Source organism: Heterodontus francisci, chromosome 16, assembly GCF_036365525.1.
Source record: "Heterodontus francisci isolate sHetFra1 chromosome 16, sHetFra1.hap1, whole genome shotgun sequence".
NCBI classification, from domain to species: Eukaryota; Metazoa; Chordata; class Chondrichthyes; order Heterodontiformes; family Heterodontidae; genus Heterodontus; species Heterodontus francisci.
Window position 1 is genome coordinate 77364528 of NC_090386.1, and position 72089 is coordinate 77436616.

At 42.5% G+C, this 72089-nt stretch overlaps 1 protein-coding gene across 4 annotated transcripts; it reads right to left on the minus strand.

Annotated features, from left to right (window-relative positions):
- Positions 1 to 26036: 26036 nt before the first annotated feature.
- LOC137378494 (uncharacterized) lies at positions 26037 to 56393 on the minus strand. 4 transcript variants are annotated; one of them, XM_068048829.1, is made up of 5 exons: positions 56336 to 56357; positions 53040 to 53118; positions 48519 to 50589; positions 37343 to 37443; positions 26037 to 26189 (listed from the first exon to the last, which is right to left on the minus strand). In XM_068048829.1, exon 3 carries the CDS (start codon positions 49785 to 49787, stop codon positions 49179 to 49181), a length of 609 nt encoding a protein of 202 aa, XP_067904930.1. In that variant the 5' UTR covers positions 49788 to 50589; positions 53040 to 53118; positions 56336 to 56357; the 3' UTR covers positions 26037 to 26189; positions 37343 to 37443; positions 48519 to 49178. The 4 variants fall into 4 exon arrangements, 3 of the variants coding, with proteins under 3 accessions (XP_067904930.1, XP_067904931.1, XP_067904932.1); XM_068048831.1 differs by lacking the exon at positions 26037 to 26189 and adding an exon at positions 30007 to 30080; XM_068048830.1 differs by lacking the exons at positions 53040 to 53118; positions 56336 to 56357 and having other exon boundaries at positions 48519 to 51724.
- Positions 56394 to 72089: the final 15696 nt, after the last annotated feature.

The following is a 72089-nucleotide window of genomic DNA, read 5'->3' on the forward strand; positions in this document are numbered from 1 at the left end:
ACACAGAAAACTCTTGCAGAATAGTTGCTATTTATCTTGGATATCAGTATAAATTAAGGATATCTCTAGACGGTTAGAAGAAGTGTAGCCTAACTTCCAATCTAAAGTAAGAAAATTGATAAAACAAGTATCTTTTGTAATTTTTTTTTGCGTGACATATATATGTGTATACAGCTACAATGTGATTTTCTTAAGTATACAGTGGTCCCTCTGCTGGCGCTCTGCCATACAACCCTGAGAACTGCACAAGTGATCAATGCAAGCAGATATGTGGTGAGCTGTCATGATTGATTTTGATCTACTTATTTCATTCTATCTATTCATTTATCTGTCCTTCTTTCTAAAATGCTTATTTAGTTAAAGGGTCTTTCATTGCAACTATAATAACTCTTAAATTGACTTTCTATTTCTAAACATAACAATTTGCATTTTACAGCACCCCTCGCGTAGGAGGATATCGCAGGGCATCTTATATGATTTATAGAAGATATCTACCAGGAAAAGGGAAAGAGTGTGGGTGGTGGGGGAGTGGGCATTGAACAAAGGCAATGGCAAAGAAACAAGTTTTTAAACTGCCTTTCAACAAAACAAGAGATGTAGCAATGGAAAGTGTCAAAGAACAGAGACACGCACTGGATTTTATGCTGGTGACAGGGATCTCGACGTCTGGAAAAAGAGACGCCGAGAATCCCGCGTCATTTCTTCTCCAGAAGGCCCACCAAGTCCAGTGTCAATCAGGCACTTCAGTGGATAGCGGCGGGCCTTCCATGGAATCCAGGACCTTGGTGCCTGAAGTTCCACCCTCTGATTGGCCAACAGCTCTTCCACTGAGCAGCACCACTGCAGAGGCGGTGGCTGCTGCCGGAGGAGCACCTATCCGAGGCCCAGAAGTGACGGTGGATCCAGCCACATGTAGGTCAGGGCGGGAGGGGTCTCGTTGGGTGGGGGTCATGGGGAAGGGGGGTTTAGGGGGGTCGGTAGCAAGGGCAGGGAGTGCCTCTCAGCAGGTACACCCCCCCCCAACACCCCCGCACTTCCCGATGCCGGGTCCCTCATTCAGGCCCTAAGTGCCTTTAAACAAGGGACCCCCCGCCCTACCCTGGATCCGGGAAGCAGCCCGTATGGCTAATTGTGGCGGTGGTGGGATGAGGCCCTTAATTGGGCATTAATTCCCAGTTAAGGGCCTCAATTGGCAGTGGGGCAGAAAGGCCTTTCAGAGGTCTTCCCACCCCAGACTAAATTTTGGCGGAGGCAGGAACCCTCCCCCCTCCCCCCCCATCACCATCCCACCCAATTTATGTTCTCCCATCGGCAAAGTTTTGGATATGAAAGAATTTTGGTGAGTAACCATGCATAGCGTCGAATGATCAGCTCCAATTCAAGCACAACATTGAGGTTTTGCACTACCTGGTTCAACTCAAGTGGACTGCCAGGGAGGATGGTGAGAGTGAAATATTACAGAGTTGGTAGGAACTCTAAAGAATAGCTTTTTGTTTTGGAAATTTTAAGCTGAAGACTATTTTCAGCTTATCCACAACTTATTGACAGAAGGCACTCAGTTGGTATGACAGCAGACAACTTGAATCTTAGATAGCTAAATATGTTCGAAGTATCTACTTTATGGATTCCTGAAAAAAGTAAACAATGCTATTCATCTCAGTACCGGTTGGACTATAAAATAACAATACAGAGGAAACAAAAGTAATGGCCTCCTAGCTTGATGAAACCAAGAAGCGAATCTGAACCTCAGCACTAAACTCTACCAACTCACTAAACTTCAGGGCCAGTTAAGATTTCAAAAGCCCATTTTATTTGACATGTTAAAGGTATAATGTCCAGATTTTCTGAAATAGAGGGCTATATTTGAGATGTCATTGCCATGTTCCAAAAGAAACTTCTGAAAGATTCTTCAGCAAGCATTGGCAAAAAAACATTTATCAATAATATGCCAAAATAAAAGCAAAATACTGCAGATGCTGGAAATCTGAAATAGAAACAAGAAATGCTGGAACCACTCAGCAGGTCTGGCAGCATCTGTGGAAAGAGAAGCAGAGTTAACGTTTCGGGTCAGTGACCCTTCTTCGGAACTGACAAATATTAGAAATGTCACAGGTTATAAGCAAGTGAGGTGGGGGTGGGCCAAGAGATAACAAAGGAGAAGGTGTAGATTGGACAAGGCCACATAGCTGACCAAAATGTCATGGAGCAAAGGCAAACAATATGTTAATGGTGTGTTGAAAGACAAAGCATTAGTACAGAAAAGATGTTAACGGACTGAATATTTTTATTATCAATAATATACCATTGGCAAAGAAAATTGGGCGTGATGTAAAACAGACTGGCGATTCGCCATCTGCCCATTTTGCACTGCTGGCATTGACCTATTTCACCTTCAGTTTCTTTTCTGCTCCTATAGCTTTGTCCAGAGTATCCCAATGATCTATACTTGACCCCATCAACATCTTTGTATAAATTCTACCCTCAGTGACGTCAGTGGAAAGGCATATAATTCCATACATATCCTAACGACATTCAGCTCTAGTGTTTTATTCCTTCTCTCTGTGCCATCATTAGCTTTGTGATGCCAGACTTCCTGACTGACATGAAGTCATTGATGAGTGAAAATTTCATCCAACTGAGCATCAAGATGATGAAAATCATCTTTTTTAACTCTGCTCACTTGCCACTAAGTCTACCCCCTCCTTAGTCACTCATTCTGAGTGAATCAAGCCATGCAAAGCCTGTATGAGTTGGAATTCAATTTCAAATCCTACATCCTGCCCATCACTAAATTTGCTTACTCCTATCTCTTCAACATTGCCTCACCACCAGTGCCAGTGCAACCCTTTTCTACGCTTTGGTCATGACTTGACTTTGACAATGAAATGAAAATCTGGTGGATTCTACAATGGATGGGAAATTCACTCTGCTAGGCTATCACCCAGACAGTGAAGTCAAAATGACTCCTGTTATCTCTGATTGCTGACTGTGAAATGCTTGAGAGGAAGGAGTTAATGCTTTGACATTAAGACTGGGACACGAAAGGCTTCTTTTGCTACAAAGACAGAGACCAAACTTCTGATGAAAGGTCATCGTCCTGAAACATTTTTTTTTTTTTTTTTATTTTAGAGATACAGCACTGGAACAGGCCCTTCGGCCCACCGAGTCTGTGCCGACCATCAACCACCCATTTATACTAATCGTACATTAATCCCATATTCCTACCACATCCCCACCTTCCCTCAATTCCCCTACCACCTACCTACACTAGGGGCAATTTACAATGGCCAATTTACCTATCAACCCGCAAGTCTTTGGCTGTGGGAGGAAACCGGAGCACCCGGCGAAAACCCACGCGGTCACAGGGAGAACTTGCAAACTCCGCACAGGCAGTACCCGGAATCGAACCCGGGTTGCTGGAGCTGTGAGGAAATTTATGAGTGCACTGCAAATCGCGGCGGCGCACTTTCGTATCGGCAGTCCACTCGCGTGGATGTGCTGTCGCTGAGCCCCTGCGAGATTTCACGCAGGGGCTCATTTAAATGGAGGGGGTGGAGCGGCCATCCCGGATGATGTAGAGGGGGCGGCCACTCCATCCCCCACAGAGGCATCCGACGCCACCGCGCAGGAGCCGGCACCATGTTTAAAGGGCTTCAAGCCCTTAGAAATGTTAATTTTTAAAGTTATATTGTGGCGCATTGTTTGTTAAAATTTAAATAAATGCTGGATGCCCTTTCCCAGCAACCCCCCCACCCCTTCCACAATGTTTGTTTTCGGGGCAACATGACCAAAATGAACGTTATCCCCAACCTGAATTTCCCCCTCAACTTCGAAACATTTGCCCTTCAACCCCTTCCTGCCATTACCTCAGCCAATACAAAGCGTTTTCACCGCTCCCCTGCCACCCCCCCCCACCCCCCTCCACGCACCCCTGCACTGATAATCTCACTGCTGCCCCTCCCCACCAGCATCTGGCCTCGGAACTCTGTACTGGCGGCAGGAATACTGCCGTGGAATGGTCGCCGGGACAAGGTAAGTTAATTTGCAACTTTTAAACTTAATTTTGATATTAAAATGAAGGCCCCACCGCCATTTGCGCAGGGGTCCGCACCAAGGTCTTGCTACCGCCATGGCAGGGTCTTCTCAGCGTCGGAGGTCATGGCAGGCCCCCCCGATGCCGCGGGACTCATAAAATTCAGCCTGTTAACTCTGTTTCTCTCTCCACAGATGCTGCCAGACCTGCTGAGTATTTCCAGCACTTTTTGTTTTTATTTCAGATTTCCAGCAGCCGCAGTATTTTGCTTTTATTTTACCAAACTTCAGAACCTTAGTTCAGTTTCTCTTCCGTCTAATTGACAACCAGGCTCTGTGCAGTTGGGTCAGTATTTCACGTCACTACCACCAACTGCAGCATTTGGATTTATCTGGAGCCTTTAGCACAACAAAATGTTCTAAGGTGGTTGATGGTTCAGACAGAATTTGACACTGAGCCACGTAAGAAGATATTAGGAAAGGTGAAGGGGTAGGTTTTATGAAATGCCTTCAAGGAGAAGAGAGGGACAGAAAGATGGAGAAGTTTACGGAGGGAATTCCAGAGCTTGGGACCTAGGCAGCAAAAGGCATGACCACCAATCATGAAACAATGAAAATCGGGGATGTGGAAGAGGTCCGAACAAAGGAGGAGCACAGAGATCTCAGAGGGTTCCAGGGCTGGAGGAGGTTACAAATGTCATGGGGTTGTGTGGGTAGGGGGAAAGGTCATGAAGTGATTTGAAAACAAGGATGAGAATTTTAAAATAGGTCAGTAAGTACAGGGCTGATGGGTGAGTGGGTCTTAGTGTGAGTTATGATAAGAGCAGTTTTGGATGAGTTGAAGTTTATGAAGGGTGCAAGGGAGGTCGCCCAGGAGAGCATTGGAATAGTTAAGTTGAGAGGTAACAAAGACATGGATGAGTGTTTCAGCAGCAGATGAGCTGAGGCAGGAGTGAAAACAGGCAATGTTATGGATGTGAAAGTAGGTGGTCTTGGTTATGAGGAAATATGTGGTTGGAAACACAGCTCAGGGTCAATTAGGACACCGATACATGACCACTGCTTCAGAAACTCAAAGTCTGTTTCACCAAGAAGCTTTGATTCTTATTGGACTGCATAAGAAATATATAGTAAGGAGAATACATGAACCTCTTAAGGGCTGGTTCCATCTGATTTTTGAAGTATTTGTACCATCAATATCTTGCTATGTCTCTCCTTTTCTGTTTAATTATAACTAAATCAGACTATTTGTTGCCTTTCAGAAGAGGCGGCACAGTGGCGCAGTGGTTAGCACCACAGCCTCACAGCTCCAGGGACCCGGGTTTGATTCTGGGTACTGCCTGTGTGGAGTTTGCAAGTTCTCCCTGTGTCTGTGTGGGTTTTCCCCGGGTGCTCCAGTTTCTTCCCAGAGCCAAAAGACTTGCAGGTGATAGGTAAATTGGCCACTGTAAATTGCCCCTAGTGTAGGTAGGTGATAAGGAATATGGGATTACTGTAGGGTTAGTATAAATGGGTGGTTGTTGGTCAGCACAGACTCGGTGGGCCAAAGGGCCTGTTTCAGTGCTGTATCTCTAAAAACTAAATAGATAGAACGTAAATGACCTCCGGTGCAAGTTATCATAGTTATCCCACTGAGAAGATATAAGAGCATAGATTTTGCTTCATAGGAGACTTAGTTTACTTATGAACACTGTCTTTCCACTGTTAACATGCGTTAGAAGTATTGGGAATGAAACCAAACTGTAGCATCCCCTAATATCTATCCTACATATATGTGCAATATTTGCTGCATTCCACATTTTTTTGCTTTTAGCTTCTCTGTTGAATGAACCTTTTTGGTTATTTTGAATAACTTGGTGTCTTCAGAACTTACATTGGCTGGGAAAAAAAGAGAAAGCAATAACAAGTGCTTTCTAGCAGGAAAAGCATCACACCAGATGTTTAATATAATATAAAAACAAGAAATGCTGGAACCACTCAGCAGGTCTGGCAGCATCTGTGGAAAGAGAAGCAGAGTTAACGTTTCAGGTCAGTGACCCTTCTTCGGAACTCAGTTTTAATACTGGAGCTGGTAAAACATGCCTGAGAAAGTAATTTTTATAATATAATTGTATTATTTTCCTGGCTAAAAAGCTAATTTTCTGGCATTAAAACCATTCGGCAAGGTTACTGTCTTGCAAACTGCTCAGCTTGGCTCGGTTGCTAGCAATCTTGCCTCTGAGGCTGAAGACTGTGGGTTCAAGCCTCTCTTTAGAATTTGAAAAAACAATATCTAGGCTGGTATTCAGTGCAATATTAAGGATCCACTGTCCTTTGGATAAGTTAAACAGCAATCTTATCATCCTATTCTGATTCAGGAGGCTGCTAAAGATGCCATGGCGTTATTCGAAGAAGAGCAGGCAGCTTTCCTGGTTGCCTTTCTGAGATTTTGCTCTCAGCCAATATTGCCAAAACCAGCTTATTTATCTCATTGCTTTTACACACAGCAAAGGATCCACTAAAATGACTGCTATGTTTACTTATGTAATAGTTAGTCCACTTCAAAGTATTTCAGTGCATGTGAAGTATTTTCAAATGTTTAGAGAGGCACAAGAAGCACCATATAAATGCAAACCTTTTCTCCAATTTAAAAGACCAATGTATAAAATGGCAAGAATACTTAAACATCTGGTGTTACATTTTTCTTGCTTCAAAATACTTGTTATTTGATTTCTCCCCTTCTCAAACAAAAATAAGCTTTAAAGACCCTTAGCTCTTCAAAATAGCCAAAGGTTTCTTTCGCAGTGAAGCTACAAACAGCAACATTGCCAGAACCAGATAGTCCTGACTTGGAAATATTTCGCCATTCCTTCACTGTCACTGGGTCAGTACCATGGAACTCCCTATCTAATAGAACTGTTGGTGTTCCTATACCACATGGACTGCAGCGGTTCAAGAAGGTGGCTCACCATAAACTTTTCCAGGGCATTTAGGGATGGACAATAAATGTTGGCCTTGCCAGTGACGCCCACATCCCAGGAACAAATTTTAAAAAATGCAGCACCTCTGGAAGCTCAGTGGATCTGCTATATCAGGCCAACATGATGGTGGAGAGCAAAATCCTGGTACTTTCCAGCTGCCTCTTAGAGCGTAGAAAGGAAAGTATGAAAAAGGATAGCTACATTCTAAGGAGCTACTTGGTTCTGAATCACTGGACTATAAAAAGTAATTCTTAAATATTATCCCATCTTATCACAGCATGTCACTGGGTGAGAAAAAGGTGAGGGCTACCACTGTTCGTTTCTTTGTTGAAATCCCATTTCAAATCTTCAATTTATGTAGAAAGTAAAGTGCTCTTCCCAGTGTGATTTATCCGGGCATTTTATCCATGATTTAATTGTGAACTAACACTAATTATTTACCTACTTTATAAAAAAAAAGTCCTACTTCAACATTTTTTAACTATTACATATTTATGTCTCAAAAGTTCACATTGTGATGAAAATGTATTCTGTGACAACAATTTTTAAGCATTTTATTGATAATTACTGTAAAAGGACACAACTTTGTATATTAGAAATACTTACAATGTTTAAAATCAGATGACAATTGTGAAAAATGTAAAACAAGATTGAGAAAGATGAGTAAAATTTCTTACTGTTATGAAATTAAGACAAAGGCATACACTACAAATTTTGAAAAATAGAATTAAAAGTTTTGTTAGGTAATCCAATGAACTAGTGAAACATAAAAAATAGGAGAAGGAGTAGGCCATTCAGCCCTTAGGGCCTGCAACGCCATTCAAATAAGATCATGGCTGATCGTCTAATTCAGTACCCTGTTACTGCTTTCTCCCCATATCCCTTGATCCCTCTGACATTGAGAAATATATCTATCTCTTTCTTGAATATATTTAACGACTTGGCCTCCACTGCCTTCTGCGGTAGAGAATTCCACAGGTTCACCACCCTCTGAGTGAAGAAATTTCTCCTCATCTCGGTTCTAAATGACATACCCCATATCCTGAGACTGTGATCCCTGGTTTTGAACTCCCCAGTCTGTCTAGTCCTGTTAGAATTTTATGGGTTTCTATCAAATCCCCTCTCATTCTTCTAAACTCTAGTGAATATAGGCCTAGTTGACCCAATCTCTCTTCATACGTCAATCCTGCCATCCCAGGAATCAGCCTAGTAAATCTTCTTTGCATGGCAAGAACATCCTTCCTCAGATAAGGAGACCAAAACTGCACACAATACTCCAGATGTGGTCTCACCAAGGCTCTGTATAACTGCAGTAAGACATCCTTGCTCCTGTACCCAATCATCTTGCAATGAAGGCCAACATACCATTCACCTTCCTAATTGCTTGCTGCACCTGAATGCTTACTTTCAGCGACTGGTGTACAAAGACACCCAGGTGTCATTGCACCTCCCCCTTTCCCAATCTATCACCATTCAGATAATAATCTGCCTTCCTGTTTTTACAACCAAAGTGGACAACCGCACATTTATCCACGTTATACTGCATCTGCCATGCATTTGCCCACTCACCCAACTTGTCCAAATCACACTGGAGCCTCTTTGCATCCTCCTCACAGCTCACTTCCCCCCCAGTTTTTTGAGTTTATCCTGTGACATCCTGTAGTACAGATCATCCATGATCTAATTAAATGGCAGAACAGGTTTGAGAGGCTGAATGGCCTACTCCTAATCTTGTGTGTCCATGCAGAGACCTGGAATGCTTCGGGTTTGATCCCAAATGCTGGATATTTTTGACAACTTAAAAAAGGCCAGGTGCATGAGTGCTATTATTGCTGCAGTACCCATGGTTTAAGGTGAACAAATTGGCCACAGTTCCTTTTCCTGATAGCTATTCAGTGAACCCTGTTGGAAGTGTAAATGATAAACGTTCATTGAGAACAGGGTTTAGCTCAGCTATGATGTCTCATGTAATCCAATGCACTTGCTGACATCAAGACTCACAAATGAAAATGGCCATTTGATTGAGGTGTGAAAAAGATCAATTATAATAACAAAGAATAAGTTTAGAATACCTTTGGAACTTTAACTAAAATGAATGACACATTTTTCCACTTACAAACTTGAACTGACCCAACAACGAGATAAGTTCCTCTTCCCTCCCACCTCCCCTCCTACATCCACCCCTCCAGGTATGTGAAGAGAAAAAGATTGGTGGAGACAAATGTAGGTCCCTTACAGTCAGAAACAGGGGAATTTATTATGGGGAACAAAGAAATGGCTGACCAACTAAATGCATACTTTGGTTCTGTCTTCACAAATGTGGACACAAATATCAGACCAGAAATGTTGTGGAACACAGGGCTCAGTGAGAGAGAGGAACTGAAGGAAATCAGTATTAGTAGAGAAATGGTGTTGGGGAAATTGATGGGATTGAAGGCCGATAAATCACCAGGGCCTGATGGCATGCATCCCAGAGTACTTAAGGAAGTGGCCCGAGAAATAATGGATGCATTGGTGGTCATCTTCCAAGATTCTATAGACTCTGGAACAGTTCCTACAGATTGGAGGGTAGCTAATGTAACCCCACTATTTATAAAGGGAGGTAAAGAGAAAGCAGGGAATTATAGACCAGTCAGTCTGACGTCGGTAGTGAGGAAAATTCTAGAGCCCATTATCAAAGATTTTATAGCAGAGCACTTGGAGAACAGTGGTGGAATCGGGCAGAGTCAGCATGGATTTACAAAAGGGAAATCATGCTTGACAAATCTAGTAGAATTTTTCGAGCATGTAACTAGTAGAGTTGATGAGGGGGAGCCAGTGGATGTGGTTTATTTGGACTTTCAGAAGGCTTTCGACAAAGTCCCACATAAGAGATCAGCGTGTAAAATTAAAGTGCATGGGATTGGGGGTAGTGTATTGCGATGGATAGAAAATTGGTTGCCAGACAGGAAACAAAGAGTAGGGATAAATGGGTCTTTTTTCCGAATGGCAGGCAATGACTAGTGGGGTACAGCAGGGATCGGTGCTAGGACCCCAGCTATTCACAATATATATTAATGATTTAGATGACAGAACTAAATGTAATATCTCCAAATTTGCAGATGACACAAAACTGGTTGGGAGGGTGAGTTGTGAGGAGGATGCAGAGAGGCTTCAGGGTGATTTGGACAAGTTGAGTGAGTGGGCAAATGCATGGCAGATGCAGTATAATATGGATAAATGTGAGGTTATCCACTTTGGTAGCAAAAACAGGAAGGCAGATTATTATCTGAATGGCTATAAACTGAGAGAGGGGAATATGCAGCGAGACCTGGGTGTTCTCATACACAAGTCGCTGAAGGTAAGCATGCAGGTCCAACAGGCGGTAAAAAAGGCAAATGGTATGTTGGCCTTCATAGCGAGAGGATTCGAGTACAGGAGCAGGGATGTCTTGCTGCAATTATACAGGGCCTTGGTGAGGCCACACCTGGAATATTGTGTGCAGTTTTGGTCTCCTTATCTGAGGAAGAATGTTCTTGCTGTAGAGGGAGTGCAGCAAAGGTTCACCAGACTGATGCTTGGGATGGCGGGACTGATGTATGAGGAGAGATTGAGTTGGTTAGGATTATATTTGCTGGAGTTCAGAAGAGTGAGGGGGGATCTCATCGAAACCTATAAAATTCTAACAGGACTTGACAGGGTAGATGCAGGAAGGATGTTCCCGATGGTGGGGGAGTCCATAACCAGGGGTCATAGTCTAAGGATACGGGGTAAACCTTTCAGGACTGAGATGAGGAGAAATTTCTTCACCCAGACAGTGGTGAGCCTGTAGAATTCGCTACCACAGAGAGCAATTGAGGCCAAAACATTGTATGTTTTCAAGAAGGAGTTTGATATAGCTCTAGGGACTAAAGGGATCAAAGGGTATGGGGCAAAAGCGGGAACAGGTTACTGAGCTGGATGATCAGCCATGATCATAATGAATGGCAGAGCAGGCTCGAAGGGACGAATGGCCTACTCCGGCTCCTATTTTCTATGTTTCCCTATATTGGAACAAAGAAAATGCAGAAGCATTAGGAAGCCAAGCCCACTCGCACCAATGTTCAACTCTCAAGTCCAATGGAGCAGATCATTTGCTGTTTGTTCTTATTGTATCGCATTACAATCTATCAAGCCACCTTCCATTCACTCTATTGTATGAAACATTAAATGCAAAGTCCAGATCCAAGCGTAAAGTGTTAGGCAATGGTATGATTTCTACACTCAACCCCCTGGTATGTTATCTGTCCACTTCCAAAAATCCCATTGAGACCAGCATGTTTTGACCGATTTCATGTTTTGAACTGTTTTCTGTTTTGGTTTAAATTCCTGAATGAACAATTGGCTGGACAGTGTTACCAAGTGCTTTGTGATTGCATATTTTTATCTATTTTCTTGCAAAATCAGGATCCAAGGATAACATTTTTTTGGGAAACTATAGTACCATATTTACAAGGAATTAACTATCACAATTGGCAACTAATTCAAATTCCTAAGCTCTCAGTTCAGTCAGTGAATTGACATTTTATTTATACAAAGTTCATGACATCATGCAGTCAAATTGTGAGCTCAGCACCTTGAAGTGAGAACAAAACAATTCTCTATACTTCTGTCTCTGAGAGAATTTTTAAGAAAACAGTATGATATCTGCATTTTATGATACAGCACTGAAACAGGCCCTTCAGCCCACCGAGTCTATGCCGACCAACAACCACCCATTTATACTAATCCTACATTAATCCCATATTCCCTACCATCACTAGGGGCAATTTATAATGGCCAATTTACCTATCAACCTGCAAGTCTTTGGCTGTGGGAGGAAACCAGAGCACCCAGCAGAAACCCACACAGTCACAGGGATAACTTGCAAACTCCGCACAGGCAGTATCCAGAACTGAACCCAGCTCACTGGAGCCGTGAGGCTGCGGTGCTAACCACTGTGCCGCCCATACAATACTGAGATTGTATGGAGAGGGCATTTACTTTGATATGAAAATTATTCCATCTGCAACATAACCCACCAGCATGAGATGAATAGATAAGACAAGCCAATTTATCTTAGAATTATAATGGCAACAGTTAGTGTATGTGACTGAAATGATAGAAAGAGAAAGAGGAAAGATACATGTTGCACTATTCACCTTAACACAGTTAACTTCATTCACTTACAATTGCTATGATCACTGAGTTTAATAGCCTGGTCAGCAATTATACTTCAGCTCTAGATGTAACTGCGTATCTCAATGTTTGGTCTTTAAATGAGTTTTTGGCTAATCACTCCTTCCTGTTGTACTGTGGCCAAACAACCTGCAATCAATAACAAAGTTTAAACTGATTTACTACTTTTGTAATTTTGAACAATAGCTCAGTGTTTCGTATCTACTTTGAAGAGCCTTCTAGGGTAATTTCATTTGTAACTGCAATTTTCTTTTTGAAGAAACATGCAAGCAAAAAGCTACAGTCTCACAAATGGAATAATAGAATCATGGAAATAACAGAACAGAACAAAGCCATTAATTGTGTCAGGTCTGTATTGGGGACAGATCTTCAGCTGTGACCTTGGGCAGAGGATAGAGGAGATCATCCAGCTCATGTGCGCCACAATGGCTCAGGGCTATGAGAGAGTGGCCAACCTCTTGGAGAGCCATATGCAGCATCGCGCAGAGTGCAGGCAGGAACTGCGCACTGATGTCCACAGGATTCATGAGACGTTGGATAGCATGGAAAGGTCAGTGGTGCTGGTGATGCAGAGATCATTGGAGGAGGTACCAGTTGCGCCCCAGCTGCTGTCATTCGCCAGGCATCCGGAGCGCCCGGCAAAGGTTGAGGATGTCATAGAAGAGGTTGAGGGTGTAACCCATCACAGGGCACCCGCATCATCTTGGGCCTCCTTTGCCCCTCTGACTGAGGGACCATCTGTGTAGCAGGGCCAGGTGATGGAGGCTCCTCCTGCAATGATGCATGTGCATCAGCAGCCTCTGAAAATGTCTGCATGGGCACTTCCATGATGAGGACGACTGCCACATGCATCTGAACCGCAAACCGAGACAAATAAGCCTCTACTTTCTCCAAGGCCACGAGGGGAACACTGCATCGGAGTGGCCAAGCACAGAGGCTACTGCATCCCGTGGAACACTAAGTAGGTCAATGGGGTGCCTTCTTACTATCTCTGTCTACTGTTTCCTCTCTTTTCACTGTATAAATGATGACACTTTAAGGCACACGCCTGGGACTCCTTTTATTGCTGCCATGACAGGAAAGGTGGTGCGAGGTGGTGAAAGATCCTCCATGGTGGGAGCAAAGCCTCTGGGCAGATGTGTTTCCTTCATTGGCAATAAATAATTAGATGTCCCAGGCTGTGTCTTCCATGCATGTGTTAGGACAGGTATCTCAGACTCCCTTCCATGCCATGCCCCTCAACCTGGTTAGAATGGCTCAGTTGAAACATTCCTGAATTAGACAATTCCTGACATTCCTGGCAGCCTTACAAGCCCTTCACGCCCCAAGCTGTGCCCATTCACCTCTCTGTGCAGCCGGGGCACCTCTCTGTTCAGTGTCATCTCTCTCCGCCTCTACTTCCTCCTCCTCTCTCAACACCTGCTCCTGCTCCTTCCCCTTCCCCGATGAGCTGTCTCCTACCAGGGCCTCACTTTCCTCAAGGTCTACACCTCTCTGGAAACCCATGTTATAGAGAACGCAGCAGACCACCACAATGACAGAGACCCTTGCAGGACGGTATTGGATGGTGCCGTCAACCAGTTCAGGCACCAAAAGCGCATCTTCAGAAGCCCGATCACCTGCCCAATGGTGGTTCTTTTGAGCAGATGGCTTTGGTTGTATCACCTCTGCGCCTCTGCGCATCCCATAGAGGGATAAGTAGCGATGTCTTCAAGGGATATCCCTTGTCTCCTAGGGTCCTTTGGGGGTTGGAGTGAAGATCTGAGGCAGGGTGGACTGGTGAGTATGCAGGAGTCATGGTAGCTGCCAGGAAAGACAGCACACACATTAAGGAAGCTCTTATTGTGGTCACAGACCAGCTGAACATTGAGGGAGTGGAAACTTTTCCTGTTATTTATCTGAGTGGCCAGTCACTGGGTGTCTTGATGGCCACATAGATGAAATTGATGGTACCCTGTACCTGGGGGAATCCAGTGATGATGCTGAAACCCACTTTCTGTCATGAATTCAATGCACTGTCCAGATTTGGCAAAGAGGGCATCAGTGACCTGCGAGATGTTGTGGTCAGCTGCCGTTTGCGTGATTCTCCGAAGGTAATCTCGGGATTACTCCCTGTGCCATGTGCCAGTGAGGCTAGAAATAGGAAGATAGTGCAGCTAAACACGTGGCTGAACAGCTGGTGTAGAAGGGAGGGTTTCAGATATCTGGACCATTGGGATCTCTTCAGGGACAGATGGGACCTATACAAGAAGGACGGGTTGCATCTAAACTGGAGGGGCACAAATATCCTGGCTGCGCGGTTTGCTAGCGTCACTTGGAAGGGTTTAAATTAGTGTGGTGGGGGGGGGGGGGGTGGGAACCAGAGCAGTAGGACAGCAAGTGAAATAAATGAGGGGGAATGAGTAAATAAGGCCAGTAAGACTAAGAGGAAGAGCAGGCAGGGAGATGTTGCGGGGCACAGCGTGACTGGTGGTCTGAAGTGCATTTGTTTCAATGCAAGAAGTATAACAGGTAAGGCAGATGAACTTAGAGCTTGGATTAGTACTTGGAGCTATGATGTTGTTGCTAGTACAGAGACTTGGTTGAGGGAAGGACAGGATTGGCAGCTAAATGTTCCAGGATTTAGAAGCTTCAGGCAGGATAGAGGGGGATGTAAAAGGGGTGGGGGAGTTGCATTACTGGTTAAGGAGAATATCACAGCTGTACTGCAGGAGGACACCTCGGAGGGGTCATGCAGCAAGGCAATATGGGTAGAACTCAGGAATAGGAAGGGTGCAGTCACGATGTTGGGGGTTTTCTACAGGCCTCCCAACAGCCAGCGAGAGGTAGAGGAGCAGATATGTAGACAGATTTTGGAAAGATGTAAAGGTAACAGGGTTGTAGTGGTGGGTGATTTTAACCCCCTATATTGACTGGGATTCACTTAGTGCTAGGGGCTTGGATGGGGCAGAATTTGTAAGGAGCATCCAGGAGGGCTTCTTGAAACAATATGTAGATAGTCCAACTAGGGATGGGGCCGTACTGGACCTGGTATTGGGGAATGAGCCCGGCCAGGTGGTCGAAGTTTCAGTAGGGGAGCATTTCGGGAACAGTGACTATAATTCCATAAGTTTTAAGGTACTTGTGGATAAGGATAAGAGTAGTCCTCGGGAGAAGGCGCTAAATTGGGGGAAGGCTAATTATAACAATATTAGGCAGGAACTGAAGAATTTAGATTGGGGGCGGCTGTTTGAGGGTAAATCAACATCTGACATGTGGGACTCTTTCAAACGTCGATAAGAATCCAGGACCAGCATGTTCCTGTGAGGAAGAAGGATACGTTTGGCAAGTTTCGGGAACTTTGGATAACGCAGGATATTGTGAGCCTAGTCAAAAAGTAAAAGGAAGCATTCGTAAGGGCTGGAAGGCTAGGAACAGACGAATCCCTTCAGGAATATAAAGACTGCAGGAAGGAACTTAAGCAAGGAGTCAGGAGGGCTAAAAGGGGTCATGAAAAGTCATTGGCAAACAGGATTAAGGAAAATCCCAAGGCTTTTTATACGTATATAAAGCACAAGAGGGTAACCAGGGAAAGGGTTGGCCCACTCAAGGACAGAGATGGGAATCAATGTGTGGAGCCAGAGGAAATGGGCGAGGTACTAAATGAGTACTTTGCATCAGTATTCGCCAAAGAGAAGGACTTGGTGGATGATGAGCCTAGGGAAGGGAGTGTATATAGTCTCAGTCATCTCATTATCAAAAAAGAGGAGGTGTTGGGTGTCTTGCAAAGCATTAAAGTAGATAAGTCCCCAGGGCCTGATGGGATCTACCCCAGAATACTGAGGGAGGCAAGGGAAGAAATTGCTGGGGCCTTGACTGAAATCTTTGCATCCTCATTGGCTACAGGTGAGGTCCCAGAGGACTGGAGAATAGCCAATGTTGTTCCTTTGTTTAAGAAGGGTAGCAAGGATAATCCAGTAAATTATAGGCCGGTGAGCCTTACGTCAGTGGTAGGGAAATTATTAGAGAGGATTCTTCGGGACAGGATTTACTCCCATTTGGAAACAAACAAACTTATTAGCGAGAGGCAGCATGGTCTTGTGAAGGGGAGGTCGTGTCTCACTAATTTGATTGAGTTTTTTGAGGAAGTGACAAAGATGATTGATGAAGGAAGGGTAGTGGATGTTATCTATATGGACTTTAGTAAAGCCTTTGACAAGGTCCCTCATGGCAGACTGGTACAAAAGGTGAAGTCACACGGGATCAGAGGTGAGCTGGCAAGATGGATACAGAACTGACTCGGTCACAGAAGACAGAGGGTAGCAGTGGAAGGGTGCTTTTCTGAATGGAGGGATGTGACTAGTGGTGTTCCACAGGGATCAGTGCTGGGACCTTTGCTCTTTGTAGTATATATAAATGATTTGGAGGAAAAAGTAACTGGTCTGATTAGTAAGTTTGTGGATGACACAAAGGTTGGTGGAGTTGCAGATAGTGATGAGGATTGTCAGAGGATACAGCAGGATATAGATGAGTTGGAGACTTGGGTGGAGAAATGGCAGATGGAGTTTAATCCGGACAAATGTGAGGTAATGCATTTTGGAAGGTCTAATGCAGATGGGAAGTATACAGTAAATGGCAGAACCCTTAGGAGTATTGACAGGCAGAGAGATCTGGGCGTACAGGTCCACAGGTCACTGAAAGTGGCAACGCAGGTGGATAAGGTATTCAAGAAGGCATACGGCATGCTTGCCTTCATCGGTCGGGGCATAGAGGATAAAAATTGGCAAGTCATGCTGCAGCTGTCCAGAACCTTAGTTAGGCCACACTTAGAATATTGCGTGCAATTCTGGTCGCCACACTGCCAGAAGGACGTGGAGGCTTTGGAGAAGGTACAGAAGAGGTTTACCAGGATTTTGCCTGGTCTGGAGGGCATTAGCTATGAGGAGAGGTTGGATAAACTTGGATTGTTTTCACTGGAACGACAGAGGTGGAGGGGTGACATGATAGAGGTTTACAAAGTTATGAGCGGCATGGACAGAGTGGATAGGCAGAAGCTTTTTCCCAGGGTGGAAGAGCCAGTTACTAGGGGACATAGGTTTAAGGTGAGAGGGGCAAAGTTTAGAGGGGATGTGCGAGGTAAGTTCTTTACACAGACGGTGGTGAGTGCCTGGAACTTGCTGCCGGGGGAGGTGGTGGAAGCAGGTACGATAGCGACGTTTAAGAGGCATCTTGACAAATACATGAATAGGATGGGAATAGAGGGATATGGTCCCTGGAAGTGCAGAAGGTTTTAGTTTAGGCAGGCATCAAGATCGGCGCAGGCTTGGAGGGCCGAATGGCCTGTTCCTGTGCTGTACTGTTCTTTGTTCTTTTGTCCACAGCTGATCCTTGGAAGGAACTGGAAGCAAAAACGTTCAAGGTCACAGTGACTTTGATAGCTACTGGCAGGGCATGGTGACCCGTGCTGCGCGACGCAAGGTCCTTGGCGACGAGGTCACAGATGTCAGTGACCATCTGCCTGGAGAGTTGTAGTCTCCTGCGGCACTTGGTTTCAGTCATCTCCAGGTAGCTCTGTCTGTGGCGGTAGATCCTGTGTTGAGGGTGTGGCCTCTGTTGCCTTCCTGCCTGTAATGGAAATCATACCTGCAAATGTAAACATATTACGCTACTTGAAACATTTTTACCAGACATTGCAAAGAAACTTTTTTTAAAAAAAGCAGAGCTGAGTGGCTCAAGACATGGTTGCACATTTGCATTCTGAGAGTCAGTTGAATAGAGAGACAATGGGAGTGCTCACAGATTCAATTAACAAGGTTGATCAGGGCAATAGTGATGTCCACATCCTTTGACTGTGTAAGAGCCATAACCCCACCCCCACCAAGTGTGTCTGGGAGTCTCTGAAAACCAACAACCCTCCCAGAGGTGCTATTTCAAACAAAGAGATGGTCACATGACCTACCTCCTGGCCAGTCTGGGGCTTTTTTGATCAGACTGCAATTTTAACAGAAAGGAGAAAGACTGCAACTGTTCTGGCTGAAGGAAAAGTCCCTCTCTGTCTCTCTGTCCAGCAAAGTCTAGGAAAACCAGGTGGCAGTTTCTATGCTTCAAGACTACAGACAAAGCCTCTCTTCGACCTTCTGGTACCAGAGAAGCAAGCTTGAAATTGTGCACTGGGCTCCTGTGAGAACTCCAAGACCTCAACTTCAATCAAGGACATTACATCAAAGACAAAAGACAGTACCTGTATTCCATTTATTGCCAACTTTACTTCAACCCACCCCATTCCAATTCTTTCTTTCCCTCTGCATCTATTTGTGTGTGTGTTTCCCTTGTCTGCATGCGAGCGTGGTTGCGACGCATATTTTAGTAATTTTAACCAAGTTAGAGTGATAAGGCTAATAAACGTACATCTTTCTTGTTTAAATCTAACAAAACCTGTCTGATTGGTTCATTTGCAATTACAATTAGAGTGCAGTGAGCATAGGCATACTGAGGTGGTAAGCTAAAAATCATTGTGTTTTAAAAGATAAACCTTGTTATGGCCAAACCAGGAAAGGGGCAAGAGAGGAGCCTGAGACCCCTTCCTCACCCAATTGTAACATGCATCTCTTTCCTCTCCTATGCCCTTCTGCTGCTTGAGGTTCCGCCCTTCCTGTGTTGAGTGTTATCCCTCATGGCCAATAAGCCTAAAGTCTGAAGGTCATGCTCCCATTGTCAGCTGCAGCCTTTTTTTTGGACAGGTGGCCGCCCTATTGTGATTGGATTGCCACCTGCTCTTCTGGACCTGCGATGCCAGGTGGGGGATCAATGACACAGTTCAATGCCTGAGCACTGAGTGCCCACTCTCCCTGCCACCTGAGCGAAGTCAAGGGCAACTCCTTTCCAAAGTTTATGTCCCCTTCTGCCCTGCTGACCCTTTTATAGGACCAGGGTAATTCCCTGTGACAACCATGGATGGTTCCCCACTCTGTACCCGCGTCCTTTCAGCTGGTCAGCAAAGGACAGCACATGTAACTTGTGTGCCACTGTCAGAATTTCAGCCTCCACCTCTAACAAGCTCTTAACAAGCTCCTTAAGTACTTTAATAGCCCTTAATTGGGAGGTGGGTGGGATCACTGTCCCAACTTTCCCTCGCCCTGGTGAGCGCTGCTGGCACCAGGGACGGCATCTTGAAACTGACATGCTGGTATTTTTGCCCCGCACCCCCACATCTCTGTTCCACACCTCGGGGTGGGGGGAGCGGGGTGGGGGGGAGAGGCCTGAAAATTCAGCTCCATCTCTCTGACCCTGTTTCCTTGCCATAGATTATTTATCAACTTGGGCCCAAAATTTCAAAATCAATTTGGTGTTTCTGGGCATTTATTGGCCATTCCTGCATTTTGCGAGTTACATCCTGGGGTAGGAGTCATTTACTTCAGGTTTCAGTTCCCTTGATGCCAGCAATCCAATTTGTCATTTCCTTTCAGATCTCCATGTGATCCACCCACCAACTCTCTACTGAGATCATCTAAATGATAGTTTATGACATTGAGGTGTTACAATTCCAGGAGTTATACTCAATATGCATCAGGGATAACATAGAATAATATAAATGAGACAAATATGTTGCCCATAACAGTGGAGATTGGTGGAAGTGAAGTACCTTGAAGACTGAAGATATTTGCGCACTGATTATTAGAGTTGGTAAAGAGCTTTTATCAGCCTCCTGTACTTTAAACAAAAATGATTTCTACATAGACTGTATTGTATTTGTTGGATAGTCTGAGGGCTTAAGAGATTATGGGGATACTCTTGTCCTCACTCACAATGGAAGGTTCTGATATGAAATTTCCAATGGGCATTCATCCTTATAGTATATTCATAAATTGTTCTGACAAACCTTTGTGGGACAGCTTTCGAATGTGTTCTGAAAATCCAAATATTCCCGCAAATAGAATTTCCATAGAGATTCCTCAATCTTGAGCTTTGGTGGAAGAAACAGCATAAAAATCTGTTTAAACCATGCTCACTAATTTGAATCTAAATACTGTCTTTAGATGTATAGCAATAGATCACAACTGAGGTTTCGGACTGGAAATGAAAACTGTCCAAATGGCCTTCAGACTATTTTCAAACAGAATCTCTTTTTAAACTCAGTTAAAGCTAAGGAAGCATATAGCTCATGGGGTAGAGAATGCTCTGTCCCTCATAGTGATTTCATGACTGTGATGCTATGGTTATCCAATTCAAAGTGCTGATGTTGTGCGGCTCCTCTTCCAACCCACTTCCTGATTTTTGTGCTTTTCCTCTCCTTTCCCACTTCCTTATAGTGTGTGTCTCCTCTCCTGCTTTGCGTCGCCAACCCCTGTCCTGGATTGACAGAATGAATGGTTTTGGTAACAAATAAATCATTGAAATTCTAATTTCTTTTCTACACTGAATTTACAAAAAATTTTGCATCTGTATTTCTTGCTACTTGTCCACACAGTAATAAAAAATGCATTCAGTCTTGCCTCACTTTAAAATAATGCAATGAAGCTTACATAGTGAAGAAGTAACAAGTTTGAAGAAGAGGGACAAAAGGCAATGGTGTACAACATTCATTTTTCTCGCTGAATCTATGATTTGACTAGTTGCACACTACTGCTTTCATACAAAACAACATTTTCCACTGAAATCATAAATTGATTTAATTTTATGTTTTTCAACAAAATAAAAATCTCATGTAATCATGTACCTTTCACAATTAAGTACGTATAAAGCAGAAAAAGAAAGTGTAACAGTGATTCATAATTAGCTTCCAACACTTGCATTTAATTATATATGGGAAGGAAAGTAACATTGAATTGGTGCCTTTCCACAAACTCGTGGGGAACAGTAAAGTAGTTCTTAAGATGGATTCATCTTATTAAATTTTGGACTCCAGCTCTAAGAATAATTAAGTTTAGCCGTCAAGACCATGAAAGTGTTTGTTATTATAGATCTCTTTCTAACTGAGCTTGTTAAGATGAAGGAAATCTTGCTAGTTATATATGGGAATGCTCCAGGCACCAGCTGTATTCATCAACTTTTATTTCAAATATAAGTAGTCTGGATGAACAAACAATTGGAATAACCTTTTCTTTTCATTGAAATAGTCATTTGAAACTGGAGGTAAGACCATATTACCATTAACACAAAAGCTCCTTTGTAGTATAGTCATCAGAATTTCCATCTTCTCACATAATGGTAAATTGCAGGTGGAGAGCAGAAACACCTGACAAAATTATAACAAAGCAGTAGTTTTTTTAGCAGAAGTGAAAACAGAACTGCTGGAAATACGCAGCAGTCAGGCAGCCGCTGTGATTCTGATGAGTGGTCATCCACCTGAAACATTGGTTGGAATTTTACGTTGGTGGGAGGCCCCGTCCACCGGCCAAAAAGTCGGGAGCAAGCCCGCCTCTGCTGGGCCTGGGGAGCCACGCTGGGATTTTATGATCCCCAGTCCCTTAATTGGCCTTAGGCGAGACTTCCACCTCTCTGAGGCAGGAAGTCCCGCCGAATGGAGCTGCTGGACAGTCAACGGGCCGGGTGCTCTCAGTCCCAGCAGCGCCACCAGGAGTGGTGGCCACTGCTGGGACTGCACCCAGCTGCAGCAGCAAGTGGGACAATGGCCCCAGAAGCAAGGTAAGTTTTTGGTGCTTCACCAGGGACAATTCGCCAGGCCCCGATGAGGCAAAGGGGGTCAGTTGGAGGAGGGGGGGATTTTGTTTCAGTGGGGCCGGTTGGGGCTTTGGGGGGAGCCATCCATGGGGCACAGGGTGCCTGATCAGGAGGGCACTCCCAGCCCACAAGGAGGCCACCAGGTTTTCCCTGGCGGCCTTCTGGGGGCCCGAGCTGGGAGGAGGCCCTTAAGTTTCAGTTAATTGGACACTTGAGGGCCTTGATTGGCCTGGGTGGGCGGGCAGTTTCTTGCTGCCACCGCCCTTGTATCATTGCAGCGGGGCAGGAAGGCGTTGGGAACGGCACACCCTGCCTCCCACTCAATTTTATAGCACCCCCACTACCAGCCCATTTCCTGAGGAAGGTGGGGGGGGTGTAAAATTCCATCCGTTAACTGTTTCTCTCTCCACAGATGCTGCCTGACCTGTTGAGTATTTCCAGCATTTTCTGTTTTCATTTTAGATTTCCAGCGTCAGCAGTATTATACTTTTGTATTAGTATTTTAGCAGAAGTAGCACTACTTCTATTTAGTTTTCTTTTATATGGACAGAAAGGAGTGATGGCCTTCACCTGACCCTTTTAGGGACAAGTTTTTGGGTTCAGAATTAGAATTAGAATTAGAACATTACAGCGCAGTACAGGCCCTTCGGCCCTCGATGTTGCGCCGACCTGTGAAACCATCTGACCTACACTATTCCATTTTCATCCATATGTCTATCCAATGACCACTTAAATGCCCTTAAAGTTGGCGAATCTACTACTGCCGCAGGCAGGGCGTTCCACGCCCTTACTACTCTCTGAGTAAAGAAACTACCTCTCACATCTGTCCTATATCTATCACCCCTCAACTTGAAGCTATGTCCCCTCGTGTTTGCCATCACCATCCGAGGAAAAAGACGCTCACTATCCACCCTATCTAACCCTCTGATTATCTTATATGTCTCTATTAAGTCACCTCTCCTCCTCCTTCTCTCCAACGAAAACAACCTCAAGTCCCTCAGCCTTTCCTCGTAAGACCTTCCCTCCATACCAGGCAACATCCTAGTAAATCTCCTCTGCACCCTCTCCATAGCTTCCACATCCTTCCTATAATGCGGTGACCAGAACTGCACGCAATACTCCAGGTGCGGTCTCACCAGAGTTTTGTACAGCTGCAGCATGACCTCGTGGCTCCGAAACTCGATCCCCCTACTAATAAAAGCTAACACACCATATGCCTTCTCAACAGCCCTATTAACCTGGGTAGCAACCTTCAGGGATTTATGCACCTGGACACCAAGATCTCTCTGTTCATCTACACTACCAAGAATCTTCCCATTAGCCCAGTACTCTGCATTCCTGTTACTCCTTCCAAAGTGAATCACCTCACACTTTTCCGCATTAAACTCCATTTGCCATCTCTCAGCCCAGCTCTGCAGCCTATCTATGTCCCTCTGTACCCTACAACATCCTTCGGCACTATCCACAACTCCACCGACCTTAGTGTCATCTGCAAATTTACTAACCCACCCTTCTACACCCTCTTCCAGGTCATTTATAAAAATGACAAACAGCAGTGGCCCCAAAACAGATCCTTGCACTAGTAACTAAACTCCAGGATGAACATTTGCCATCAACCACCACCCTCTGTCTTCTTTCAGCTAGCCAATTTCTGATCCAAAGCTCTAAATCACCTTCAACCCCATACTTCCATATTTTCTGCAATAGCCTACCGTGGGGAACCTTATCAAACGCCTTACTGAAATCCATATACACCACATCCACTGCTTTACCCTCATCCACCTGTTTGGTCACCTTCTCGAAAAACTCAATAAGGTTTGTGAGGCATGACCTACCCGTCACAAAACCGTGCTGACTATCTCTAATGAACTTATTCTTTTCAAGATGATTATAAATCCTGTCTCTTATAACCTTTTCCAACATTTTACCCACAACCGAAGTAAGGCTCACAGGTCTACAATTACCAGGGCTGTCTCTACTCCCCTTCTTGAACAAGGGTGTCTCTACTCCTCTTCTTGAACAAGGGTGATCTCTTCATTCAGTATTATGAAGGTGGGGTGGGGATGGGTATAATAACAGAGGTGGATATGAGACTGATTTTCCTCTCTGGTACGCAAAAGGAACAATGTAGGGCTGCAGGGTCACTGCTTCCAAATTTCCTGGCCCAGACCGTGCTCTCCAGATGTAGGCCCAGGCCCTGGCAGAGTCTTGTACTGGGATCTGGGGATGGAAACAAACGTGCATCTGGTCAATGTTATCAGAGTCTTTCGGTTGCTGCTCTTTAGCAGCATCCAGAAGGCTCCACAGTCCATAAATCATGGGAGAAAATTCTTCCTACTTTTTAGGTCTTTGGATCTTCGAGGTGCTCCTAAGAGCCTTGCAGACCTGTGGCATGTTCTGATACAAGCTTCATCACCAGCTTTTTGAAGCACCTTATTGAATTCTTATGTAGGGCCTCAGTTACGCTAATTTAGGAAATCCCCATAAATCTTGGAGCAAAACTTAACATGCCATTTCCTCTTCACTATGCCTTGGAACTAAACATTCCCCATTGACAATTCCAAAGTTCTTAAGATGAATCATATTCATTTTTTCCATAATGATTTTGATCATTGTGACTATTAAAAGGATATTTTCAGTATGTTCTGAGGTAATTTGAACTAATACTTTAAAAAAGAACCCTAAAAGGATACATTTACATTTCAAAGCACAGTGGGCTTATTTAGCCTATTAATTCAGTTAAGAGAAAAGAATTGAGTCAAATCTTTTATAGACTTCATAATATTGAAATTGAGATTAGGTGCTCAGTGTGGGCATAGGGGCTGAATTTTCACAAGGCTTTTCCTGCTCATCGGTTGTAACTTTGACAGAAGAGCTGCAAAAGCACCTGTGGTTTCTGCAGTTCCCCCAGTGAAGTTTCGAAAGTCGAGTGGGAAGCCTCGTGGAAATTCTTTCACATCGTCTATATTTGAGTTACATTTAAAAGAAGGTTACAGGCCTCCATCTACCATAACAAGGTTGCTAGGTGTGGTAGGGCCAGTAGAGCGTTTGCCCCACTGATGTTGAAGAAATTCATGGAATTAAAGAGGTGCACAATCTGCTGCCTGGAGGCTCGTGTGGTGACTGTTATAAATTGGAAAATTAGTGATTCATACATCCCATTTCAGATGAAAGCATACACCACCAATACTGTTTTGCTAACAGTGAATATTTGATTCTAGGAGATATAACATCATGTTCATATTAAATTAAACCTACACTCTAAATATAAAAGATCACGGCCCAGCAATGCAGCCGCACAGCACCAGTTTTTCGGGTGCTATCAGGGCTACTAAGCCGCCATTATGGCACACAGACATTTCTGGTAATGCCATATTTGGAAAGGACAAAAATGGTAGTGCAGTGTCCATGCCGAAAACAGGCATTAGCCCTTTGCATTTGTAAATAAGGGACCTCACGTCAGTTTGAGGCCCCAGACTAATCAATATTTGTTTACAGGGATACCTGGCAAGAGATTTTGAACAATATTACCTTTTTGAGATTGTGTAATTGCTCTTCAGACCCTTTTAAACAAAGGTTTGATATTTTAACTTGCCAGCAAGAGAGTTCCTCAAGCATGCGAGTAATGGCCATTTCAGTGGTATTAGCAGCAGCTCTACACATCCAGTGCCATTTTTACAATAACTACAGTTTTATGCAAAGATCCTCTGTAATTCTTTACAAACTGGTCTTTTGTAAAATAGTTATTTGTAGATAAACTCCTGTTATTTGTCTGGTTTACACGGGCCTTTTGCCAACTGTGATTGAGAGGGTAGGCAGGCAGGCCCGTGCCAGGCTTCTATCACAGACACTCCTTGCTTCCTGCTAGGGGCAGCACAATGGCAGCTGTTGTTCTGATTTCTTTCCTGTAAGGAAACAACAAACAATTCTTGCTGCCTCACCATAATCTTGCAGCTGATATTAGGAACTCACCAGTGTGGGGAGATTGAGCCTTAAAGTATGATCACAGAGCACTGGGATTCACAAACATTATACATCACAATTTTAAGCGTGTTTTTTCAGTTTGATATCAACAAACCAGTGATCTCTGCTTGGATGGGTAACATTGAAATGGTAAAATGATTCTGGTAATTAACTTCACATCCTATAACTTACTTAAATGAAGATATCTGGGTGAAATCATTGAAAAATTTGGTTTTAGTTTAAAGATGTCTTATGCTTAATGTTTTAAGTTTCCCAGGTGTTCCTGGCATTACAGCTTAAAGTCTTTTCACGAATAAATTATCCATGCAGTCCTGTTCAAGATGTCTTGGCTCCTTCAATAGAAGTCTGCAAAATGATCTAGAGAAAGTGATACTACAAGTCATAAATACTCAGGTTTCTGACCACTGAGTTCATTGTGAATTTAAAACCAAGCATTTAAATGGATTCAACTGAGAACACGTCACTCAAGCCATTTAATTTGTTGCCCACATACAACACATGGTTTTAATGTGTAAAGGTACAGAGGTACAGAAACTCTCAATTATAGCTGGTGACTAATGACCCCAAATAATGATCAGTTCTGGGTACTGACAGAATTCCACATTGCAAAGGGATTCAGCTGTGCAAATCAGCTTTAAGATGGGCAGAATTCTGAAAAACCTTTTGTGTGCTTTAGAATTAACCTCCCACGTTGAGACCAAGTGTTTATACCTCACTTTTGTAACTGAATGGAAGGAATCTATTAAGGAGTATGAGCAGAGCATGTCCAGATTCATATTTGCAAGCTGGCAAATGCTCGGACATATTGATGATGTCGCTGATTGTTCTGCGCATGCTCTGCGTTGTCAGTTTATTATATTGATAATTGTTGCTTCAACAGAAACAGAAGACACAAAGGGATTGTGGATGGGGCCCACTGTTAGCTTTAAAATACAACTCAAAATTAATTAATGATTCATTCATTCTGCACCAGTGTTCTGCACCATCTTAATTCCAACCAGGCCATCAGGTCACAGGCTGGCTCTAAGTCAACGAGGAAGTCAATAAGTCTGTCCCTTTCAGACATGGCTCATGACTGGGCACAGCTGCAAAGCTGGCCTACATTAAGAGCCATTCCACCACCTGAAACATCATCAAGTAGGCACCATGCTCAAGCAACACTTCTGCTGCCTGAACTGTTTGGAAGGAGCTTTGCAGTACAGGCCTGGCTGTTTATATCCAGATTTGGAATCATCTGCTGTGTGTTGCATAACTTTGCCATAATGATGGATCAGCCATTTTTACACCTGGGCAGCAAGGACTGCAGGAGGAGGAAGAGCAGCATGAAGAAATGGAAGTGCTGGGGTAATATCGGCCATGGGAAATGGCATGGTCAAGGGGGTAGTCGTGAATATGAGTAGGAGAATTTATATGAAGAGTGAGGTTTAAGGAGGACAGGAGGGCAGTGAATTTCAAGGAGAGAAGATGAGGGAAGCTGAGATAGAGCTTGAAATCACCAGGGATGAGAAATCACTCAATGCAGAGGCAGAGGGATGAAAGGAAATGGGATATCTCAGAGGAGAAACCTGATTTGGGACTTGTGGTTGTCAGTTAAAAGAGATTTAAGGGAGTTGCAAAGCAGTGTAAGAAGGTGAGGTGCATGAAAGGAGAGAAGGTATCAATGAGGTAGGGGAGAGAAAAAGGTATGACTTGGTGATATGGGTCATACAATTACTGCAACAGTTTAGCCTGGGCTGGTGGTGGAAAGTATAGCCAAGTGAGAGAGGCTTCGGTAAGGAACATGTTGTTACAACCAATGAGCCAGGTTTCTGTCTGAATAACAAATCTTAGGAAAACCTGAGCAGGGTATCGGTGAACTGCTGCCTGACTAATGGGACAAAGGTTACCAGTGGCTTCCTGGAAAGATCCAGTGACACACAAAATTCAAAGCTGCAGACACTTACACTGCTACAGAGAATGCTGTGCTCCTCATTTTAGTTGGCTGCAGGTTTCTAGACAGATGTTAGCATAACTCCTCAATAGCTGCCAGTGGGAATTTTATCCTTTTTAGACATTAAGAGCAGAGAAATTGGAGTAAGGCCTTTTAAGGTCAGCGTGGGCAATGATCTGTTGGAATCAAACATTTTCTGTGAGGCCTCAATTGTCATAATGCAGGAAGAGTGGGACTTCCACTGGAAATCCAGTCCCCACTTTAAATGGCAGGGGAACTGTTTTGTGAAACTCAGAAGACAAAGAACAAAAGTATTGTCCTCAGAAAGTTTTGGAAAGCTGCAGCAATTTCAACAAAGATGACTCCTCAACATGATATCCACACTTTTATAGGGTAGTTGTTTCCTGCGGTTGTGTTCATAGTGCTATTTGGGGGAAATTGTGGGGATATTTTGGCAATGACCACCCACCCTCATTTAAATGTGCAAGAATGGGCACAAGGGGAGCCATTATTGGCATTAACGATGTCCAAAATTTTGGTGATCGTTTTTTGAGGCCGGATTGTAGTGGTAAACCATATTATATCAGTCCACCTCAAAGCCAACTAAAAACTATTGGTTTTCTCGGGAAAACAGGCCTACATGTTTCCTTTCTTGCCTACCCAATGTTTTTATTTCATGTTTGTGCTTGTGGCTGTTCAGTTTTCAGTCCATTAACACCCTATCTATACTAATGCTTTGTCTTTCAACATACCATTAACATATTGTTTGCCTTTGCTCCATGACCTTCTGGTCGGTTATTCTGTGTGACCTTGTTCTATCTACACCTCCTTTGTTATCTCTTGCCCCACCCTCGCTTTATTTGCTTAAAACCTTTCACATTTCTAATACCTGCCAGTTCTGAAGAAGGGTTGCTGACCTGAAACGTTAACTTTGCTTCTGTCACCACAGATGCTGCCAGACCTGCTGAGTATTTTCAGCATTTCTTGTTTTTATCCCAAAATGTCAATGTAAATTTCGCATTTCGATTCTTTCATTAGTGGCTAGGCTTGGATGAGTTATTTTCATAAATGTACAACAAGCACAAATGATAACACACCAAACTATTTCGATTTGGATGACTTTACACAACGCAACACCTCTACATGCCACATTGCTGCAATTTGTCACACTAATTCACTGTTTACTTATCGTCAATATACAATAAAACACAAATATTTCCTTTTCAGAGATAGTCTAGTGGCTGCGATGCAAGAGCCATGAACCACTTGTGATACCCAGTTTACATGAGCAGTTTTATTTAAGTATAAGGTGTTATTCAAATAACAACATAAAATTGCCATTGTAAACCCAACTTAAATTTCACTGGAAAACTCATGTATAAATGTATCCCCTCAGTCCTTGGCTTTATATCAGTATAAATGCAGTAAAAGGAAAGGACTGGCATTAAGGAAACTCACTTTGCCTGTTTCATATCAATTTCCAGACACCAATAGAAAAGACAAGAATCTTCAATTACATAGCACCTTCCATGACCTCACATGTCCCAAAGTGCTTCACAGCCAATGAAGGACTTCTGAAGTGTAATCACAGATAAATGAATAAAGCTAATTGTGCACTTTATATAGAATAATGAAATTGCTTTGAGTTACAATCATCATTAATCATAGGAAAATAAAACTTTCTCTGGGAGTGCAAAAACTGATTTCTTCTAGCTGGCAGTTAAAGACTCTTTAGCTGGTTTTGTAAAGAGAAAGTAGCTGGATGTCCAATGCCATTTCTATTCTTTTGTTGTCAGTCCTAAATTGATTATTTTCTATCTTTCTTCCAGAACTAATACCCCCACCCAAACCCCGCCACCCTGCACTTTCTTATCTTACTCCTATTCTTCCGAAGACTGAGTGCAACGTGTCCAAGTTTGTTGACAATACCATGCAAATGGACATATATAGACAGATTGAGTGAATGGGTAGGAAACTGGCAGATGTGGGGAAATTGTGAAATTATACACTTTGGTATGAAGAATAGGAAAGCTGAATATTTTTGAAAAGGTGAGAGACTAGTATGTAGAGGAATTTGGGTATCCTTGTACACAAATAACAGAACATTAACATGCGGGCACAGAAAGCAATAAGGAAGGCAAATGACATGTCAGCTTTATTGCAATGGGTTTGGAAGATAAAAGTTACCCTGTCTTACTTCAGTTAGAGCTTTGGCTTTGATGAGACCACATCTGGAGTACTTTGTAGGTTTCCTTACTTGCCTTAGAAAAGGTGCAGCAAAGTTTCACTAGATTGATTGATGGGATGAGAGGGTTGTCCTGTGAGGAGAGATTGACTAGAATGGGTTTATACTCTATGGAGTTTAGAAGAATGAGAGGAGATCTCATTGAAACATATAAAGTTCTGACAGGACTTGACATGACAGATGCTGGGAGGCTGTTTTCACTGGCTGGGGATTCAAGAACTAGAACAGGATAAGAAATCAGCCACTTAGGACTGAGATGAGGAGAAATTTCTTTACTCAGAGGGTTGTGAAATTTTAGAATTCTCTACTTCAGAGGACTGTGGATGCTTAGTTGATGAGTATATTCAAAGGTTGAGATCAATATAATTTTGGACACTAAGGGAATCAAAGGCTGTGGTGGTAGAGCAGGAAAGTGGACTTGAGGTAAAAGATCCAGCATGATTTTACTGAATGGCAAAGCAGACGCAAAGGGTCATATGACCTACTTCTGCTCCTATTTCTTATGTTCTTAAGACAGTAGCTAAAGCTGGGATACAGTTTTAAGTGTTCCAGTGACTCTCCAGAAATATGTTCAAATGGCCACGTTATATTTAAGTGCATAGAACGTATCAGTTGGCTATTTAACCTGAGCAAAGCTGGCATCACAAATGAGCTCTTTCGTAACCTCCACACAAATGTACTTTCAGTAGGTACCATCGATAGTGATCAGAAGATGACATCCTGGGGCTGGATTTTCAATCCTCGCTGGCGCCGAGATCAGAGGTGGGTGGGAGCTAAAAATACCCCTGTGGTTACCTGGCTCCATCCCGCCTCTGGAACGTTTTTTCAGAGGTGGGATCGGGGGCCGGCAGGACTACTCGCCTACATGCGGCAGGTAGCCACAGGCTCAAATTGAGGCTAATTAAAGAAAAATTCCAGTTGGCCTCCAGGTTCCTGCAGGTGGTGGGGGCTAGTTTAGATGCCTAGAGACGGGCACCTGGTGGCAGGAATGGGGCTGGCCAGTACTCCAGACAGGCCTAGAGGCCCTCCCTGCCTGCCTGGGTGCAGCAGCAGCCACAGGTCATCCTATCAAGGGGATCCCCCCACTCCCCTCCCTGTCCAACACCACCACTCACCCCCAAAACACACACACACAAACAATGGTGGCCTGGCTGCTGAATCTATTTTTTAACAGAGAACTAAAAATGGTGGAGAGAGGATGCCTCCATTTGAAGCACCCTCTCTCTTCACTACCTTTCATTACAGCCTGCTGCTCCTTTCAAACTGTAAGGCCTCTGATTGGCCCTCCAGCTTCAAAAACCCACCTGCCATCCTTAATTGGATGGTGAACCTGCCGTCTGGATGTTAATTGGCCGCCCCAGTGAAAATCACAGGGGAGTGACTGTTTCCCCCCTGGGAGCGGGTTCTGGACCCAGAAACAGTCCCGACTTCTGTTTCTCACCTCCAGAGGGAAAATACAGTCCTTGTTGTTTCATAATAGCTTCTCAAGTTTCTCCTCATAACTGAAGTCCCTCATTCCTGGTATGAATCTGGTAATTTTCCTCTGCACCCTCACTAAGGCCTTGACATCCTTCCTAAAATGTGGTGACCAGGGTTAGACACAATACTCTAATGGAGCTCTAACTAATGATTTATAAAGTTTAGCATATTTTCTTTGCTTTTGTACTTTATGCTTTTATTTATAAAGCATATGCTTTTTTAACAGCTTCATTAATTTGTCCTGTCACATTCAAAGATGTGTGCTTATGGACCCTCAGGTCTCTTTGTTCCTACACCCCATGCAATATTGTACTATTTAGTTCGTATTTCCTTTCCTTATTCTTCCTCCCATCCTTGCTTGCTAAGGTAAGTAGGGGTGGAAATAGCAAATGCTTTGGCCACAATTCTCCAATCCTCTTTGTATCGGTAACTGGTGACAGAGAACTGAAGGGTTATAATTGTTACGCACTTTTTCAATTTTTTTCTACTTTGAGCACTGCCAATCTTTTTAGTATCTAATCTTTAATGTCTTTTCATTCTATCTAATTTCTCCATTTCCCCCTCCTCCATTTACTGTGACATTAGTAGCATTCTCTTTTGTGAAGACAAATGCAAAGGACTCATTCAATATCTCAGCAATGCCTTTTGCTTCCCCAAGATTTCCATTTTGGCTTTTAATTTGCCCCATCCTTCCTTTAACTATCCTTTTACTCTTTGCATGTTTACAAAAGACAATAGTGTTCCCTTTTATGTTACCCGCTAATCATTTCTCGTACACTTTTTGCCACTCTTATTTCCTTTTTCAGTTCTCTTCTGCACTTTCTGTATTCTGCTTGATTCTCTATTCACCCTGACATTTATCATAAGACTCCTTTCTCTGTTTCATTTAATCCCAATTTTTTACTCATCCAGGGAGCTCTTGTTTTTAATCCTCTTCCTTTCCCCCTCGTGGGAATGTGTTGATTCTAAACCCAAACTACACCACCTTGAAGGCCTTCCATTGCTCATTTACTGTTTTACCTGCCAATCTTTGTTCTCAGTCCACCTGAACCAGATCCCTTTTCAACTCACTGAAATTAGCCCTCTTCTACTTGAGTATGTTCACTTCTGATTGTTCCTTGTCCTTTTCCGTAACTAGTCTGAGCTTTGTGACCTTGCGATCCCAGGTGCTTTCCCACTGAAACTTTCAGTATTCTCCTTTGTGCTTTGTAAAAATGAGGCAGTTTAAAAATTGAGTGAAAATTGCAAATACCATTTACTGCTAAAACAAGAGTCAATGTTTTCAGTGCAAGAATGCTGAAATGCAGACAGTATGCGTGCTGTGTAGGCTGTAGGTGATATTCAACATTTTCCCAACGGTTTGGCAATGAGTTTTGTAGGCGGAAACGTGGCTGTAATGTACTATTGATTTTATTGTGTAACTGCCAAGCTTGTTTTTCCCCACAGATTCTTTTTAAAGAGGAAAGTCGAGTACTTTTCAGAAATTTATAGCTCACCTAAGTGCTTCTGCGTCCAGTTAGTATGACTTCTATTACCATGATTGAATATTTTCTGTCAGCTGCTAATATGACTAGATGACTTTAAGTATATTTACAATACTTAGGCAGATGTTAAAAAGAAACAGATGACTGGTGTGTTGTTACCCACTATAAATATGGGTGATATCTCTATACCTTCAACACATTAAACCCATTTAATTTCAGTATTTTTAAAGCTAAACATAAGCTATTTTCTTAAATATTATAGGGTAGAATTTCCACTCAGTTGCACAGGCAATTCACCTGAAATCCACCAAACCAGGGCAAAAGTTGAAGGAATTTCAAGCACAAGTTAAATCCACCACAAATCGTGTTTCTGCCATCACATGCATGTGTTTCAACAATATCACACTGGAAGCCAGACAAGCACATAAAACTGATTGTGCTCTAATCAAATTAACGAACAGGATGAGTTTCTGCCAATTGCACCCATTTAACGCTGAGGAGATTCTAAAAATTAAGCTCTTTTTGGGTGCAGGGGCACTAACAGGCACCTATTAAAGGTTTAAAAATATCAAAGTTTATTTAATTTACTAAGAAACTAAATAGCATACACAAATGAAAAGAGGAAATGGTTCTGTATAGTTTTTTGAAGTCATTTTCAATTATTTCAAATGAGGTTAGTCGTGGGTGGAGGCACTTATTTTCTTATTGAAAATGCTTGTTTTGTGATAAATCTATTTTCAGCACTATTAATAAAACTGCACCAAGTAATATTTTTAATGCAAGGGGAGAAAATAACAATTACATTCTAAAATGCTGTCTGATTGATCGCACTGGTGTATGGAAGATTTCACGTTTGTGATTTTTTTTGTAAGTGATTTTGAGCAGAAACTTGAGCTATTAATTCCACCTCCAAAATTCAGTGCAATTTCGAGTGCTATTTGTACCAAGATTGCTGATTGTGCTCAAAAAGGAAGAGCTACCCCTTTATTTCTGGTATAATACACCATTTTTCCTTGATTACAATGACCTATCATGTGCAATTAGCCTGATAGAGGAATGGTAATCATTACTGGAAAATGCACATGATTTCCCACAAGTATACTTAGCAGCTTTAACGTGAGAGCTTGATGTGTTTCCTCAAAAGGATGGGACTTCCTATTAGTCTTGGAATGCTGGACTAAATGATTGACATTGCATTTAAGATTATCCACTTAATTATGAATGTGCGTCAGTTTTGCTCAAGCTAAATAAATAGAGAATGAAAGATCCCAGTAAATTCAATGCTGATATTAGTGTCATGCATGGAAGGACCGTGATGAAATAAACAATTAAATGGAAGAATTATGAATTTAAAAAGCCAACTGCTAAACAAAATCACAAGAACATGGACACTTCATCAAAATGGAGTAGCAGCTATGTGACCCCTCCTGTTCTGGAAATCCACAAACTTGTCTGCAAAGATGATGCTCGTTAACCTCCTCTGAACTAGCTCTGAGGAGAACTTCTTTGAAATTGAAAGGAGCTATCACATATTAATGACTCTGATCAACATGATTAGATTAACAGAGGATGCTGGAGACAGTCTGGCTGTCAAACCAAGATGAATAAGGTGTGAAGAAGCAACATCATAGCAGAATTATTCCTAAACATCAAACAATGGCCATGGTTATTACAGCTTGGTCCATTTTGGGGTCACAACAGTGGAGAGAGCCATGCATCCCCAAACAGAAACTAATGTGAGAGATTTTTACCTTAAAAAGGTAGCTCTCTGGAGAGAGAGAGAGGAGAGATCAAGCCAACATCACAGAAAGCCTGTGAAATAGATCCAGTGGCAAGAAAAGAACCCTGCTGATCAAGAACAACCACCACAGCAGAGACATCACAAAGTGACTTTGAGTTGGTGAAGGTAACAAACTGCACACCACCAGCTTTGGGCAGTATTACAACCACTAGAGCTCTACAATACCTCTGCAAGTTCAAAACTATGAATAATCAGGCCTGCAACTTTAAAAAAATGACTTTTCCTCCCTACAAGACTCATTAATCTTCTGTAATCCAGAAACACTTACCTCACTTGGGACTTTAAACTACCTCTTATTCTTTTCCCTCCATCTATCTTGTCTATGTATGTGTGAGTGAATAGGCATGTGAATGAGGTTGTGATTATTTGGGGATTTGTTTAAAAATAAATAGTTTTTTTTAACCTATAAGAAAACCTGTCATTTGTCTGTTTATTTGAGCCTAAAGGCACTCAGCGCCTAAAACATTATTTTAACAAAACATGATTGCAGTCAGTTGGGAGGTGAATAGTGAGCACCACCCACACCCCTTGCCACCTGTCCGTAGCAGAGACCCAACTCTGTGCTTGAATGTGAATCTTGATTAACCTTCCCTTGGAGGGAATTTTCCTGGAGAAAATATTGAGGAAGAAATTGAATAGTGGTTAGGAACTGTGCTACCCAAAAATTACTCCTAGTGGGATTGATGACAACTACGGAGATGTTTGAAGGTCAGGAAATTTTTATCTATTTCACAGAAGGGATGATCAAAATGGAAAATCTAAGCTGGGAAAAAGGTTAAATTGCAATATGGAGGCCAAACACCAAAATAATGCTCATAAAGGTAAAGTGAACTTGCTATTGTTGGAGATTTCTATCTGACTGATTTGGAAGGTCTTTGATTGATCATGTGATTTGATTGTACTTGAACATTTTTGCATGCCCATAGCTTTTGACTGACCTTTTCACCTTGACTGAAGATGCCCTCTTAAGACAAAATTGAATTCCTCTTTTATCAAAAATTGGGAAAATTCCTGTTTTTCTCCATAATTAATGATTCAGAAATGAAATTAGGAACATAGGAGCTGGAGTAGGCCATTCAGCCTGTCAAGCCTGCTCCACTATTCAATAGATCATGGCTGATCATCTACTTCAATGCCACTTTCCTGCGCTATCCCCATATCCCTGATGTCATTAGTATCCAGATATCTATCGATTTCTGTCTTGAACATGCTCAATGATTGAGCTTCCACAGCCCTCTGGGATAGGGAATTCTAAAGATTCACCACCCACTGAGTGAAGAAATTCCTTTTCACCCCAGTCTTAAATGGCTTACCCCTTATTCTGAGACTATTCCCCCTGGTTCTAGACTCACCAGCCAGGAGAAACATCCTATCTACATCCACCTTGTCATGCCCTGCAAGTATTTTGTAAGTTTCAATGAGATCACCTCTCATTCTTCAAAACTCTGGAGAATACAGGCCCAGTTTCCTCAATCTCTCCTCATAAGACAATCCCACCATCCCAGGGATTATTCTGGTGAACCTCCTTTGCACTCCCTCTAGGGTAAGTATATTCTACCTTAGATGAGGAGACCAAAACTGTACACAATGCTCCAGGTGTGGTCTCACCAAGGTTCTATACAATTGCAACAAGACTTCTTTACTCCTGTACTAAAACCTCCATTCGATGAAGGCTAACATACCATTTACTTTCCTAATTGCTTGTTGTACCTGCATGTTAACTTTTAGTGTCTTATGAACTAGGACAACCAGTCCCTTTGGACATCAACACTTCCCAACCTCTCACCATTTAAATAATACTCCATCTTTCTTTTTTTTTCTACCAAAGTGAATAACTTTACACTTAATCACATTATATTCCATCTGCCATGTTCTTGCCCATTCACTTTGCCTGTCCAAGTCCCTTTGAAGCTTCCTTGCATCCTCCTCACAACTTACATTCCCACCTAGTTTTGTGTCGTCAGCAAATTTGGAAACACTACATCTATATATTAAATACAATTAATATTATATAACGTTAAATACAAATTATGGGGACCAATGACATGTGTAATAACAGAGAATCTGATTTTATATGTGAAGAATAGCACACATTCTCAAATTTCCTGTTGAAAGAGGAATTCCCTTCTTCTCCACATCATGGTTGGAAGTCCATGGCATTTTAAAACATAGGGAATTCTTAAGATAGCAATGGCAGAATAAATTTAAAAAAATAACTTTTAGTTGACAAAAGGTTAAGTCATTAGTTTCTTCATCAAAATAAATAATTTTCTTCAATATTTTGAAGACCTGATTGACTAACTATTGTGTTCATAAATGTTCCATAACAGAGAACTGAGACAATGTTGTCTCTTGCTTTAGGTCTCAATAGGCAATTCATAAGACCAAAATCAACTCCCTCTGCATAATTTGCTCTCTTTAGGTATGTTGTTCTTAGCTGCTTTATGCTTTTCTGCAAGCAGAAATATTTCCATTCAAGCAATTGATGCAGCTAATAGCTCCCATTTCCTATCTCACTATGGAAAGCTACAGAGTAAAAAAAAAGAAAACATAAAGTGCAGAATTTCATACCTCTGTTAATGTGCATCATTAGATCTATTTTGTTTTTCTTCTATCTTCATGTATCTCTGTTGATAGATGAAACACTCAGGTTTTTCTTTGAAAGTAAGCAGCTGTGGGAAAAGAACTGAATAGTTAAAATACACGACTTGAGACCATTATAGACAAATGTTTAAAGATATTGCTTCAACAACAATAACCTTTTCTCTGTCTTCTTTGTCTCTTTCTCCCTGTGATCACATGTGGAATTCAATGTAGTTCATGCCTCTAAAATGTTCAATAGAGTCACTGACATTTAATTCATTATTCAACTGCAAACCATGGGCATCTTTGAAGAAGGCATTAGTATGATTTCGCTCTCTGAAATTCGATCTTGTGCCAGCCTAGCAACCCCAAGCAAACAATAGCAGAATTAAACTATGCATTTATCTTGGGGCTTATTTTCCTCCTTATTTAGGACATAATAACTTTGAAGGAATTGCAAAATCCACTTTTATATAGTCGGACTCATTTAAGACCTGCAATGGAACATGTTTCATGTTCAAAGAAATATTTTGTGAGAGTTTTGTTCTATCTTCTAAACATCTTAAATTGGAAATTATAACTGGATAATTTTCCATTAAAATAAATGAGCAATGAGCTTTGAAATGAATAATATTGCTCAAAAGTAAAATCACCAGGAGGCCATCTCTATAAAGAGCTTGATATCTGTATTTTCAAGTAAGCAATTAATATTTTGGTAAGGGCAAACACTAAGGGCTGAATTTTATGCCGCCCCAGCAGGTTGGATGGAGGCGTGGAGGTGGATGGGGGCTGCGTAAAATTGAGCTGGAGACTCTGGGAGGCCTTCCCGCCCCGCTCCTGCCTCCGGCTGACTTTACGGCAGTCAGGCGGTGGGGGAGGAAAATGGCCCGCCTGCCCGAGGCCAATCAAAGCCCTTGATTGTATTTTAGGTATTTTACCCGTGGCAAGCAGGCGTGCTGGGGATGTGAAAGGCCGCCCAGAGATAGCTGCCGGCTTTCTGCCCGCCGGTGGGGGGTGGGGGTGGATGGGGGGTGGTGCCATGGCAGTTGGGCACAGGGTGCCCGATTGAAGGCTGCCCCCGCCTCCCAACCCACCCCCGGAACCCAAGACGCACCCCTTCCCCCCAAATGACCACCCTTGCCTTGTGGGGGAGCACCCGATTCAGTCGGCGAGGCATCGACAACCTACCTTGGATCCCGGCTCCCGGCTCCATGGCATCCTCCTCGGTCGGCTGGGCAGCAGTCCCAGCAGTGGCCACCGCTCCCGACGGCGCTGCTGGGACTAAGAGCTGCCGGCCCGCCGATTGGCTGGCAGCTCACTAAGGCGGCACCTCCTCCCTCAGGCAGGTGGAGGTCCTGCTTCAGGACAATTAAAGCCCGGGGACCCATAAAATGCGGGTCGGATCCCCGGGTTAGGCGGAAGCGGGTTCGCTACTGACTTTTACATTGGTGGTGAAGTCCCCTCTGCCCACAGTAAAATCTAGCCCTATGTCTCATTTATATAATAGAAACATAGAAACATAGAAAAATAGGAGCAGGAGTAGGCCATTCGGCCCTTCGAGCCTGCACCACCATTTAATACGATCATGGCTGATCATCCAAACTCAGTAACTTGCTCCCGCTTTCTTCCCGTATCCCTTGATCTCGTTAGCCTTAAGAACTATATCTATCTCTTTCTTGAATATATTTAATGATTTGGCCTCAACAGCTTTCTGTGGTAGAGAATTCCACAGGTTCACCACTCCCTCCTCATCTCAGTCCTAAATGGCTTACCCCTTATCCTTAGACTGTGACCCCTGGTCCTGGACTCCCCCACCATCAGGAACATCCTTCCTGCATCTAGTTTGTCCTGTCCTGTTAGAATTTTGTAGGCTTCTATGAGATCCCATCTCATTCGTCTAAACTCTAGCGAATACAAGCCTAATCAACCCAATCTCTCTTCATACGTCAGTTCTAGCATCCCAGGAATCAGTCTGGTGAACCTTCACTGCACTCCCTCCATAGCAAGAACATCCTTCCTCAGATAAGGAGACCAAAATTGCACACAGTACTCCAGATGTGGTCTCACCAAGGTCTTGTATAATTGCAGCAAGACATCCTTGCTCCTGTACTCAGATCCTCTTGCTATGAAAGTCATTTGCCTTCTTAACTGTCTGCTGCACCTGCATGCTTACTTTCAGTGACTGGTGCACAAGGACATCCAGGTCTCACTGCACCTCCCCCTTTCCCAATCTGTCACCATTCAGATCATAATCTGCCTTTCTGTTTTTGCCACCAAAGTGGATAATCTCACATTTAGCCACATTATGCTGCATCTGCCATGTATTTGCCCACTCACTCAACCTGTCCAAATCACACTGGAGCTTCTCCGCATCCTCCTCACAGCTCACACACTCACCCAGCTTTGTGTTGTCTGCAAATTTGGATATATTACATTTAATTCCCTCTTTTATATCATTAATATATATTGTGAATAGCTGGGGTCCTAGCATTGATCCCTGCGGTACCCCACTAGTCACTGCCTGCCACTTGGAAAAAGACCCGTTTATTCCTACTCTTTGTTTCCTGTTTGCCAACCAGTTCCCTATCCATGTCAGTACCTTACCCCCAATCCCATGTGCTTTAATTTTGCATGCTAATCTCTTATGTGGGACCTTATCGAAAGCCTTCTGAAAGTCCAAATACACCACATCCAATGGTTCTCCCTTATCTATTCTACTAGTTACATCCTCAAAAAATTCCAGTAGATTTGTCAAGCATGATTTCCCTTTCGTAAATCCGTATTGACTTTGTCCGATCCTGTCATTGTTTTCCAAGTGCTCTGCTATTACATCTTTTATAATGGATTCTCACATTTTTCCCACTACTGATGTCAGGCTAACTGGTCTATAATTCCCTGTTTTCTCTCTACCTCCTTTTTTAAATAGTGGGGTTACATTAGCTACCCTCCAATCCATTGGAACTGTTCCAGAGTCTATAGAATTTTGAAAAATCACCAGCAATGCATCCACTATTTCTAAGGCCACTTCCTTAAGTACTCTGGGATGTAGATTATCAGGCCCTGGGGATGTATCGGCCTTCAATCTCATCAATTTCCATAACACAATTTCCCTACTAATACTGATTTCATACAGTTCCTCCTTCTCACTAGACCCTATGTTCCCCAACATTTCTGGGAGGTAATTTGTGTCCTCCTTTGTGAAGACAGAACCAAAGTATGTGTTTAATTGGTCAGCCATTTCTTTGTTCCCCATTGTAAATTCCCCCATTCCTGACTGTAAGGGACCCACATTTGTCTTGACTAATCTTTTTCTCTTCATATATCTATAGAAGCTTTTACAGTCAGTTTTTATGTTCTCTGCTAGCTTACTCTCATACTCTATTTTCCCCTTCTTAATCAATCCTTTTATCCTCCTTTGCTGAATTCTAAACTGCTCCCAATCCTCAGGTTTGCTGCTTGTTCTGGCCATTTTATGTTTCTCTTGCTTGGATCTAATACTATCCCTAATTTCTTTTGTAAGCCACGTTTGAGCCGCCCTTCCTGTTTTATTTTTGTGCCAGACAGGAATGAACAATTGTTGTAATTCATCCATGTGCTTTTTAAATGCTAGTCATTGCCTATCCACTTTGAACCCTTTAAGTAACGTTCCCCAATCTATCATAGCCAACTCGCGCCTCATACCTTCATAGTTTCCTTTATTTAGATTCAGGACCCTAGTTTCGGAATCAACTCTCTCACTCTCCATCTTAATGAAGAATTCTATCATGTTATGGTCACTCCTCCCCAAGGGACCCCGCACAACAAGATTGTTAACTAATCCGTTCTCATTACACAATAACCAGTCTAGGATGTCCTGTTCTCTAGTTGGTTCCTCAACGTATTGGTCCAAAAAACCATCACGTATGCACTCCAGGAATTCCTCCTCTACTGTATTATTGCTAATTTGGCTGGTCCAATCTATATGCAGATTAAAGTCACCCATAATTACAGTTGCACCCTTGTTGCATGCATCTCTAATTTCCTATTTAATGCCATCCTCTACATCACCACTGCAATTTGGGGTCTATATACAACCCCCACCAATGTTTTCTGCCCCTTGATATTTCATAGCTCCACCCATACAGATTGCACATCAGGATTCTCTGAGCTAATATCCTTCCTCACTATTTATTGATTTCCTCTTTTCTAACAACGCTACTCCGCCTCCTTTCCCTTTTTGCCTGTCCTTCCTAAACATTGAATACCCCGGATGTTCAGTTCCCATCCTTGGTCAGCCTGCAACCATGTCTCCATAATCGCAACTATATCATGTCCATTTACAACTATATGCATGTTTAATTCGCCAACCTTATTGTGAATACTCTGCACATTGAGATACAATGCCTTTAGGCTTGTCTTTTTAACATTCTTAGTCATCTTAGCATTATTTCGCACTATGGCCCTATTTGTTTCTTGCCCTTGATTTCTATGCCTTCCACTTTTGCCCTTTTGTTTCCTGTCTTTCGTTTCTATCCTTGTTTCCTCCTCCTCTGTCTCCCCACTCAGGTTCCCATCCCCCTGCCAATCTAGTTTAAATTCTCCCCAGCAGCACTAGCAAACGCCCCTGAGAGGACAACAGTTGCAGTCCTGCCTGGGTGTAACCCATTCTGTTTGTACAGGTCCCATCTTCCCCAGAACCGGTCCCATCTTCCCCAGAACTGGTCCTGATGTCCCAGGAATCTAAATCCCTTCCTCCTGCACCATTTCTCCAGCCATGCATTCATCTGATCCATTCTCCTGTTCCTATACCCACTAACACGTGGCACAGGAAGTAATCCTGAGATTACTACCTTTGAGGTCTTGCTTTTTAATTTAGCTCCTAACTCCTTAAATTCATCTTGCAGGACCTCATCCCTTTTTCTACCTATGTCATTGGTACCGACATGTACCATGACAACTGGCTGTTCACCCTCCCCCTTCAGAATGTCCTGCAGCCCCTCCGAGACATCCTAGCACCAGGGAGGCAACATACCATCCTGGAGTCTCGTTTGCGGCCACAGAAACGCTTGTCTGTTCCCTTTACAATTGAATCTCCTATCACTATGGCTCTCCCAGTCTTTCCCCCCACTGCTGTGCAGCAGAGCCATCTGTGGTGCCACCAGCTTGTCTGTTGCTGCTTTCCCCTGGGAGGTCATCCCTCCCCAAAAGTATTCAAGTGATATATCTGTTTGAGAGGGGTATAGCCACAGGGGAGTCCTGCACTACCTGCCTGTGCCTACTAATCCGTGTGGTGGTCACCCATTCCTTTTCTGCCTGTGCAGCCATTACCTGCAGTGTGAACACCTCACTAAATGTGCTATCCACAACGTCCTCAACATTGTGGATGCTCCACAGTGAATCTACCCACAGCTCCAGCTCTGTAATGCAGGTAGCCAGTAGCTGCAGGTGGATATACTTCCTGCACACATGGTCGTCAGGGACACTGGAAGCATCCCTGATTTCCCACAAGTTGGCAATATTACTTAGTCTCAATAATCATTAGAGAGGTACCTCTTCATATACGATGGAAAGAGGTTAGAGAGAAGAAAAATATCCAGATTTGTACTTAACAGAAGAGCCTTTTCCAGCTTTTACTCAACCAGGAACAAATTAGGGCTTTGGAACAAAATAATTGTAAACCTGGTGTACCAGGATTATGTAAGTAGGAACAAATCGTGTTGAATTAATATGGTGGGAGGGAGTAGCATCTTCATAGTAAAACAAATTTAACTGTGTGATATTGTGAAGCATAAGATGCAGATTATTGAGAACATTAGTTAATGATGTGTCTTATACTGATGAGGACTGTTTGTAGTAAAAGTAACCCAATTTATTCCAAGTAATCTATTAAATCTCAATGGGGTCAGGACAGAAGACGTTCCTCACTGAGAGAAGCTATGGAATATTTCTGAATGACTTTCATTCTCACACAGTGGGCTGAATTAGCGGCAAGCTTGAAAGAAGGCATATGCATGCACGGCTTGTACGCCGCTGAGCCCCCACGATATTTCGCATGGGGGCTCATTTACCTGGAGAGAGTGGAATGGCCGCCCCCGATGACGTAGTGTGCCGGTCCATCCCCGACAATGGTATCAGGTGCCACCGGGCAGGTGCTGCCGCCATTTTTAAAGTGTTTCAAGCCCTTCAGGTAAATTTAATTTTTTTAAAGGTCTCACCACACTAAAATTAGAAATAAAATTTTATTAAAACTTTGAATCCCCTCTCCCAACCTAAACTCAATCATAGACTCTTTTTATCCCAGAATGAAAACACACCAACCAGGTTTCTTTAACAAACAACAAAATTATCAGTTTATTATCAAAACAAGTCTTAACCAGTAATGAAGCAAAGCATAGACACACAGATCGAAATATAAAAGTTCCCTTTTTACCTTAGACTCACACACACACAGTGGTTAACTGAAAAAATAGAGATTTACTCTTTAGAGCTCTAGTTAATAAAGATATATGTTGGCCAAAATAATTGCTAATTCTTGAAGAAAAAAGAGAAGATATGAAAAGATGTCAGAGATCCTTTTTGGTTTGGTGTCCCAAATACATATAGACAGCTGTCACTGGGATCTTCTCAGAACAGTTCTGGTCAGGTGACATTGAAGATCAGTTTGGGCAGGCTTTCCAGGGAAAATGCAGTAACAGGGGTTTCATGGAATTTTTAATACTTGATTCTCATCTTCACAACAGACAGAAAGCTGGCAAGCTTTTTCAAAGAGCTGGAACAAACTGAGTTGGGTGTTGCTCTCTTGGCAAGTTTTCTCCAACTTTCTTTTCAATTCATTGTCCATATCCCAATTCACTGTCCAAAGTGAAACCAACACATCTCAGGAGTCAAGCCTCCTGACTCCTATAAATCTTGACCTGTCACTTCTCTATAAACATCTTCCCCAAGTCAAAAACAACCCCTGCTGGGTAATTATTTGAAGACAGGTGCCTTCCAGTAACTGTTTACAGTCCACACCTCTCAGTGACCCTTGTAAAAAAATACATGGATTTCTTTTCAGTTTTAAACTACAAATCTTCAAAGTTTACTTTAAAAATGGAAACACTCATAACACCATCTCCAACAAGGGAGAATTTAACTTCTCTTGACATTCAACAGCATTACCATCGCCAAATCCCCCACCATCAATATCCTGGGGGTTACCATTGACCAGAAACTGAACTGCAGCAACCACATAAATACTGTGGCTACAAGAGCAAGTCAGAGGCTGGGAATTCTGTGGTGAGTAACACACCTCCTGACTCTCCAAAAGGTTGTCCACCATCTACAGTTCCAAAAACACTCAAGAAACTCGACACCATCTAGGTCAAAGCAGCCCATGAGATCATCACCCCATCCACCACCTTAAATATTCACTTCCTCCACCACCAACCCACAGTGGCAGTAGTGTTTACCATATACAAGATGTACTGCAGCAGCTTACCATGCCTCCTTTGACAGCACCTTCCAAAGTCGTGACCTATACCACTTAGAAGGACAAGGGTAGCAGATGCATGGGATCACCAACAGCAGCAAGTTCCCCTCCAAGCCACACACCATCCTGACTTGGAAATATATCACCATTCCTTCACAGTCGCTGGGTCAAAATCCTGGAACTCACTCCCAGCTACACCAGATGGACTGCAGCAGTTCAAGAAGGCGGCTCACCACTACCTTCTCAAGGGTAAGTAGGGATGGGCAACAAATGCTGCGTTGCCAGTGATGCTGACATACCATGAGATAATTTTTAAAAAGCATTATGTGGAACTCAAAATGAGTCAAAAATCAAATTGTTTGGGTCCCACATAACATTTCTATATCATCATATCAGAATCAAAATAGTTGGCACCAATGAGTTGCAGCTGAATTCCAATGCTGATTCGTTGCTGAGCTGCCTGGGGTGCTCAGCATGCATCCGCAGCTCGCTGGCCTCACTACCCATTCTGACGAAGGGATTGCAGGCTGGCATGAACCAATTTCCAGGCCATGTAGTTCTGGGGCTATTATCATCAATGACATAGGAATGAACGTCTGTACATTCCTATCACACAATGGCTCATGACACTCACCACTTAGTTTGAAAGCAAGTTCAGTCCTTACCATGATGCGTGAAGAGCTCCCTAAAAAAGCATAGGTCAGGCGTGCAAGAGCTTGATATGATTTAACACTGAAGCACTTGTTACTAATAAGTTTCGCTAGGTTAACCTTTGACCTCAGGTTGGGTAATATTCTTTCAGCAGGCACTACCCATCACTGGAGAGGTCCAACATTGATGAAAAATAAAAATATTCTGCTATAATAGAGCGTGTAGAGTTCACAGTGTGAATTATTTCTCAAGAGCTATGGAAATTGCAATATTCATTGATAGGTTTGTCATCTCAAATAATATTTATTCTACTATTAGACAGGCTGCCAGCTGTAGAAAATCCTTTGTGGTATTTCAAATGCATTTTTCTTCCTTTATTTCTGGAACACAATGAGTAAATACAAAATCACTTCTACAAAGAATCCTTATCAGTTGCAATAATTTCATGTGTCACGTCAATTGGAGATACTGGAAGCTGAGAGAATGAACAAGATTTCCAAAATATGTTCCTTCCATAACTTGTATGCTGCTTTCGTGAAAAAGCATTGAGCAACATTGTTTTAATTTGGTAAAGACAATGATTTCTGCATCACTCCTATTATGATTTCAAAGAGGCGTGATTTTATTTTATTAAAAGTTTGTGACACCTTTTCATCAACACAGTGTCTGTTTGAGTACAAGTCGCCAGCAAGTACTCTTGTGTTGTCTATAGTTTCTCTTGCAATTCCAATTGATGTGTTTATTATTTTGAATACAGCCATCATAGCTGCATGAATTGGCATTGAGAAGAAATCATTCTCTTAACTATTTTGATTTTAAAATGAGGATGCATAAATGTTATATGGGACCCAATCAATCTGATTTTTGACTCCTTTTGAGCTCTATTTATGCAAGGCCAAATTTAATATATGGTTTTAAGCAGTTCTATAAGCAATTTATTGAACATATAGCTACAATTAACTGAATGAGATAACAAAAGTTCTTTCTGACATGAGCAGTTTTACATAGATTGACACCTTGCCCAGAATAGAAAAGGAAATCCCAACATCTAAACATTTCAGCAATGTATGGTATCAAACTTCATAAATTAATTCAATGATTCATATGTGTAGTATATATTGTTTTAAAATTAATTATATTGCTCCTTTTGGCACAAAGTTCTGCAGAGTTTAACTAAGGATAGGGTCTCTATTATTGAAAATAGGGTTAATGGGTAAAAAAAAAACTGGCCGTGAAATTCGGCTCCTTAGTGCCCAATTTTTCAGTGTGACAGGTATCATTTTGCTTCCAAAATGGCATCCGTGAAACGCATGCACAATTTTGCGTGCTGCATCGGATACCACTTTCATGAGGGCATTAGTCCGTGATCAAGGAGTGTTCACCAGAAGTATGCAGAATAGGCAGATCATGACACCACTCAGCATATAATGCTGATTTGATGCCAGAGCTGCCATTCTGGAGCTCAATGCTTCGTAACCACAGATGCTGAAGATGCATTCAGCAGCAGGGAGGACCCTCCACCAGCGCTATTTTTATTTCTGTGCTGTATTGGAAGCAACAGGTGCAGGATAATCCCGTATCGCGAGACCCCCTTGCCCATTTTTGGGCGCTGTCCAACTTCACAGTGTGTCTGTGATGGCACAGGAGAATTTTCCTTTCTTGTTTTTGTCTTAATGCTTATGAGCAAAATCATCAAAATGGATGATTTCTTCAACAAGGGTGATCATCTTCAGATATGAAGCATTACCAACAACAGATCATACTGTGCCTCAGATTATTCTCCATCAACAGTTGAAATCATTTTCATACATGACTTATAGTCTATTAGAGTGCCAGTTCTCTTTAAGGACTTAAAGGCTTTGTAAGAATAGGAAGTACAGAAGACCAGACAGAATAACAAAAACTCTTCTGCCCAGGGGAATTTATCACAGCCAGACTTCTTTTCTAGAATAGCGTCTGCCTTCTGCACTTCCTTTCCAAACCATGTGGCTGCAATATACTAACCTGTGTTTTACTTTTCCCAGTGCCATTGTTCTCCCAGCTCATCAAAGGCTCCAAACAGATCACCAGTCCCTACATATCAACAACTCCAGGTTCTGATTTTACAGCCAGCTTGACTCAGTGATATTAGTCACTCCTCTGAGTCAGAAGGATGTGGGTTCAAACCCAACTCCAGGACCTGAGCACATAATCTCAGATGATACTGAGGGATTGTGTCATTGCTGTCCTCCTTTAAACCAGTTGATAAACTGAGGTCCCATCTGTCTATTTAGCCAGACATAAACAAAACCCTATGGCACTATTCAAAGGAGTGGAGATTTCCCAATGTTCCTGGCCAATCTTTATCGCTAATCATTACCACTAAAACAGATTAACTAGTCATTTATCTCATTATTGTGTGTAGGGCCTTACTCTATGCCAATTGGATGCTACATTTGCTTACTTAATAACAGTGACTCGACTTCAAAAAGTATTTCATTTGCTGTGAAGGGTATTGTGTTGTGAAAGGCACCATATACTTTATAATTTAAGTCCAAGGTATTGCCTAACAAACAATTTGGAGATTCAAAATGCTTAAATGGGGAGGTTGGGGTATCAGATGGACAAATTTCAGATGGAAAAATAGCCTTTTCTGATCCTTGAAACTTACTTTCTTATGTCTAGTCATCATGATGGTCTGGAAAATTTGTTTAAATGTGAGGCTAACAGTTTATTGCCAAAGGCTTCAATTACCATCGATATTTGCATATATAGTGTTTTGTAAGTAAATTTATAAAAAGAAACAACAGGCCCTGAATTTCCTTATAATTTTCAGCACAAGAATGGTGTAAGAGCCACGTTGCATCAGTTTTTTGTAGTAAATAAGAGTCTGAATAACTTACACCAGCTTTACAGTACAACATCTCTATGCGAGAGATACCCAATACAAAATATAAGAGAATATGAGTTTCCTGTACAGATGGCAGTTCTGCAAAGGCATAAATTTACAGCCAGAATTCTAAGCACAGCACGGTATAAAGACACTGGGTAAGTGAATGGGTTTTGAATGTGTTAAAATCTCACCTGCTATTTCTGGTGTTTTGTTATGAGTTCACAGGACACCAGTCTGGTGTGTACTCCGTCTTTAATGAAAACTGACTGTAATGGCTGCCTCAGAGTAGAGGTCACATGACTATGGCAAGCCAGGAGGTACATTGGTACAGTAGAGCATTTCTATCCTAAACACACCCCTTTTTATACAAAAAAACCAAAAAAAGTGTGCATGCATTATCATTGACACTGTGAGTTGCCCAAGTTACTCATTAAGCACACAACTGTTCTCATGCATTAGTAGTCTGTCATTCTTGTCAGTCTCTGCACATGCATTGCACACATAGTCATTAAATTGTGCCGGTCTCTTAATGGTGCACCTGCGCATTGTCGTTGGTTGGTCATCTGGTTGATTTTCCTTTTCCGGCGAGTGTCGTTCCCTTGTCACTTGTTGCTGCGGTAACTGTCGTTGTTGTTCCATTTCCATTGTTGGGTGCTGTGGACCTCTGGGGCTGATGGTTGTTCTGTGGTCTGTGCAGTTGGTGAGTTCTTATTTTCCTGATTGGCCGCCTGCTGTGAAGGTACAGCTTCTCCAGTTGTGCGTGTGTGTCTTCGGTTGTGATGGTATCTCTGGTCCTTCACTGCCACTGCATATGATCAAGGTGACAATTGTTCTATGCAGGTCCCAACTTGTCACTTGGGTTGATTCTTGTTGAGAGCATTGAAGGTTTGTACCCTGACTGGCTCTCCAATGCTCAATTCTGGCAATGGTTTGGCAGTTTTGTCAAAATGAAATTTGGCTTTCCGCCATTTCACCTTGATTTTGTCTACCCACCCTGTGGAATCCGAGCGCTCCTTCCATACAGCCTCTACCTTGGGCACCTGAGCAGACGACTGCCAGATCATCCCGGGTACCTGAGCAGACGACTGCCAGATCTTCCTCTTCCTCTTCCTCGCCCCCTGTATGACTCGCGTCACCTTGTGACTGGCAAAGGTGTTTTTGTTCCAGCACCGGCACCCTCTCCTGTAGGCCATCTCCTGGGTTTCCTCTTTTTGCACATTGAGGATTACCAGTCCAAGCTTTAGACTTGCTTCGGCTGAGATAAGTGGCTTTTGCTTGGCGTCTATGATTTGGAACTCCAGATCTCGGATCTTTTCATTGCAATGGGCTCTCAGAGTAACTTGTCCTCTTGGCGCTAGTATGGTGCCATCATATAGCCTCAACCTTATTTTGAGACCTTCATTTTTGGATTGCCATGTTGAGCCAATTCGCACAGATCTGTGAAGGTCATGGTGTTGCATGACGCACTGGTGTCTATCTGGCACTTTATATTGACTTGATATTCTCCTTTTGCAGTCATCATTTCAACAGTCACAAATCATTTATCACCAATCGAACTAACTGAAGCAACCTGTTGTATGTTGTATAGTGATTCATCAGAATATTCGGCTGATGTCTCTCCAATGGCCATCTGTACCTGCTTGTTGTGCTTCCTGCTAGCCAAGCACTTGAGAACACTGCTCTCCCCACACTGTTCATGCCTTCTTTTCCTGCACATGCACATACTCCTCCGCAGTATTTGCATCCTGCCCTTTGTGATCTTTCTGCCCTTTTGGCCTGGAATGTCTATCGGCATAATGCAAGGCTTGGTCTGTTCTGCCATGACTATGCTGTAGCTGCTGATTTACAACCTCAGTGCTTCTGTACACGTCGATCTCTTTCCTGAGAGTTAGTTTCTTCTCTCTCAGTAGACGTGCACTCACTGCAGGATCTCTTATGTCTCATACAATCCTGACTTTAATTAGATCATCATTGAGTTGCGCAAATCCACAGTATTCTGTGAGCTGTGTTAATGCAGTCACATATTGATCAATGGACTCTTTTTCACCTTGGGCCCTAATATTGAACACATACCATTCATAGGTTACGTTCACTTGGGGCTTCAAACTTTAGTTTTCAGAACATCAAGATAAAGTAGGATTCAAAGGAGGAAGATAGCAAATGTTCTGCATTTCTCTGTTGCCGACTGTTGATCCTGCTTTTATTCTGTTTTACATATCAGTGCATACTAATGATATCTCAGAAAACTTTAGTGGGAGTTGCCTATGGCAAGATCAGCATAAATTTCAAAGTAAATTTCAGTGTAGATTTTGACATAATATCAGTAGCATTTGCTGTAGTAACAATAGCGAAGTTGTTTGCAGTTAGTTATACTGGGTGAAACTGACAGCAGCTTCTGATACATACACACATACACAGTTAAACACCAAAATATGGAAGTTTCTGGCAGTGATAGCCTGCTCCTCCACAGGCTGCACGATTGCAGTCTTCACCAATGGAATCATCACAGAAATTACTGTCAAGGCATGAACTTAAACTAATTATCCACTATTATCACAAAGACCAGTGAAAAACTTAGGCCTTGTACAATCGGGAGAATGAAAGGGCACAGATTTTAAGCAAGAGAAGCAAAAGCAACACGAGGAAAGACTTTTTTCATGTAGTGAGTGGTTAAGGTCTGGAATGCACTGCCTGAGAGTATGGTGCAGGCAGGTTCAATCAAGGCATTCAAAAGGGACTTGGACTGTTATCTGAAAAAGGAAGACTGTGCAGGGTTACAGGGCAAAGGCAGGGGTATGGCACTCGGTGAATTGCTCATTCGGAGAGCTGGTGCAGACACGATGGGCTGAATGGCCTCCTTCTGTTCTGTAATAATTCTGTGATTCTGAGGAGTAACTGAGTTTTTAATGGCATAGTAAATTGCAATTACTGCTGAACAACCTCTGTGGCCCTGAAAAAATAATTTTATAAGTATGTGGTCTCATTCCCTCAGAATTATTGGAGATTTAAAACTGAAATAATTTTTTTTTTTAATTTGTGTTTTTCTGTTTAAAGTTTTCCTTTAATCCCATGCATATGTCTCAATCTTTATTTCACTTTCTGTACAATGATTTAAATATTAGTTATATTTCCTTTTCTTTTACTTCTTGCTTTGCCATCTTTGATATTTCTTTAATCTGATTGGTCGATCAGCCTGCCTACTACCTGTTCTTTTCACAGACACTAAAGATCCCCTGTAGATGTTTTAAAGTACAAACAAACATTGGAAAAGAAGAGGTCTGTGCTCTAGTGCCCTCTAAGACTTTGTGGGCAGTTTTTTGAGGTGAACAGTGGGCGCTGTCCCATTGCTGCTGATAGCAAATTCTGAGCCATGTTAAATGGAAGAAATTCCAGGCAAATATGGTGTTGCCTGGTTTATGAGAAGGGATTCTTTAAAATTATAATCCAACAAGCAACATCTGCTGTGCATTTAGCCATTAGCAGATCAGCTAAACAGAATGCACATTGAAATCGAGGGACATTTCTGCAGTTCAGTAACTGCTATAAGATATTTTTATTTGCTATGATATTCAGCTTCAGGCTCCCTATTTCAGAAAAACAGTATTAATAAAATGCATCTAACATCCGACATCAATTAATGGCACTAACATTCAGAACCGGATAACCAGTTAGCATAAAATAAAAAAATTAATTTTTATAACAGAGCCTAACTTATGTTCTCACAAAAACACTTTTTTTTTTACAGAGATAAAAAGCACATTTCTTTTTGATGCCATAACTTGGAATCATAGGATATTACTATCTTGGGAAGGAGAAGATATTATTGACCTTTATGAGTCCAGTGGAACTAAATGGCAAGACAAACTGAATAGTATAATTAGCATTTTCTCTTTACTAATGTAGTTTTTAACAAACAAAGTAAGTTTGTAAACCAGTTGGGGATTGCAAAATGTTTCTGCGTCACAATGCATCAACAAGTTATAATTTTGCAATTTGATACTATCAGTGAAAATATGTTCTCTGGTAATAATCACTTTTCCAACGTACTTTCCGGCATTTAAGAGTTACTGCAAATTTTTTTTTTTACAGCTGTTAAATCATAGGAAGTGCGTATTTTGGAAATGGCAATAAAATCCATTATTTAAAATTGTAACTCCAAAATCCCTCAAGGAAAAACACATTGAACAAGTTGACTCATTTCATATGGAATGATTTCAGCGCTGTGTTGTCAAAGCCAAGCCAGCTGTCTTGGTTCTGGAGATAAAGACCAGGATTCCAAGAGGAAACAAGAGCATCTAATTCCAAGTTTAGACTGGCATTCTTATGTGCATTGATCTAATCTTGCTAGTTCTTGGCTGGGAGCACCAGTTGGTGTTCTGCCTGGCAGCAGAGAAATTAATATGAGGGTAAGATGAAAGTTGGCAGTACCATAATTTCCCAAAGAAAGCTCATTTCCACACACAGAAATACAGAGGAACCTAGGTGGATGGGCAATACTGTGCAACCTTACCATCTGATGTTGAGACACTCATCCAACTCTACAAGCCTCCAAGAACTCTGTGTTCTACCATCTCTGCTGTGAAACCCCTATTTCCTTCACCCTATCATTGGTGGCCATGCCTCCACCGTCTCAGTCCTAAGTTCTGAAATTCCCTAAACCTCTCTGCCTCTCCACTTCTCCATTGTCATTTAGGACGGTCCTTAAAACCTACCTCTTTGACCAAGCTTTTGGTTATCTGTGCTGATGTTTCCTTCCTCCTGCTCCGTGTCAATTTTTGTCTGATAGCGCTCCTGTAAAGCATTTTGTGACATATACATTAAAGCCACTATATCTATGCAATTTGTTGTCATTGTTATCCCAACATCTTGACAGAAGAAGAAATCATTGCTGGTGGGAGCCAGAAGTAGGTCTAAAGTTGAAGGGACAGTGTGCAAAAGGAAAACTGTTAACTGGACTAAGATTTGATAAAATATAAAATGGCATATTGTCAGGAAGCCAGCAGCTATGTGTTTAAGAGACTTGTCACATGACTGATGTCAGTTTTGCATTTTAATGTTGACTGTCACTTAGTTATTCCTACCCTTCCATCAGTAAGCATTATTGGGTTCTACCTTGGAAGATAATAAACCTAGACATGGGGCTGAATTTTATGTCCCCCCAAAGAGCGGGATGATGGTGAGGGTGGGGCGGGTGGCGTAAAATGGAGCGGGAGGCTCGGGGGGACCTTACCAACCCACTCCCGCCTCCGCCGCCACTTTATGCAGAGCAGTGGCGGCGAAAAATGGCCCGCCCACCCCAGGCCAATCGAGGCACTTAAGTGGCTACAACGGCTTTCTGACAGCCTGGGGGGGGGGGGGAGCCTCCTTATCAGGCACCCTGTGCCTGATGGAGGGCCACCCCCACTGCCCCAACCACCCCCAACATGCCCCAGTCACTCAATCGACCACCTTTGCCTCAACGGGGCCTGACCGATCACCCTGGCGAGACAACAAAAACTTACTTTAGGTCCAGGGCTTTCTGACATCTTCTTCTCAAGGCTGGACTGCAGTCCTAGCAGTGGCCACCACTCCCCGTGGCGCTGTTGGGACAGAGAGCTGCTGGCCCGCTGATTGGCCGGCAGCGCGATGAGGCGGGACTTCCTGCCTCAAGTGGATGGAAGTCCTGCCTCAGAACAATTAAAGGCCAGGGACCCACAAAATATGTGTCGGATCCGCAGGCCAGGCAGAAGCGGGTTCACCACCGACTTTTCAGTTGGTGTACGGCTCCCGTCCACCAAGGGTTAAATCCCAGCCATGGAGCCTTTTATTCTACACACAAAATAATGATATTAAAAAATCTGCAATCATGGCAAGCAGATCTGATATCAGTCAGGCTTTATTTTTATTTGTATATTCTATTATCACAGCTAACCATCTTCCATTGACATCCACTAGTTCATTTGCTTTTGTATCACATCATAGAAAGGGAAGGGTACCTTACACAGAACAAGGAATAGAATAGGGCCAGCAGGCAATAAAGAGTTTTTATTTATTAAAAAATACGTTCTCCTTTTAGGGAGTACTGCAATAATACGACATTATAAAATTAAAGTACTGCTTTGTTACTGCACAGTTTAATTTATTCAATGCATTGTTACATTTAACTGTGCACCTGAGGAGAGGCTAATTATTCCTCTTCAGTGTGCACAAGGAATGTAAACCATTTACAGATCCGTTCAACTAAGTGACCTTCTGTAAAGTGCAGGCGTCTTGTGGCTGCCCAACTGCCGGTATTTGTTGCTGGTGTAGTGAATTGCTGTTCATTCCTGCTTTTCAGTCAGGGGGAAAGGGGAGAAGTTGTAATGCAAAGCCAAAGTGAAACGTAGTGGGACCACCACTTTTATAAGGATTTTCATTCAAGACTCGATTAAGCAAAGAGGTTCATCTCCTGATACCATTACTTCCTGCAACTGAAACACAAGTGGAAAATAAGTGCTACATCCCAGTTCTAGCAACAGATATTGGTAACTGCATGTCCCAGGGAAGTGAATCAAGGTGCAGAGGGCAGCATGAGCAGCCTTAGGAACTGAAGAGAAGCACAGAAATCAAATTACTTCCAAGTAATACAATTGGTTTAGCAATTTAGGAACCTTGCATATCCAAGTAAATCGCATACAAACAGGCTTCACTGTATTTGATTATCAAGAAAAATTTCTGGAACTTGCTATTTCTATATCTAATAGTATATTTAAGACCCTTGAACACTTGATATTTCATTTTGCTCACACATAACAAAGGCATGTGATACTAGTATAATGCATGCTGATATTCAACCTTCTCTTCTCTTCTCACATGACTTTGTGAAATACCATTCCTTTTTCCGTTTTCACATTATCAAGTTTTCAGCACACGATAAATCCCCAATCTTAAACTGATACTAGGCATTGAAATTGGATTCTATTTGAGTATCACTTCAAATGTTCTTTTCACCTCCTCTTTAGCCCAAATCACTGGTGCCCACTCACCAAATACTGTCCTTAACTGCTTCCTGAAACACTTCAATCTGCATTTGATGAATGGATCCAGATACGTGCTTGCATGGTTCCTGGTCTTACCATGTTGGGGTTTTATATTCTATAAATGCAATTATTTCCAAAGTTGCATCAATTGAAATTTAGACTAACCTCCCTTTTAATTTGATGACTGCACTCATGCTTTAAATAAGGAAGGAAGAAAATAATAGCATTGGAAAAGTGAAATCTGTCTTCTCTTGGGTAATATATTTTTTACCTACTTATACAGGATGGACTGAATTTTACTAGCATGCCGCACATCGCAATGGCGCACTTTGAAGTCAGCGGCCTTCAGGCACAGATGTGCTGTCACTGAGCCCCCGTGATATTTCATGCAGGGGCTCATTTAAATGGACGGATGGAGCGGCTCCGATGAGAGTGGGTGGCCGCTCCGTGCCTGGCAATGGCGTCCAGCGCTACTGCACAGGTGCCGGTGCCATTTCTAAAGGGCTTCAAGCCCTTAAAAAAAATTTACATTTTTAAAGTAAGAATACTGTGGATTTAGTTTTAAAAAATAATTAAAAGCTGGAGGCCTTTTTCCAACCCCCCCCCCCCCCCCCCACCAATGCTTTTTACATTGGCCTTTGTCATGAACCTTAACTTTATTCCCGTCCAGAAATTTCCCCCAACCTCACCACATTAGCCCTTCAACCCCAAATGAAGGCCCTGCCGCTTGGCGGTGGTGGTGCTGCACCGAGGCCTCGCCACTGTCATTAAAATGCGACAGGGCCTTCTCGGCATCGGAGGTTGTGGCGGGCCACTCCTGCAAGTGTTTTGCGGGCCTCTTCCGCCTGCCACAACCCCCGATGTCGAGGAGCTGGTATAATTGAGCCTAAAGTGTTCCTTGAGGAAAAACAATATTCCCTTGCCATCATCCATTTATCTCTATCACTATGTAATCTAAACAAGCAATTGGGAGCGAATAAATACTGCACCAGGCTCGGAGCTTTCATTACCTTCCGGAGCGGAGAGCAGTTGGACCTCTGTAGGAGTTGATGTGTGCTGAGTTCGAAAAAAAATCAAACAGTGACATAACAGGAAGGCTGCAAAGTGATTGGTTGGTGAGTAACTGCTGTTAGGGAGTATCAGTAAATAGCTGGGTTAGTAACTAAAGAGAAAGATAAGGTCTACAGTTTTTTTTAATATAGTAAGTCGTGTTTTTAAGGGAATCAAGGTCCCTAGTGTAAATAAATTCTAATTTTTGAGTAATTTAAGGGAGTAAATTAAGGGTAAGTCATGGCAGGGCAGCTCGGCAGCGTGGAGTGCGCCTTCTGTGCAATGTGGGAAGTCAGGGACACTTCCAGTGTCCAGGGCAAACACATGTGCAGAAAGTGTCTGCAGCTGCAGCTACTTGAAATCCGCGTTTCGGATCTGGAGCAGCAGCTGGGGCCACTGTGGAGCATACACGAGGCTGAGATCATCATGAATAGCACGTACAGGGAGGTGGTCACACCGCAGGTAAAGACTGCTCAGGCAGAGTAGAAGAATTAGGCAGGTAGTGCAGGAGTCCCCTGGGTCCATCTCCCTCTGAAACAGATTTTCCGCTTTGAATACTGTTGGGGGAGATAGCTTCTCAGGGGAATGCAGCAAGAGCCAAGTCTGTGGTACCACGGGTGGCTCAGGTGCACAGGAGGGGAGGACAAAGAGTGGGAGAGCTATAGTGATAGGGGATTCTATTGTAAGGGTTACAGACAGGTGTTTCTGTGGCCACAAACGTGACTCCAGGATGGGATGTTGCCTCCCTGGAGTTAGGGCCAAGGATGTCACGGAGCGGCTGCAGGACATTCTGAAGGGGAGGGTGAACAACCAGAGGTTGTGGTTCACATTGGTACCAATGACATAGGTAGAAAGAGGGATGAGGTCCTGCAACAAGAATTTAGGGAGCTAGGTAGTAGATTAAAAAGCAGGAACTCAAAGATTGTAATCTCTGGATTACTCCTGGTGCCACGTGCTAGTGAGTATAGCTCTAGGAGGATAGAGCAGATGAATGCGTGGCTGAAGCGATGGTGCAGGAGGGAGGGCTTTAGTTTCCTGGATCACTGGGTCTGTTTCTGGTGAAGGTGGGACCTGTACAAGTGAGACGGGTTGCACCTGAACCGGAATGGGACCAACATCCTTGCAGGGAGGTTTGCTAGTGCTGTTGGTGGAAGTGGGGGGTTAAACTAATTTGGCAGGGGGATGGGATACAGAGTGGAGATACAGTAGGGGGTGATGCACAGTCAAATATAGAAGAGAAACTGAGTCAGTCTGGAAGGCAGAGCAAATATAGACCTGTTAAGGCACAAGCAAATGATGCAAGGCTGGAGTGCATTGATTTTAATGCAAGGAGTCGTACAAGTGAGGCAGATGAATTGAACGTGTTGATTAACACATGGGAATATGTTATTGCTATCACAGAGACATGGTTGAGGGAAGGGCAGGACTGGCAGCTTAATATTCCAGGCCATAGAATCTTCAGGTGTGACAGGGGGCAGGGGGTGTAAAAGAGGAGGTGGCATTGTACTATTGATCAAGGAGTCAATTACTGCAGTAAGGAGGGATGATATCTTAGAAGGTTCCACAAATGAGGCCATATGGGCAGAACTTAAAAGCAAAAAGGGGTAGTTATGGGAGTGTACTACAGGCCTCCAAACAGTCAGGGAGAGATAGAGGAGCAGATATGTAGGCAAATCTCAGAGAGGTGTAAAAATAATAGGGTAATACTTGTAGGGGATTTCAACTTCCCCAATATCAACTGGGATAGTCTTAGTGCAAAAGGCGTAAAGGGGGTGGAATACTTAAAATACATCCAGGAGAGTTTTCTGAGCCAGCATGTAGAAAGTCCTACAAGAGAAGGGGCGGTACTGGAGCTAATCCTAGGGAATGAAGCTGGACAAGTGGTAGAAGTGTCAGTGGGGGAGCATTTCAGGGATAGCGACCATTACTCTGTAAGAATTAAGGTAGTTATGGAAAAGGACAAAGATGGATTGGAAATAAAGTCACTGAATTGGGGGAAGGCCAATTTCAATATGCTAAAACAGGATCTGGCCAAAGTGGACTGGGAGCAGCTACTTGTAGGAAAGTCTACATCAGACCAGTGGGAGTCATTCAAAAAGGAAATAGTGAGAGTTCAGAGCCAACATGTTCCCATAAAGGCGAAGGGTAGGACCAATAAGTCCAGGGAACCCTGGATGCCAAGGGATATAGACGATTGGATCAGGAAAAAAAGGAGGCTTATGGCAGATTCAGAGTGCTGAAAACAGCGGAGGCCCGAGAGGAGTATAGAAAGTGTAGGGGGGTACTTAAAAAAGTAATTAGGAGAGGGAAGAGAGGACATGAAAAAACACTGGTGGGCAAGATAAGGAAAATCCCTAGGCATTTTATAAGTATATTAATGGCAAGAGGATAACCAGGGAAAGAGTAGGGCCCATTAAGGACCAAAATAGCAATTTATGTGTGAAGCTGGAGGATGTAGGTGAGGTTTTAAATGATTACTTTTCATCTTTGTTCACTATGGAGAAGGACGATGTAGGTGTAGAGATCAGGGAAGGGGATTGTGATATACTTGAACAAATTAGCATTGAAAGGGAGGAGGTATTAGCGGTTTTAGCGAGCTTAAAAGTGGATAAATCCCCAGGCCCAGATGAGATGTATCCCAGGCTGCTATGTGAGGCAAGGGAGGAAATTGCAGGGGCTCTGATACAAATTTTCAAATCCTCTATGGCCATAGGAGAAGTGTCAGAGGACTGGAGGAAAGTGAATGTGGTACCATTATTCAAGATGGGTAGTTGGGATAAAGCGGGTAATTATAGGCCAGTGAGTCTAACGTCAGTGGTAGGGAAACTATTGGAAAAAATTCTGAGGGACAGGATTAATCTCCACTTGGAGAGGTGGGATTAATCAAGGATAGTCAGCATGGTTTTGACGGGGGAGATCATGTCTAACAAATTTGATTGAATTTTTTGAGGAGGTGACGAGGTGTGTATATGATGGTAAAGCAGTTGATGTAGTCTACATGGACTTCAGTAAGGCTTTTGATAAGGTCCCGCATGGTAGATTGGTCAAGAAGGTAAGAGCCCATGGGATCCAGGGCAAGTTGGCAAATTGGATCCAAAATTGGCTTAGTGACAGGAGGCAGAGGGTGATGATTGAGGGCTGTTTTTGCGATTGGAAGCCTGTGACCAGTGGTGTACTGCAGGGATCAGTGCTGGGACCCTTGCTGTTTGTAGTGTACATTAATGATTTAGACATGAATATAGGAGGTATGATCAGTAAGTTTGCAGATGACACGAAAATTGGTGGTGTCGTAAATAGTGAGAAGGAAAGCCTTAGATTACAGGACGATATAGATGGGCTGATAAGATGGGCAGAGCAGTGGCAAATGGAATTTAATCCTGAGAAGTGCGAGGTGATGCATTTTGGGAGGACAAACAAGGCAAGGGAATATACAATGGATGGTAGGACCATAGCAAGTACAGAGGGTCAGAGGGACCTTGGTGTACTTGTCCATAGATCACTGAAGGCAGCAGCACAGGTAGATAAGGTGGTTTGGAAGGCATATGGGATACTTGCCTTTATTAGCCGAGGCGTAGAATATAAGAGCAGGGATGTTATGATTGAGCTGTATAAAACACTAGTTAGGCCACAACTGGAGTACTGTGTACAGATCTGATCGCCACACTATAGGAAGGCTGTGATTGCACTGGAGAGGGTGCAGTGGAGATTCATCAGGATGTTGCCTGGGCTGCAGAATTTCAGCTATGAAGAGAGACTGGATAGGCCAGGGTTGCTTTCCTTAGAGCAGAGAAGGCTGAGGGGGGACCTGATTGAGGTATACAAAATTATGAGGGGCATAGATAGGGTAGATAGGAAGAAACTTTTTCCTTTAGCGGGGGGCATAGATTTAAGTAAGGGGCAGAAGGCTCAGAGGGGATTTGATGAAAAATCTTTTCTTTTAGAGGGTAGTTGGAATCTGGAACACACTGCCTGAAGGGGTGGTAGAGGCAGGAACCCTCACAACATTGAAGAAGTATTTAGATGAGCACTTGAAACGCCATAGCATACAAGGCTACGGGCCAAGTGCTGGAAAATGGGATTAGAATAGATAGGTGCTTGATGGCCAGCGCGGACACAGTGGGCCGAAGGACCTGTTTCTGTGCTGTATAACTCTATGACTAATTAATCAAGCACAGTCAGGGCAGGAATTAAAACAAATTCCATTTATTAATTTCTGCACGGAAATGATCTATTAAAATTGAATGAATATTAATTAAATATATTGGCCTGGAGTTTCTGCTTGGTCGCATTGTTTTTTCAGCACAATTCGCTGGAAATTGGCAAAAAAAACACAAAAGATTATGGAATTTCAAATGCAAATTATGTCCAGTGCATATTGAGTTCTTGTGATCTTTTGCACTAGTTTAAGAAGCATTGCACTGGAAGCGGGCTCCACCCACAAATCTGGCCATCCCTCCAGATCAGATTAATCACCATTGCAAATTTGTGCCCATTTACAGACCATTCAGAAGGTTCTTAAAGTTACATAAGTTATATTTTTCTTTTGGGTGCAAGGACACTAATACACACTTTTTGAAAACTTCAGTTTATATTTTGTTTAATTTACTAAGCAACTAACTACTGTAAACCCTATAACTAGCAAATAGATCTGTATAGTTTTTTAAAATTCATTTTCAGTTATTTAAAATCAGGTTACTCACAGGTGGTGCACAAGGTGCTACAATTAAAAATGCTATTTTCTGTGATAAACCCACTTTCAATCATAATAATCACACTGCACTATGTTACTACTCTTAAATATACTAAAGAATATTTTTAAAGCAAAATTAAAAAAAAAAATTACATTTTAAAATGTTGCCAGATTGTGCTGTTCATGGAAGATTTTGATCAGAACTTTACATTGACGGGAAGGCCCGCCCACTGGCCGAAAGGTTGGTGGCAAACCCGCCTCCGCCGGGCTTGGGGAGCCAGACCGGGATTTTTCACTCCCAGGCCCTTTTTAGGTCTTGGGTAGGACTTCCACCTCCTTGAGGCAGGAAGTCCTGCCTAATGGAGCCGCCGGCCAATCTGCGGGCTGGCAGCTCTTAGTCCTAGCAGCGCCACTGGGACCAGTGGCCACTACTGGGACTACACCCAGCCACCAGAGGCAACAGGAAGACAGTCCGAGAGCTCAGGTAAGTTTTTACGGCCTCGCCAGGGTCAATCGGCTAGGCCTCGGCAAGGCAAGGAGGGTCAGTTGGGGGGAAGGGAATGCTGTGCTTTGGGGGCTGTTGGGACTTCGAGGGGTGGCCCTCCGTGGAGCACAGGGTGCCTGATCAGGAGGGCCACACCCCCAGCCCGCATGAAGGTGGCCTGGTTTTACTGGGCGGGGTTCTTGGGGCCTTTGCTGTCTGGCCACTGAGGATAAAATACCCGTAGTGGCGGGATGAGGCCCTTATGAGGCAGTTAATTGGCCACTTAAGGGCCTTGATTGACCTGGGGTGGATGGGCCATTTCTGGCTGCCCTCACCCCATGTAAAATTGCAGTTGGGGCAGGAGGGGGTCGGGAACAGCGCCCCACCCCCCCACCTGCCACTCAATTTTACGCCTCCCACGCCACCACCAGCCCATCCATTGGGGGGGGGGGTGCATAATATTCTGGCATTTATGTTCACGATATGCAAATTAATTTGTGTGGCAACATAAGGGCAAAAAGTACTTCTCAAAACTAGTGGAATTTGGAACATAACTTGTGCCTGGATTGTCTGACTAGCCGACTTGTGTGAGTGTGTGTGTATGTCCGTATTCACAGGAAATACTGGGTTTCTTCAACAGCAGCCAAAGTAGAAACTTATTATTTCTATTTGTTATTTTGTCCGAATAACTGAGTGCCCAGGAGTTTCAATCACTGACTAAAACAAAATACTTGTAACTTATCAGAAAATCTTTTTTCTTTAAATTTATTAAAATATGCAAATTTGCTATTTATAACAAGCACATTTAAACTAAATGAATGTTTAATGAAAGCTCAATTTTAGGGTTGGCTTGATGGTTTTGTCGAAATATTTATGCTCAAGTTTTGAGTTTGAAGCTTAGCCTTCATTGAAAATTAAATTTGGCCACTCACTATAACTGACTTTCATCCAGTGTGGTTAAGTTGCCTAGTGAAGCATCTTATAACAGAACATTACATCAGAATGGGAGTGTAAATGTGAATGTAAATACTCTTACAGCTCTTTTAATTAGTCAAGAACTGAGAAGCTGCAGCAAAGGGATCGAGGTATATCCCAAGGGCCTTTGATGTGAGAAATCAACGAAGCCTTAATGAAATTGCCCACACCATCACACTGGTTGCATTCTAGGTCTATAAGCAGATTCTTTAACTAGATAAAGAAATAAAGAACATGCATTTATGTAGTGCCTTTCATGACCCAAGGATGTCCCAAATCATCTTACAACCAATTAAGTCCTATTGAAGTGTTGTCACTGTGGTAATATAGGAAAACCTATCCAAAATGATTAAAGAATTGCTTAATGAGACAATGTGAACAATTTCATCTTAAAAATACTGGGATTAATCTTATTACTGATGACAGACTGGATTGATTTTGAATATCTCGTCTGGCCAGTTTAGTGCATTAGACCAGCCATTTTTGACATAAATCAAAGATTGAAACACCTCTTTCTAAAATTACACAACTATGGATTGTGAGTTGCATGACTAATGTAATATATTTGGGTGGCACTAGCAGAGACAATGGACGCCAATGATGGCCTGTTCAAGGAAGGGAAGACTTTTATGCTCTCCCCCGTGGCGGGTTGGTGGTGATGGTCGTATGGGATGGTGGTGGTGGGGAGGAGGGCGACTGGCACTATACCGCCTCTGCCAAAATTTAGTCCAGGATGGGAAGCCCTGTGAATGGCCTTCCCACCCCACTGCCAATTGAGACCCTTAACTGGGTAATTAACCCCTAATTAAGGACCTCTTCCCGCTACAGCCACAATTAGACATGCAGCCCTGTCACCGCACGAGAAGCATGCCATGGAAAACCGTGCGGGCTGCTTCCCGACTCCAGTGGGGGAGGGGTGGTGGGGGCTGTTGTCAGAGGGGTGGAGGGGGACCCTCGTTGAAAAGCATTATGTTTGGTTCTGTACGCTACCACCGTATTGAGTCTTGCCAGAGGGATTCTTAGACTGTAGTATTTAAACATTCAACTTTATTTCATGACAACTATAATCTTCACACTAGCCTGTGTGGCTCCTTCAAAGGCCACACTGTATCTGTTCTTGAGTCTTTCCCACATGATCTCTTACATCATCATGGTGAGCAGTATTCTTTACATTCTCCCAAGATTAACCCTTTCAGACCCTGATACTACACAGTGCCAGAATGAGGGACTGGCTTCAGGAAGGGGGTCCCACTAAGGGCCACCCTCCTGCCCTTACTGCCAACCCCTCCTCTATGATCCCAAATCCTCAAGACCCCTCCCATCCTGACCTACCTGAGGCCTGGCTGCAGCAACTCTCCTCGGCCTCCAGGATGATCACCTCCAGCAGCAGCCACCACCTCTATGGTCGCGTTGCGGCTGCCAGCCTCTGATTGGCCAGCAGCTCTCCAAGGGTGGGACTACCAGCAATGGGGGTCCTAGATCCTAAGGAAGGCACGTCGCTGTCCACTTAAGTGCCTGATTGGCACTAAATTTGGTAGGCCTTTCAGAAAAGAGGCAATGTGGGGTTCTTGCCGGCGGCTTCTTCTGACATTGAGACCCCCACCACCAGGATAAAATTCCCCCGAAATGTTTATTTATGTCATCACATCATTATTTCATTAGCATATTATACAAATACATTACAACTGGGAGCAATTTAGTAAAGGACTTCTCATTAGCCAGACCTTATATTTTATTTTTTTATTTTAGAATTACAGCACTGAAACAGGCCCTTCGGCCCACCAAGTCTGTGCCAACCATCAACCACCCATTTATACTAATCCTACATTCCTACCTTCCCTCAATTCCCCTGCCACCTACCTGCACTAGGGGCAATTTACCTATCAACCTGCAAGTCTTTGGCTGTGGGATGAAACCGGAGCACCTGGCGAAAACCCACGCGGTCACAGGGAGAACTTGCAAACTCCACACAGGCAGTACCCAGAATCGAACCTGGGTCGCTGGAGCTGTGAGGCTTCAGTGCTAACCACTGCACCACTGTGCCGCCCTTATACTTAGCATGTTAGCCTAATTACCAAAACTGGTTTATCGAGAGCAAAGGCAAGGATCTAGTTAAAGCAATAAACCAAACACGCATCACCTTTTTACACTCATGTTTGAAAGAGTTCTGAAGAAATGTCATCGACCTGAAACGTTAACTCTTGTTTCTCTCTCCACAGATGCTACCACCCCTGATGAGTTTTTCCAGCACTTTTGCTTTTATTTCAGAGTTCCAGCATCCTATAGTATTTTGTTTTTGAAAGAGTTAAGCTAGTTGCTAAATGTACAATAGCACTGCATTAGCAATTTGTGACACCGTCACTATCAAAAAAATGAAGGTGTAGTACTTGGACTTGGTGAGTGTATGAAAGTATGTGGAAGAAATGGCCCAATGTTCATTGGAGGCAGCAACTGAATACTGATAGGAAGAATAGTGCAATATTTTGGACAAATGGTTGTCTTGACAAACCAACAAATCATACATTGGAAAAGTACAAGTACCAAAATCTGTACAATGCTTGATTAACCATTATGTTATAGTCCTTGTCCAAGATTTTTCATAAAATGAAATTATCAGCCCTGACATGCAACTTTCCAATTAACTTGTCGCCATTTTTTTACTTTGTTCAAACTTGACTTGTGGCCATAGGGCAGCTAAGGAACAGTTGCATAAACTGGTAATGTGTCAATGTTGAACCTGTCATTGATTCCACATAATGACCTATAATTAACTGGCAAATGATCATAAATTTCTACGAGAATCTGCCAGCAAGATGGTCAAGTGCATGAACACTGATGGTGAAAAGTTTTTGCAATTGTTTATTTCCGATCAAATATTGTTTCACATACTGTGTCGGGCGTGGCAGTGTCAGCCATGGCTCAGCTGGTAACAGTCTCGCATCTGGGTCAAATGTTTGTAGGTTCAAATCCCACTCCAGAGACTTGAGCACAAAAATCTAGGCTGCCATTGCAGGAGGTGCTGGTCTCTCAGATGAGAAATTAAACAGTGGCCCTGTCTGCTCTCTCAGGTGGGCGTAAAAGATCTCATAGCACTATTTCAAAGAAGGCAGCGGAGTTACCTGCAGTGTTCTGGCCAATATTAATCTCTCAATATTTATGTGAGCAGCCTCAGTAGCTCAATTTATCTGTAATGTGAAAACCGTCCCCATCTTGGATACAATAGAGGTGTCAACTCATTTTGCTCAATTTAGTTAAGTATTATATGCTGCTGATTTAATGGGCCCTAATTTGCTATGCCAGGGCATTAAATGGCATCTATCGTTAATTAGACTTGCCCTTGCATGTTTTAAGTTTTTAAATTTTTTGGATGTGGCAAGTTGCTGAAAGTGTTAGCTGATAATAGAAGAACGAGGGAAACCAGGCATCTGGGACCTGAGCGAACAGCGCAAGCAACTGTATATCTCTTTAACCAATCAGAGTGAAATATTGTAAAATTAACAGTGCAAGAACTGAGAAAGAAGCATAAGTTAGAATGGGTGAATTCAATGCGTAATCAGGTACAGAAAGAAATAAAAAGAAGTAAAGATTGGATTAAGAAAGAGAGAAAACAGAAATGAAACAAAAAAAAAAAAAATTTTATATTTTTAAAACCTTCAAGAGCTAACAGTGGAGCAGCACATTTTGATCAGCAATGTTTGGATTTCCACTTTCAACTGCGCATCTGCCCTCACTTGTGTCCACATTTGTGCATCAATAATAGCTAGCACCATTAGCCTCACCACTATTTGAAAGTTAATTATGGTCCAATATTAATGCCATAAGCTAAGTAGTTTCCATATGCATTCCACAGCAATACAAATGCAACATTTGGTTTTCTTTCATGTCATGTTTACTGATCGCTGAACAGTTACAATGCTTTTTCTTCTTTGGGCCTCCTTATCTCGAGAGACAATGGATACGCGCCTGGAGGAGGTCAGGAGTGACAGGCTCTTCCACAGGTGCTGCAGAGAAATTTGTTTGTCGGGTCTTGTTGTTGATTTAGGATTCTTCAACAATAGATCAAAGGATGTGTTCAATCTCCCTGGACAAGAAAGTGTAAAAAAAGACATTAAATGGCATCAGAAGCTGTTCATCCAGTGATGTTGCACCTTGAAGCAACTCCAAATGGACAACATAAATGTACTTGATATCTTTAGATATTCCAATTTTCCCTGTCTGATGACAGCTTTACCTTTTAATAATGGCAGCAACAGTAAAAGTTGATTAATTCCTAAAACACTTTTCTGAGCATTGTATGCCCTTATTGGGTGATTGGCATTTTTCATATTCTTCTGCATAATATGGAACACGACAGCTGTGGTTTGCTTGTAGTTAGTCTTATTAGGGAAGGGAATTTAAAGCCAAGACTAATTATTCTTACTGGAAAAAAATCGCTGAAGATGATTGGCTGTGAATTGAGATTTTAAATTTCATTAAATTGTGTTAAAATTGTACTAACATTGCTACAATATTCCATGATTTTACTTCTGTATTTTAAGCCTTTCCCTGTTATACAAGGCATGTTGTTTCCTCTTTTGGTATAAATTGAAGTATTGTTTACTTTATGTGTGGTTCGGATATCTCTAAGATCTACACCCAATAGTTTTACTCCTTTGGCCAAATTAGGACATTTCTAATGGCATGTTTAACTAATGCACTTAAAAGAGCATTAGAAATAAACTATATGCTGCTGGTGATTTAGCATATGTTGTTTTATATTTACAATATTAGGACAGTTTTGATATGCCACTTATACTAGTTAGTCTCCATTAACAATTCCCAGATCTGGGTTTCCATTAGTAAGAATGGCAACATAAACAGAAATATTTGCATGGGTCAACAGAGGTCATTCAATGAAAGATGTCTGGAGAAATCTGGCCATGCCACATCTTAGGATGCACATGAAGACTTTGGTGGATAATTAAATCAGAATCCATTTGTCCTGAGTATAATGCCAATTCCAGCACTACAAACCTGGCTGGAGAAAAGAAATAGGAATTGAAATAACGAAGCTTCAAAAAAATGAAAGGAAGATGATGCAGCTTTGTTTGAACTGGGAATAGTGACAAGCAGTGTTATACTACAAAAGAAAGAAAGCTAGATATTTTATTGTAAAATTAGATTCCAAGTAACAAAGCATACATTATATTTCAAAGCACTTTTGAAAATACTTTATCCAAAGCACACCGCCAACTTGTTCATCATAATTTCTTGTAGAATTATGACTCCTACTCTTCAGTAAATTAGCTTGCACACTCATTGCTCCCTTTACCTCCTGAAGGCATTGAATTCTTGCTGGGATATGGTTTTGTGGTCACTGGTCCTTAGCTAGCATTTAACCAAATTGGCTCTATGCCCGAGCATTGTTAGTGAATCTCTGAAGAATATTTGAGTGCAATAGGCGTCACAGTCTAACCTTGTCCTCACCCAATGTCTACGAATGTTGCTGGAAAGAAATTAGGAGCTGGACCCTCACTTTTCAATTCCCAAGCAATGCAGAAGCTAATTGTGGGGAAGTATTTTGAATGACCTTAAATGTTCAAAAATAATTAGGCCCATTTCATTTATAAAACTGCTTTTACTTAAAAACTGTTGAACAATATTGCGAGTTACAATGCCCTCCTTACTCCTTGAGGTACAAAGCTGCCCCACATGTATTACAGCTTTTCAATGTATTTATGCCATCTGTTGCTCTATCTTGAGGGTCTTCTGTAGAGTGAAGACTAAAATATATAGGAGGGTTAACATGATTACAACATTAAGTAATCAGTCACAAAAGAATACCCTCATGAAATTAATGTTTTCAGTTATACAGGGTCAAATGTTTGAATTATGCCAGTGACATATTTAAGATTTTTGATTCCAAATTATCAAAGCCTCTCTTCACTATTCAGTTAAATTTCTCTCGGCAGCTACCCAGTATCTATCTGAAACTCTCATTTGCTTATTAGCCACACAAAGCTTTCTCATCTGTTTCCTATCACTCTCATTGCTCTCTGTCACTGGTATTCTGATAATTTCAATAACACTCTGGAGTTGTGACTGGATAGCAATTTCTCCATTGCACTCTTATACAAGCTAGGATACAACTGAGAGGGAATGGGAAAGGTTAGAACACCCAGCAACAGGTGGAAAATAGGTTTGAGTCTGGCACTGGATGGGCAAGAGAACAGGAATTTAAAGCAAAGGCTTGCTGGAAGGAAAGGGTTTCAATGATTTGAATAGAACAGGGATAGTTCAGACATGTAGATTAAACAGAGGAAATCTTAAATGCAGGGACATACACTGAAATTTGAACTGATTTCAGAGAAGCTTTTTTGTTGAATGCGTATCTGGGTTAACAAGGCAAGTCATTTAAACTCTTTTTGTGTGTATTTGCATACCGAGTTAATAATTAACAACTCTTATTCACTCGACCTTTCAACTGTGAACACTGAATTCCATTACTTTCTGTCATTCACCATTTATAAATAGGGTTGTAAATTTCTAATGTTTGGCAAAGTCCACTTTTTCAATTCAATTATTCACTGAAGTTTCAAATTGTAAAAAGTTTTCATTAATATTTTTGGCAAAAAAAGTTAATCTCACTATTTGCATTCATAAGAACATAAAAAATAAGAGAGGGAATAGGCCATTCGGCCATTCGGCCCTTCGGTCTTCTCGTTCAACTCCACCTTCCCGCACTATCCTCATAGCCTTTAATTCCTTTTGTATCCAAAAATCTATTAAGCCCTGTCTTGAATATACTGAACAACTGTGCATTCACAGCTCTCTGGGATAGAGAATTCCAAAGATCCACAGCCCTTTTTCATTTTGTTTCTCAGTCACATATTTTCAGTGGTTGCATTTACTTTATTGTAATTGAAGCATGTTGAGACATTTCTGAGGCACACGATAAGGTACTAAAATAACAACTTGCATTTATATTGTGCCTTTAACAGAGGAAAGAAATGCCCAAAGGCACTTAACAGAGGAGGAAAGGGACAAATGCCAAGCCTTCCTGGGAGAATTGTTAGGTGACCAAAAACTTTGGTTGAAGGATGCTTTTAAAGGCAGAGCTTTTTAACAAAACTCTATTATAACCATTACATCTTTGTGGTTCGAGTAGCATATCTAGCTTTTGACTTTTACATATTGTTTCATTCCTGTCTCTACCACCACCACCACCGCCCCCATACCCCCCAACCACATATGTTTTGCTCAGCCCTATATAGGACTCATTTAACTCTCGGCTTCCAGTTCTGAGATATTGGAAACATTAATGTATCGTCTCTCTCCATGGGGCTATGTATTTATAGAATTTTTGATTTATATTTCAGATTGTTAGTTTTATTTTTTTCACAGGATGGAACACTGTAACCTAGTCTCTGAATATGTAGCAGCACTTTTCATTGTGATGTGCATAACATCATCAGTGATGATATTGTATAGTTCATAGTTTGTGTTGCGCTTCTGTATGTGGTGTTCTATAATTAAGTGATTGGTTCATCCCTCTTCAGTTTTTGAACTGATCATTCTCACTACTGAGCCAAGGATGCAAATTTCTTTCTAATCTAGGTCTGCCCTGGTCTGAGTGTGGATACATTTACTCATAGAAAATGGAACGATTCAAAACGTTGCTTAGTTGTAAATATCATGCTAGTATGCCTGCAGCCTATAAATGCTGGCTGTATCATTGCAATTACCTGTACAGCAAGGTTTAATTAACATACTGGGTGGGAGGGGAGGCTGGTGCTATTTCTACATTTTATTTATGTTTCATTTCCATATTGTAAATATTCATTTCCTTCTCTGTCTTGTTTCTGTTCTGTTGCTCAATTTGAGACTAATTTTCAGTTACGCCACTCATATAGAAAAGGATCACATTGCTTAACCATAAGGTGTCAATTATGGCTTGTGGAATGCCTATGTATTTCATGTAGTTTGTTCTGATGTTTATGCATTATTGCATTTGTAATAAAAGAAAAAGGCTATCTGATAAACTCATTTAAACACACAACAGCATTCTCTCTAGTGTCAGATTGCACAGTTGGCAACACCCTCAACTCCAAGTCCGAAAGTTGTAGGTTCAAGCTGCACTCCAGGATGTGAGCACAGTGTGGTGCTGAGGCAGTGGTGTGTCACCAGAGGTGCCACCTTTTAAACAAACTGTTAAACAAGGCTCTATCTGCCTGTTATGGGGGAAGTAAACTGTATTATTCAAAGACCAGGGAGTTCTGCTGGTATTCAGGACAGCATTTCTCCCACAGCCAACAGAGTCACTGGTTTTTGTTTGAGCAGCCGTCTTGTGTACAAATTAGCTCCACATTTATCTATGTAACAGTGGCGACTGCATGACGAAGTAATTCATTCATTATGAAGCACTTTGAGAAATCCTGAGAATGTAATAGGTGCTGTAGAAGTATAAATACTTCCTTTAAAGTGCCAAGTTGCTTTATTTGCTTTTGTTTTTCTTTCAAATGTCATCATATTTTTAACACTCATGCTGTAATTATGTTTCAACAGTTAGTTGGACTAAAAATCCATTCTCGGACGCATCCTGGGGTAAGTGCTGAGATATGTCCCCTAAGTCCTCCACTGTTGAACTTATTTGTGGGGGTGAGGGGAAGGTCGCTTCACTTTAACAGCAGTGTCGAGCACAAACAGAGGGGCATTTGGAGCACAGATTTCACCCACAGGCCACAAAATTTGTTCTGGTTCCTTCGTATGTAGTCACATTAGAATAATTTGTAAAAATTCTTCGTTTGATGGCCTGTTATACATTGTTTCATTTTCTCTGATGAAACATGAAGTCTCGCTGAAGGCTGGGAACAAATGTGCAGCAAGTTCCATATTCAATGTATGTGAGATAATTTTTCATATTGTGGCATTGGGCATCTATATTTTGTCAGGAAATAACCTATAACTCTCAGCATTGGGAGCCAACGCCTCTGAATCCTATCCGTTCTTATGCCACTGGCCTTGTAAGGAGTGACCAGAGATTTAGCCCTTATAAAGCTCGCAGATATGCAGACATTAGAGGCTGAATTTTACCAGTCCCTTGACATCAAAGAACAAAGAACAAAGAACAGTACAGCACAGGAACAGGCCATTCGGCCCTCCAAGCCTGCGCCGATCTTGATGCCTGCCGAAACTAACACCTTCTGCACTTCCGGGGCCCATATCCCTCTATTCCCTTCCTATTCATATATTTGTCAAGTTGTCTCTTAAACGTCGCTATCGTATCTGATTCAGAGGCGTTGACTCCCAATGCTGAGAGTTATAGGTTATTTCCTGACAAATTATAGATGCCCAATGCCACAATATGAAAAATTATCTCACATACATTGAATATGGAACTTGCTGCACATTTGTTCCCAGCCTTCAGCGGGACTTCATGTTTCATCAGAGAAAATGAGACAATGGGGTAAAATACTTGTGGGAGCGGCACACCATGATCCCTGATGCCGAAAAGGCCCCGTCGCATTTTACTGGCAGTGGCGAGGCCTCGGTATGGCCCCCCCTTCGCTTGGGGGTGGGGCCTTCA

What these genes read in the sequence shown, in the direction of transcription:
- LOC137378494 (XM_068048829.1), bottom strand. Translation starts at nt 49,787, where the DNA reads ATGCAACACCATGACCTTCACAGATCTGTGCGAATTGGCTCAACATGG.